This window comes from Streptopelia decaocto, assembly GCF_964273445.1.
Source record: "Streptopelia decaocto genome assembly, chromosome: 5".
NCBI lineage: Eukaryota > Metazoa > Chordata > Aves > Columbiformes > Columbidae > Streptopelia > Streptopelia decaocto.
In genome coordinates this window covers 40,390,304-40,462,392 of record NC_138659.1, presented here as the reverse complement: position 1 = coordinate 40,462,392, position 72,089 = coordinate 40,390,304, and the positions used below count along the sequence as shown (strand labels likewise).

The 72,089-nt window shown below is 37.9% G+C and overlaps 1 protein-coding gene across 1 annotated transcript; it reads left to right on the top strand.

The window, feature by feature from the left end:
* Positions 1 to 20,733: 20,733 nt before the first annotated feature.
* Positions 20,734 to 70,518, top strand: CABCOCO1 (ciliary associated calcium binding coiled-coil 1; the record flags this gene model as incomplete). Its single annotated transcript, XM_082054181.1, has 8 exons — positions 20,734 to 20,829; positions 26,683 to 26,795; positions 29,661 to 29,830; positions 32,922 to 33,066; positions 38,068 to 38,140; positions 66,972 to 67,094; positions 67,465 to 67,608; positions 70,221 to 70,518. The coding sequence occupies 8 exons, from the start codon at positions 20,734 to 20,736 to the stop codon at positions 70,266 to 70,268; spliced, it is 912 nt and encodes a 303-aa protein (XP_081910307.1). The 3' UTR covers positions 70,269 to 70,518.
* Positions 70,519 to 72,089: the final 1,571 nt, after the last annotated feature.

Below are 72,089 nucleotides of genomic sequence, written 5' to 3'. Positions count from 1 at the left end.
TTAAGTGTGTTTTGATGTAAATAAGTGCCATTTTCTTATTGTCTCTCAAAGAACTTGCTCCTTGTTATTCCACAAATGAATGTGACCCTCAGTTTGCAAGTCCCCACTCTTCTTTCCTTCTCATATGCAATGATCTGTGACAATAGAAATAATGTTCAACCTTGTGTTGTCTTGTTAACAGCATGTGGTTAGAATATTGTACTGCTATTTCAGTAATATTTTTACACTTGTCCCCTACCGTCTTGGCTGTTTGCCAGCACAGTGATTTATGCTTTGTTTGCCTCCAGATGTGATTATTGCTTTTCTTTCCTGGATGGGCTATCTGAGTGAGTTCTTAACAGATTCTTGAAGCTCTCAAACCAAGGACCTGTTTAAACTAATTTTCAGTGAAAAAAAGGAATAGAAAACACCCAGATCAAGTTTTGATTTCAATGAAAATTTTGAAGCTAAATTATCTTGGCTTTAAACGATGATGTAGGCTAATAGAAATTCAAAATATGTTACATAATATTTTTAAATGCAGCCCTGGGGAAACTTTTCTATGACCCTTAGTATGTTTAGTAAAAACTCCTGCCTTTATGGTGAAAAGACAGCTTAAAGAGAATATTTTTATAAGCCTTTGATTTCTTTTTTTCTTTCACTTTAAAATTTACTTTAATGCCTACTTTAAGATCTGTTGAACTTTAAGGAAAGTGGAATTTTATTTTCCTAATCAGTGCTGCATTCAGAGCACTTAACCTTATAAATATCTTCTGTTTCAAGTAAGACTCTCTTTTCCTCTCACCTTCCCCACCAAGTATCTGCAGACAATAGTTGACTTAAACAAGCTAAGAATAGGGCATGTGTTGGAGGTGAACACAAAACTATTCATGTTCTAGTGGCCAAAGCAAAGAATTTTTAATAATAATAATAACAATAAAACATTAGATTTTATCCTTCTATCAAGCTCCACCCAATATACATTCTTCTGAGTTTCTTGGCTTTAAATATGTATTGCCTCTGACTTTGGTATGAATGATAGATATACTAGCATAGTTTTCCATAAGATGTAACAAGAAAATGCATTATTAATTTGGAATACATATGAACATCTTTAGAGGAAATGACTTGAATTCAGACAGCTGGAAAATGAAAGCATTATGTATTGACCTAGCGTCATTTGCTGTGCTGCTAGTGATTTCCTATTCATTTGCCTTGGTACCAGTGAAAAGAGTATTGTATTTAAAAACACAACTGCTTGTACTATATCATTTAGAACAGTATTCCAAAACCAGAAATGACTAAGGAGAACCACCACAGCTATATCTAATCAAACAAGACACATTCCCATTCCATGGCCTTTAAGTGCACAGGTTCTATGTGTATTCATTTGCGAAGGCATCTTCACTGCAGCAACAGGAGGCACATCACCCCACTTAGTGCGAAAGTGCCCCACCAGCAACAGGAAATTGGTGTTTTTTACAGAGGTCCTGTACCCGTTAGCCTCTGAAAGTCCCTGACCCAAGGCAAAAAGGACTTTTAAAAATTAAATAAATAACTGAATAAAAACACGAAATAGCAATGTGCATGTCTAGCTTGCAATTCTTTTTATTAACAGCAGAACTGTGTGCTGCTTGCTCTTTAGAATCTGTTTGCGCTACTTTCAATTACTTGCTGAGAGCTGCTCAGATCTGGCCTCCATGTCATTGTTTGTCTTGCACAGAAACATGAATCAAGTCTGTCAGTCTTTTGATGTGTGTGCCAAGTCAACAGTACAGTCATTGTAAGTATTTATCAAAAACCTTGCCGTGTTTTTTACCAATGAAGACAGAACAATTTTTGCCCCTTTGCTTGTTTTTATCACTCTGTGGAAGATTCCTTTAAAAGTGACATTTATTTGTCAGCTGGAAGAAATAATCTTGTCAGGTGTTGTTCTTAATTATAGATTTTGAGATTTAGGAAGTTTACATTTTGTTTTTCACTTCAGGACATATCTCAAAAAGTATAAAGTAAATATTAGAGCTAGCATTACATTTCATATTTTCTTACTTTAGCAGTTACATTATAAAATTCCTGTACTTGTAAGGAATCAGATCTAGCAATAGTCCTTCCAGAAAGCGGAGGTTTGGATAGGTAGACATTTACCAAATCCCAAAATACAGTTAGAAACAAGCTATCCTAATCTTTTTATGAGAGAATATTAAGCTGACATTGTCAGTTTAATTTCATCAAAGGAATAAATGTCTTGTTGCCCCAGGGACTCCAGGAAAAGGTATTTTGAGTTTTGGTCATTATGCCAGGCATAATAGTCTCTTCTGAATCAGTGTTATGGTCTTAAAATAGGAAAACCTGCAGCATACAGAAAAGAATATAGCAAAAAATACATAGGCTTCAGTTTCAGTTTTAAATGGGCAAAAGCTCTGAGATAAGATAAAACTACAGTAAAATTCCAGTGCTGGAAATTAGGTTGTCTTTGTTTCTGTATCTAGTATTGTTAATCTGGCTGCTTTCATTAGACGCACAGCTTTGATTCTGCAATCCTTTAAGTTCAAAGCAGTCCTAATTGAATAGAAGATGCCAGTGTCATAGTTTAAGACCAAATGACAGTGCAGAGACTAAATAGATTTGGATACCAAAACACTTCAGTCATGGATGCATGCAGGCTTTGGAATTACACATCTTCCCTGTTCTGTGGAAGAGGTGGCATAGTCCAGGAGGGAAATCGACAGGTTAGATTAATGCCTCCAGCCATGCCACTTGTCCTTCTTTAGCTATGGCCATCATCCTCCTTGCAGGTGTCCCTGGAGATTGAAGAGATGGTCCCAAGACCTGTTGCAGGGCCATGGGTCCCCGGGTCCCCAGCTCCTCTCCCCCAGGCACTGTCAGTAACAGCCTTGGGCAGAGAATCCCCGATTCTTGGCCGACTCGTCCATGCACTCAGTGCCTGGGAACTGGCTCAGTGTTGCTGGTGCTCACAATCTGCTCCTCTCATAGGTTCCTCACCATAGGTGACTTCTCCATTCTTTAAACTAAATTACTGCATTGTGCTACAGGGTTAACCTGCCGCAGCAGGTTATTCTCTTTAAAATAGGTCTGCAGTGAATTTCTCAAATATGTATTCATTTATTAGATGCTAGGTATTAACTCTGGAATTACTGTATTTTGATTCTCACCCACAGCCCATTACTCTGATACCTAATAATAACCAACAGCAGTCAATTTTTTTATCGCTTTTATTGTATTTAAAACAAACAAAAGCAGCTAATTACATTGCTGCTAATGACATTTGCCATAAAGCTTTGGCTACATGCTTAGTTAAAATAAAAATCAACCACACCAACAACCACCCCACATCACCAGTCCCATTGGAAGAAAAAAAATATATAGAACACTGCAGCTTTATATAATGCAAAGATTTTTTTCAATTGGATTTAATCCAATTTATTTCCAGTAAGGAGAAAAAAAAAAAGTTCCTCTGTTTAAAGCATAATTAAAAAAATTAATGGATTCATTTGCATTCTTCTATCAGTTATCTATGATTCATACTTACGTCTTGGAATATAATACATAGATGATTCATGCAGAGAAACAGCCTCTGCATAGGAAATTATGCTGTCATTTTAGAGTAACATTGCTTTCCCGAACCAAAACAAAGATGGGCCACTAGTAATCACAGATAAATCTCTGCAGCTTTGGAGTTCTTGTTTAGAAAACCCACTCACTGCCCTTCGTGTTTGCAAAACCAGGGCCTGATTCAGAGCATATGGAGTACAGAGTGACTAGTTCCCATTAGGTCTGGTGGTCCTGGGGACCTCTCAGGCTCACGATTTTATCTTCTGTTTTTTCTAGGAACAAGACATCTTAAAGGACAGCTTGAACTTTGGTGTCCTGACTGAGCTGCCTGCCAGGGCTGTTCTCCCTTTCCTGGAGCTGTGTGCACATCTGAAGTCAGGTAATTAGGTGTCAGGCTTCATGTCTGGTACATGCAAACTGTAACAGAACGCACCATTAGCAATCTTTGCAAGTGACTTGCTGAGAACTTCTAATGTAAGACCTGTCATGAAGTTGTGTCCTTTGCACATTAATGTGTCCTCTTAAAATTTCTGGAGGCTCAGAGAATAGCCTTGTCCTCTTGTTCTCTCCTGTGTGAGATCATTGTTCAAGATGGAAGGAACTAAGCCCAAGAGCTTCCTTGCTTATCTAGGACGCTCTGAATAATCCTGAATGGTGGAAATGGTAAAGAATGAGAGAAAAATATACCAACAGCATCTGCTGCCTGCCAGACGCGTTGTAATTCCCTTGCCTTTTAAATAAATGCTGTTCATATGCATTGCAAAGCCTGCAAGAGGGTCAACTAAACATACCAAGATTTGAAGCTGTGTACACAAGAGGATGGATATCATTCATACTGTGGTTTTTGAGTCCAAATATGAGTAAAACACAAATTTTCCCAAACCCTGGAAATACAAGACTGCACACCTTTAATCATGGGTATATAGTTCACCTGATTAGTGTTTTCAGAGCATTAGTAAAACTCACAGGGGGAAAACAGACATGAAAACTAAAGTGCATGCATGAAATATCAGTGATTATGTTATATATGCATCTGAGAATTCTACTTTATTCAAGTCAGGATCTAATTCAGCTCCCATTAAGTCAGTGGGAATTTTGCCAATGAAAACAATAGTAACAGGATCTGGCCAAAATAATTTAATCCACCCTCTTCAGCTGCTGTGCTCACAGCAAGAATGTTGCCATTAAGAAGTTTATACAGACATAAATATTCACTTTAATTTCCTAGAGTTTGTCTACTTGCTTAAAATTGCATTTATGATTAAAAAAGAGCAACACAGTGTATTATGGCTGCATTTTAATCACTATAGGTTCAGGAATAAATAGAAAAACAGCTTTAATATTTTATACAGATTATATTGCAATCTTGAATTAACAATTCATTTCTTTCTCTGCTGGTTTTTCTCCTGTTGGTTCAGGTTTCCAAGTTACTGTGTGAGGGTGACTGTGATGGGTTTGGATTTTTTTTCTCCTATAATTGTGTTCTGGAAGATTGTCACTATGCGCATTGTATCACTGCATCACATCTTGCCTCATGCTGTGATTCCATTCCAAGATGAGGAAAGGTTTAGGAGTGTATCATACTACAACTGTGTTTAATAGGCTGCTACAAACCTTTGGAGGATCCAAGACACTAACACAGGGAAGTCTCTAATAGATTAAGAGTTTTAGAAAATGGCCTTCAGTGGTTTGCAAAACCAGACCCTGCTTGTCAGTGCTGCCCATTGCCTGTGAACTTCATTAGGAGCTGCCCAGATTGGGAATGGCTCAGGTTTAGCTCCTTGGCTTAGAACTTCCTCAGGGAGGAGAAGATGCCTTGTTTGGGGACCTAGTGGCTTGTCCCTCTTGCCTGGCGCCTGTTCTGAGTTGGCTACATTTGAGTAGCTCTGCAGCTTCGTGCCCATCTTTTCCCTCCCTTTCCAGGGTACAGCCCTGAGGTGTGAGCTGTGTGACCGTGCGGCTGCAGCCGGCCCTTCCCACGGAGGCAAGCACTGATACATGCCAATGCAGGCTTCAAGATTTCTCTGGAATGAGGGGAAAATGTAGTTCTTCTGCTGTTGGCTGGAGGCAGCAGGAGAGCTGTATCTGCTGTGCCTCCCCTGACTCTTTTCTTCTGATGCCACCACAACCTTGTAAAATGCATCTTGTCCTTTGTTACTGAAGTTAAAACGGCACAAAAACTTCAGCTCTTCTCCTGCCTTCCCTCTCCTAGCTTTCGACTTTGAGTCTAGCTATGCTGCCTCCTCTTTCTGAATCCTTTAAAATCTTTGGAGGTTAATGTAATGCACCACTATAACACCTTTTTATGGCTCCACAACAGTGTCTAGTATTCTCATTAGGAAATCTGTTGATTTTCCTATCTTAAAGTACCAAACTGGGCCAGGCAAAAGGAAATACAGGAGGCAGTAATGAGTTTTAGGTGCCTAACAACGCCACTGAGAAATTGTGTATCTAGACCCCACCTCCTCATAGGCCAAACTTTAATTTTAAAATTTGCTCACTGTTTCTTATTCTTGCCAGGGTCTTAGATAAGGTCTAAGTGGTGGTATCTGAATGCTTCTCTCTGCCATTTCTGCTGACTTTGATATTGTGACTCACTGTTGCCTTCCCCTCATTGTCTAATCTCGGTTTCTAAGATGGTCTCTGTACTGCAGTATAGACATATGTGCATTACCTATGTATTTTTAAAAAACATTAATATTATAACTGCAAAGGCTGTTGCCCAGGAAATATTTGGATCATTTCACAGTGGCTATCTGAATCCTATTAGTGGGTAGTGAAGGTTACAAAATTCTCATACTCTCTCCTGAAAATATTTGGAAGGATTTTATGTGTCTCTGCTAAACCATTTAATTCTGCATTCTGACTAGCTGGTTATAAAGTTGATTGTATATTAGATTTGGTTTATGAAAAAGCGACAGCAAAATTCAATGGATTGAATTAAAATCCTGAATAGGAAATGAGATATAAAAACATTCCTCCTGGATATATTGAGTTATGAGTTCTGTGATGGAACATTATTTTCTATTTATATTTACTGAATTATTTATTCCAAGCGGATCAATTACAAAGATGACTCTGAAAACAAAACAAGATCTCTCAAAGTATAGTTCCTTAATTTGGGGTGGGGTGGGGGGTAATGGAGGGTTGGTGGGTTTTTTGATTACCTAGCCTATTGAGAGAATCCATGAATCTTTATTATACTACTTAATGGCCTGGAAACACATTACAACAGCATAGTAGCTTATTTATAGCTATATAAAGTTGAATTGCTTTTAATGAGACATTTGCATACAATTATTGCAATCACACAGAAATGGAACAGCTACCTCAGCACATTTTTGAGACTTTGACTGAAGAACTCTGAGGATTTCCCTTTGCAGCTGCTGGAAAATTGAAATTCTGATCCATTCTCCAGGCTGCGGTACTTGCACTACCACTCTTTCTGGAAGGAGGGAGCCCGTGTTGTTCCAAATTAAACTGTAAATACTGATTCCCCTGAGAAGTCCAATAGGCTCGGTGCAAAATATGAGTAACTAATGTTTTCATGGATGTCAGCTCACATAGTAAGTCTGTTTTCTATTTCAATTAATATTTTGCATAAATCAGTGTCTCAGTAAAATAAGCAATACCAGGCTGAAAAGAACACAAAGCAACTGTAATTAAGCCACATGTTTAGTAACGTGCTGAACAAACAATGGAAAAAATTACTCTTTGGTTACTAAATCAATTGTAATCAACCTCATTCCGCCCACTCATCCACCTCTATGAGGGGGTAATACAGCTGTAGATATCAGGAACAAATCCAGCAACTAAATTAATAAAACCAAATTGGTGGTTCAGCTACACGTGTTGGCATGAATGTATTACTCCCTGCAGCTTTATCTCTATAAACATCTTTTTGTTCCCAGAGGGCACTTTAAAATACATACTATTAAAATAAATAGAAATAAATTACTCAGCCTTATAATTAAAACATCTTTTAAGATTTTCTCTGCCTGTTGCCAAATAGTTTGAAATATGATGGATTATTGCTAACAAACTATTTATTTCCAATAGTCAAATATAACCTATGGGCTTTCATTGCTTTTATCTATATAAAGTGCAGGTTTTCAGAATATCTGGTGTCAGTTTGCTGTCAGCTAGCTTGTCAAGCTCAAAATGGTCACGTAAGATAGGAGGTTCAGTGGTGCAGTGACTACCGTCAAATGGTACAGGATAGCAAGTCAGTGTGATTCTGCCACTTTGATGTAAATATGAGATACTACAGGGTTGTCATTCATCAAACTTTGCATGATAGATGTAGCAGAGGAAAGGCATTTCCTGCCTGCCAGGGTGAGGGGGAAGATGCAAACGGGCAGGTTTAACATCTTTTGTAGCTTGAAGCCAAAAATTACATTCTTGTGAACTACATGGAAGGCTTGGCACCTGGTCATGGCTGCTGGCTGTTCTGCTGTGGTGTTTCACTTGTTCCTGCCAAAAAGGAGTGGTGCTGATAACTAGAAAAGCATTAAAAAGTCACTGTTCCATGTCTGCATGGTTGCAATAAGGAGCAGGACAGCACCCGTGCCACAGGAGAGAGACGTTGCTGTTTAAGGCACTGACACCCGTGTACTCCAGGCAGCTCTGCTGGGCCTGTCCAGAAGCTACTGTGAACAGAACTGACATGGACCAAACCTTGGCATTCATTTTAAAATGTGCTGTAACACACAAATTTTGGTGGAATACACACACAAATTTTATAATCGTTGCTAACTGCAGCAAGGGAAAGTCAGCTCAGCTACCAATGACTCTAGTTTAGCAGAATACTGGTAAATTGCAGTATTCACATATTGTACAAACTGTCTGAGAATTCATCTTGGGTGAAAAGCACACAGAAAGTGCTTAATGCTTTTATCTTATTAACCTGTGACTATTAGTCAGTGAATGTTTAAAGAGCTAAGAACTGTTAAAAAATGAAGGCCATCCTCTTGCCAGCTATTTGGTAGTCTTTGAAGAGTGGAGATGCTTATGGGGCATGAAAGAGAATGAAAGAAAGAAGCAAAAGTTTCTAATTCCTGGGTTGAAATTCCCCAGAGGTGCTTGTCCAAAGAGGGAAAAATACAGATTCCCCAGAGCCTATTCCTAAAGACAATTCAAAACACCATTACTTTTCTGTATTTCTTATGTAAGATTCCACTAATCAGGATTTCCCGGATAAATGAACGTCAGCTAAATCTTAATTTTTGTGGGCTTCCTACAGTGCAACGATTATTAAACCCAATAAATACCTCCTGCAAATATATATATGCAATGCTAAAAGAGTAATTCTTATTGTAAGAAAAAAGCTTTACAGCTTTACTTGTGGTTTATAAATATTAATGAAGTAATTTTTAGTACATCTTTGTGAACTTAGAAGATATCTAGAAAGTGTATGCAATTATTACATAATGAAATCAAGAATTTGAAGGAAGTGGAGACAAATCTTGAAAGCAAATTTAAGTTTGCATGTAAGGTTCAGATACAGACCTTCAGTGATTTTTTTTAAAAACACTTCGAGGTGTAACTTATATTAATGCCTTGATACTTTTGAAAATCTTGGGCCCCTATTTTTATATTGAAATCACTTTTAAAAATTGTTAGTGGCTTGACCAAAATCACAAAAATGAGTGAGAGATAAATTTAAGAGCTGGAAATGGAAGTCCTTATTTTCCTTCTTATCTGTGATAACCAGGCTGTATGTGTATTGGACTGGTTTTTTTTGTTCCAGCTGTCTTGATTCCAAAAATATACAAATGCTGCCCATCTAATGGTCCTGAAGTGCCAGTAGGTTCAGCTTTGAATACTCAGTGAAATCAGCACAGACATCCCTGGACCTGCTGCTGCTGAAATATGTGACCAAGTTAGCAGAAGTGCCACCTGCAGCATTGAGCTGGTGCTCTTCTGCATTCAACATTTGGTGAGAGTCTACAGGAACAGCTAACAAAAATATTAAGCTACAGAGAAAGCATAATAGTGTGGAAGAGTTAGTGCTTGTGGCTGTATTTGCAGATCTTCAGTGGGAAGTGGAATGCTAGAGGTGCCCTACAAGCCCAATTATTTATTTCAATGTTGTTATCTTATAAGGTAGTTGGAACAATATAGAGCATGCAAATAATCCTGGCATTGGAATGCAAAGCTACACCTTTGGCATAGAATTGCTCTTCTAGAGAGGCAGTTGGGTGCAATACTGTAGATGCCGCTGCACTAAGGAGACAGGTTTGCTGATGAGAAGCAGCTGGCCAATGCTGGAGCACATCTTTCTGTGTTCTATAGGCATTATAGGCAAAGGGTTAATAATAAACCCAAATATTCTCACCAAACCTGTAGTCATTCCAGTCTTTCATTCCACCTTTTCTTTATTGCCAAATGGAGAGTAAGTGAAGTAAATATTGTGACCATATGAAATAAATCCAGGTGAACCTGTATCTATAAACTTACCATACAGCAACTTGTTTGAGATCTCAGTTGGTAGAAGAGGTCAGATTTGGTGTGGTGTCACCAGCTGGCAAGGGGCCAAATGTACTGCTAGTGATCGTTTACTGTTGTGTTGACAAAAGCAATGCCAAGAAGTGCTCGAGCAACTGGAGGATGAGAGGCTGGATGGGATGTGAGTCAGACCCTGAGTCAGCTCAGTCCTTCCCTCAGCCAAAAGCTGCTTTACTGTCACTGCCAATGCGCTGGAGAAGCTGTACCCCTTCAGCTCCTCCTGGCTTTCTCAAGCTGTGCTTCAACCCATTTAAAACCTTTGTGTCTTATGGTGGTGCAGGCACCACAGAGTGAGGGATGTTCAGGGGAGCATCTGAGTCTCTCCCAGCTCGACTGGCAGGCTGAGGTGTTGGGGTATCAGCTACTTCCTAGGAGTGGAAATGTCCTACAGAAGCCATGTAAAGCTCAGTGGTCTTACTGGGTGTTTATATGCATTTTAAGTAGAGTAAATCAAACAGAAGTACAGGATAAAGAGAACAAATGTTGACATCATCAAGATTTATAACATCAAAACCCAGGAGAAAAATTTGCAGTAATGATCTAGCAGATGAAAACAAGTTGCTTTGCATTACTAACGGACAGTTTACATTACAAAGCCACCATCCCATATTACACAATATGCATACATTAGATAACGTCCTCACTATCTCAGGTGGAAAAATAACATTAGCACAAAGCCAAGAAGATTTATGGCAAGAATTAATCTCTCTCTATTACTCTTTTCCGATTAAGTTTCTGTGTTTCTGTTGCGTATAAACTACTTCACCGGCCAAGCTAATTCCTGGAGTAATTCCCTTGGCTCCAGTGGAAGCACTCCAAAGATGATTTTGTAGCTGCACGCTAAAATAGGCCATACATCGAATAGATGGATGTTGTAAAACAAAATACGCATGCTAATTGGCAATGACATCATCCCATCACGCCCGAGCAAGTGGATTGCTTATAGCCTCCATTACAGCTATTTCTATTAAAGGCCAGTGGTTTATTTCATTTTTCTTCCTATTGTTTGTATTCTAATCAGCAATTAGCTCCTTAAAAACTATTTTTCCTTTTGTCTGGAGACAGATACTGCGTATGCTTTTAGTGTTACTCAAAGCTAATATGACTTTGTTTGTTCTAATGGAAGTGTACCGTTGTACTTATGCTGCTTGTCACCTTGCAGCTGAAGATCTCAAAGCACATTACTCTCGTGCGTCATAACACTCAGAAGATAAATAGGTACTTTTATAGATATTCAAGAGACAAAAGAAGTTAAAACTCTGTCTTGCCGTGAAAATTTTAATGAGCTTAGAGTGCTCACATGTTGGGAATGGTCCTGGTACATTAACAGACCAGTTGTTCCTCCTGGTTGAAATCTGAACGTGGCTTGGTGCATCTAAATGGACTTCATGTTGTGGGTGGAGGTTACATCAGCACACTGACAGTTTGTGTATGGTCCTGGGTCTGCTGTAACAAGCTGTTATGTTTCTTCCTAACATGTGTTCCAGATCACTGCAGAATTATCACATCATCAAAGAGATCAATGCTCTTTTGAATCCAGAAGGGATCCAAATATAAAAGGAAACTGTGCCTATGCACAATTTCAGAATTTTCAATGGGGGCCGCTGCGAAAAGGCTCATAGGAAAGTCCTGCGACACACTGAGGTGAGAAAAAAGTCTTTACAGTTTTAAAGCTTCAGATCCAATTTTTCCAGAGACCTCAGCACCATTAATCAAGACAGAAAAAAAAACCCCAAAGTTATGTTAATTATGCATGTACAAAAGTCTGGGAAATGTGAGAAATCTTGAAATTATGAGAAAAGAGTTTGATGTTCTATTTCATATTTAATTTCATTGACACACCCCCATAATTACCAAAAAGCTAAATTGTCCCTGAACTTTTTAAAATGCATATGGACTGACACTGAGTGTATGAACATTTTCAATCCTAAGGAATAAAATTAAGAAAATGGCAAGCAATCAGAAACAAAAGTTACATTACATGCCTAACTATTGTATCTATAGCGGCCACTACTACTCCTATTATAATACACAAGAGAATTTGAAAGCATTTGGATTTGCTTTTTCAGCTGACAATCTGCTGCAGGTGCTGCGCTATTATAAATAACTATTCAGCTGTTATGCATTATTGTCTAAATCACCCTTTTGAACCTGAAGTATAAGCTGTACAAGCCATAGATCAAATCTAAGAAATTGGCTCTTGTTTACAATGTAGTTATTTTAAAGGAAGAAAATACCCAGGAAATCAAACTCGCAAAGAATTTTAATTATGCTGCTTGTTCCTTGGAGCAGTATTACAGTTTTGCATTCCAACACTGTGTGCATGGGAAATGAAATACACACCACCTGTTAACAATACGTACGCTGATGAATGCTTGGCTAAAAGTTGGTTTCTGCTTTGGTTTTTGTTGGGTTTTTTAAATTATTATTAGTATATAGGGTGGGGATAAAGAAGATTGAGTCAATTTTTTCCATAACCAGACAAATATTATCAACTTTGTAATGATTTGCATTTTATCAATATCAGATGACATCATATAGAGAATTTTTTTTGACAGATACAGAAGTAATTATTATTACTATACTATCACTATACTACTATTACATGACTGATAATGGGATTCATAAATATCAGCAAAAGGTGTAGGTAAGACTTGAAAAATGGTTTCCATTATAATCCTCTACTTGCAGCCTCTGATTTTTACGTCTCACTTGGCATCAAGAATTTACGTGACTGAGTTCAACTTAAAAAATGCTTTATTGGATTGCATTCAGTTACTCTATATGGTCAACAAAATAACTTTTCACTGTAAAAATATTTCTCGTATATGAAGCATTCGGTTACAGTTTATACTTTAAAACATGGCAGAGGCAGTTAAAATTTAAATAGTCCTTTATCAGGAATAAAGTCTTCATTAGCTTGGGTAACAAGGAAAAGCTAGTTATCAAAAAGGAATGCATGATCTGTGTGATAGCGTAAAAGGAAGAGGTAGAAAAAAAATTAGATTGTGTTTGGTAGACCCAGGAAACAAAATGTCAGTTTTGTGTAGGAAAGCTCATAATCATCTTTTGAAGCTAAATCTGGTTTTTGGAGCTTGATCTTCTTTTCTTCAAAGGGAGTTTCAAAATTTATATCAGAGGAGGAAATCACAGTTGAAAGAGCACGCCCGATCCTTCATTTTTGGGACTTTCCATTTTTGTTGCATGAAAGTTCTAATTGCTAATTTTATAAATAGGTAACAGTTCAGTCCCGCCGCCATCGTGTCCGCTGAGCTGCTCTGGCTTTTGCTGCAAGTCGAGCTGTTGTCCCACACAGGGGCTGTGGGGCTGTGTTACGGGAGCCCTGGCCGGGGTGATAATGGGCGGGTGTGTGGCCAGTGCTGAGCAAACCAAGAACAACTGGAAATATGACTCATGCAGCCTAACAAACCACGTGCTTCTGAAGACAAATGCTTTCACAGCAGGGTTCCCAGCAAACAAAGGAAGCCACGGCCTTTACAAAGTACACAAATGCAAGAAATACTTGTATACAAAGTCTGACTCACAGCTCATGTAAAGAATATGACAAACTTCTTAGTCTAATTCATTAACTCTAAATAATGTCCTTTCAAATGCCATCCCTAGAAGCTGTTTCTATTGGGCCTATTTTTTCTCCTTTTGCCACAGATTGTTTTTAAAGAATTATGGGAAATGACAACAGTAGAACCAAAGTTTGATTTTTCACAGATGAAACTACGAAATTCATGGAGTAATGTAATCCAGTCAGACAAGTGAGTAAATTATATCTTGGTTGCAATGATGCACCACTTGCTGAATATCAATAAGGATATGTTCCCTTCTTTACAGTAAAAATAATATTTGCTGTTAAAGTAAATGGCTCTGAATGTCCCTGGCAGCATATGCACAGACGCCAAACAGCATTAAAACTTGAGCAGAATCTCATAAATTCCCTTTGCGAGGAAGAGGAAAACTGTGTTCGCAGATGTTAAAACAAGGAGGCTGATTCATTTCCATTGCTTTACAAGAATGAAACTCCATTAACTTCTATCATCTTCCTTCAAATTTCTCTTCAAGCAAATGAGAAAAGCATAAGCTCATGTTCAAGGAACGTTGTCAAACAGTGCACTGAGGTTTTCATTCTACTTCTGAATTTTCTGGGAAAAAGCATGTGGGTAACTCTGCTCCCTGAGGACCACAACATGCCATGGCTTTTTGTAACTGGGTAGTCCAAAGTAGCAACAGAGTCTGTCTGAGTGCTCAGGCTGAGGGAAAGGCTGGATGACATGAGCTGTGCCCCATCTTTGGCTTCCTTTCAATTTTGAGTTTCAAGAGACTGAAGAACTCAAGAATGGGTTAGACTGGGTTAGGTTAATTACACTTTCACTCTCAAAGAGGCTTCTATTAGATTTTGCCTCAACTAAATCAATAAATTAATAGATATCTTATGGAAGCATTTGACCCCAGTTCTACAAGAAATCCATGAATGTTCCATATGACATCACAGGCAGAGCTCGTCTGCAGTTAAAGTGATATCCTTAGCACAAATATACATGCTGGCCTCAGGTCCTCTGTTCAATGAGTTTTATTTTTACTAAGAGTAATACACTTAAGCTCTCTAGAGCTCTGCAAATTCATTTTTTACTTGCAACTACATAATCATTTTGGAGTGAATATGGACATTAACTCCTCCTTGCAGCTCTCTCTAAACATCTGCTTGCACAGCAGATATTTCACATTCAGAATCCAGGAAGGAAAGTGCTCCCAGGACTGATTACTGAGTTATATACCCTCTTATTTTAATGTACTCTGTCCATAACCTCACATGAGTCAGGGAACAAAAGGGGAAGGGCAATAACAAACAGCTTCATCGTAATTTTAACCATATTGCCTAGTGATCACAGAATAACCTTTATGCTCAGATATTTAAGGAGACTACATGGACACGTTCTTCCTGAGCGTGCTCGCCCACTCACTGGGATTTGTACTCTGCGATTCCATGTACACAAGAACAAGACGCATGTGCCATTGACCCCAACTTTATTACTCAGTTCTGGTGGTGGGACACTTAGGATTTTTTGTGAGACAGCAGAGTGACAAATTTCACTCTCTTGAAAAGACCCCTCTCTGTGGAGAGACTCTTGCTGTGCTGACTCTCCAGGTATCACTGCTATAGTTGTCATCCTGCTCCAAGACATCACCTAAGCATTATGCTATGTCCCAGTAACTCAAGCTTGCCAGTCCATATTAAATAAGAAATATTGAGACACCTTGGAAGCTGGTTGTGTAGTCCAACAAGCAAACTGTTCATAAAGGTACAAAGAAAAAATACAGCAAATTTAAGCTGGAAATAGTGACAAGCTTAACATTACACACTGATCCAGGCTGGCAGAAAAGTCACAGGGCATTTTTTTTTTCAAAAGATGATTTTGTAAGCTCCAGTATACAAGCCAACTTGTGTCCTGGGTAATTACAGTCTCTCGATTGAAAATGCCCCTGTAGTTTCAGCTGGATGTATTTTTTCACTCACTGTGCTATATTGTTATATGCTGTTCTAAAAGCTGGTTAACATCATATGGAGAAGGTGGTAAAAAAAAATCAATAGAGCTTCACAACAAAGACATGAAAAAAGTAAAATATGAAATTTTTGAAAGAAATTATGTTCCCTATTTGGGGGCCAAAGGGCAAGGACAAGGGAATCAGTGATTTCATTTTTTTTCACAGGCTTTACTATGTTATCAAGATGTAATAATAGTTTCAGACTTTTGTTTTACCCGGTTGTGCCTTTTTATCTCCTTTGGTCTGCCAACAGAATGAAACGAGTTCAAACTGAAAAGTCAAGTTTTGACTATCAGAATGAAATTTGAAGATAGTTTGCCCAAGATACAAATGTCTCGTCTTTTGCATGAAGTTTAACGTTAGTACAAACTTGTCAAGATTAATGGTAGTTAATATCTTTAGGAAAGATATAGAGGAGATGGGAATCTGAGCTCAGGAGGTAGTCTGAAGAAAGAATATATATGTATGTCATATAAAAATAATACTTTAATTTATGTGTAATATATAATTCATATTTTATAAATAATATAAATATACGTAAAATTGTATTTAACAACTTAATCTTTGTTTGCCATTATAATATATTTTGTTGTTTAATTTGGGTTATTCCTTCCGGCAGTTTTCCTTACTATGTTAATTGGCATGTTCTGTACTGAACAGCTTGTCCCCCTGAAGAATATAGCTCTCAGTCAGCAAAAGGATGCTTTCCTACACGTTCGCAATAAACCCAAGGACCTACATTAAGCTTTTGTTAAATTATATATTTGTTCATTGTCACCAGTGTATGCACAGCTGTATAAGACTTGGAAAGTCAATTCCTGTCCTGAGGGGCTTAGACTCACTCAATGGTCAGCGCTGTTCTTTTTGTCTCTTGTCTTGAATTTGTGGATTGTTAGTGGATTGTTCTAGTCTGAATGCTGGGACTGTGAGGAGTCCTGCAGATATACAGATTTGGGGTTTGTTTTAGCAATGGATAACCTTGGGGTTAGGTAGTCTGAAATAGCTGTGCTCTAAATTATCCATATTGCTTTATCTTATGTATCAGGTCTCATAGTTTAGACTCATGAACCAAAAGGTATGTAGAGGGGAGAAAACGCTAAGCTTTCTTAGTTCAAATTGATAGTGTACCACAATATTATATGCACGTTTATGTTACTTTTACAATGTAATACATAGTAAGGGACGGTTTAAAACTACTGGGTTAAACAAATTCCTAATTCTTCTTGAAGTTCTTGTTGGCAAGAAAAAGTATAGGTCCTCTGGAGATGGCCTACATTTAAATCTTTTCTATCTAATTTTTAGGATTTCTGTGAACTTCAATTCAATTTTTTGGCACCAGGTATATCAGTCTTTGGCTAAGATCAAGAATAGAATCAATCAAATATTTGCTCTTACCTTCTATTGAGCCACTTTTCTTTATGGGGAGAGGATAATGAAATCATTGATAAAGTACATGTTTTACTTCTTTAATTTCTCTGCAAGCAGATTGTTTTGAATAATTGAAAACTTATGATTTGCTAAGTTTAACTTGTGCTTTTTTATTGCTGGGTCAATTATTAATGTTACAAGTCTCTCAAAATTGCTATCAAATCACAGGGAAATTTTGCCTATTAATTAAACAGATGGAGAGATTCTGAGCAAGATTGTATTCAAGAATGGTGACCTCAAAGAAACAGTATCTCTCCCTAAATAACTTGAGATGCTGTCCATTCTGCTGCGGATACACTTGTGTCTTATTTTAATTGGACATTGCTTGTGAAATGGCAGAATTATATTTTTGTTTTTAAAACAAGTTTCTGTGACAAACCTGGGATTTATGTGTTTCTTTTTCTAGTAAATAATCATGCCCTGATTTTTATTTTTTTTTTCTGAAGATATATGATACGTAAAACAGAAGAACATTACCTAGAGGGAATACTGTTCCCTGGACAGAGTACCTGTGATGAATGTTATAAAGGAGCCAGGAGGGGATGATTAATGACTATGTTAATGCACCTATGTACAATAATGCATGACTCCTTATTAAGAGCCATGTAGCACTAATGTACTGTGGCTTTCGCAAATCACCCATTTATTACTAAAGAGATCAAACCTGAACACTGTGTGCAAGATCTCCACACGTGCCCATGTTTTGCTGATCCCTGTCCCACAGGGCAAGAATATCGTCAATTTGTTGTCGTGAGGGCTGGCAGCCAGGGGAGCTGTATGTCCACCTGATGTTGCTGTAACAAGCAGGGCTCCACTAGGGATTTCTATCTGCTTTTCCTCCTGAATTTGCCTGCGTATAATTACTGTGCTTGGTAATGCTTAACTAAAGGTGAATGGAAACATGTTCGCAATTGAATGTTTTCGTACAATCTCTATCAATAGGAGCATGTGCGAACAGGCTTGGAGTTTACAAAAACTTGGCTTTCTAAAAGGCAGCTTCTGAAAACGCATTCTTTTTCTTGAATTCATAAACTTTATCTGCTGCTGAAATGCAAGGACCTCTGCAAACAAGTAACAAAATCAGACTGAATCACCTTGGTTATTAAAACTTTGGATGACTTGATGGAATATTTTGGAGCCCTCTTGCAGCTGCTGTTTCTGTTCCAATTGCAGGCGGCCTGCACCATCAAAGTCCCTTGAAGCTTCACATGCAGTTGTGACCTTCTTTTCCCTTCTGATGTGGACCTGGGTGATGCAGGTGAGTCTGCTCCCTCCCCAAAAGCTGTGATATCATCAAGAAGAAGAACGTAGTCCTAGGAAGCCAGTAGTGCAGTTCATTGTGCACTAGGCAGCTTGGAATTGCTATCTTTGTGATGCTTCGCTGTATCATGAGCAAAATGAAAAACCAAGGACCTGACAAAAATTGAGGAGAGCAAGTGGGTCTTTGTGCAGCTCCTGCCAGGGCTGAGTGCAGGTGGGCCACTTGGTTAACTTCAGTAGGCTAGGGGTGGCCCAGGCACCATGAGCTGAGGTTTAATCAAAGGTAGAAGGAAGAAGAGTGTTCCCTCTGAGACACTCATGTGCTGGTGACACCAGCCTTGGCAAAACATCTCAGAAACCTGAGCTCTGGTTGCTTCTCAGATAAGTAGAAGAGCATTTGTTGTGTAACACTGTGTAAAACCAGATTATCAAATAAGGTCTGTTTGAATTACATATGCTAGAACAGACACCTTCAGGGAACCTTTACATCTAGCACAGCTACACCAGTGGAGGAGGACGAGCTCTATAGCAGGAGCTGTTCTTCTCTGACCTCGATTGTCTGTGACCATCATCAATCACGGAAAAATCCGCCATGGTTACCTGTAGCAGGAAAGGACTAGATCAGAGTTTTAAGATCACTACTTCTGTGTTGCACTTACAAGTCTTGCATTTGAAAGAAATTAAAAAGCTGCCTTAAATACTCACATGTGCATGGAAATGTGGGCTTTGTAAACTTGAAGGATGCACATGAAATTAGAAGGAATGGCTTCACGCCACTGTTGAATCTTTTTTTGTCGGTATCCTTTTTATATCTAATCTTTGTGACACTATCTAAAAATTTAAAAGTAGGAAGTTGAGGAGCTCACTACTGGAGGTGTGGGCTGAGCTTCAATCACTGCTCAGCTTCAATCAACCCACTCAGTGCATGTTTTGTGTAAGAAAGAATACAGTCCTTTAATATTGAGTAAGAGAAGTGGAACTAGCTCCTCCTAAGGGCTTGGAGCCTCCATGTCTTTCACATTGAAAATGTCCCTGGAAGTCAGTGGGCACTTTCAGTGCCACAGGAATGCAGGGTTAAGTCAAAAATCTGCCTGTTACTGACTAGATAACATCAGAATGAATGTACACAATGTTATATTGTATCTAAATATCATATTTAATTCCCCACTTTTTACACCTTACTGTGTGCGGTGCTTGAAGCTCTGAATAGTGTTCTTATTTGGTTAGATTTATATACTCGGTAAAAGGGGAAGTCACTGCAGCTGTAGTGCTGTCAGCTACAGAGAACAGCACAAATTGTAGGAATTCACAGTGTGGGCTCTACACAGAGCTAAGAAATTCTTTAAAATACTATGAATAATTCTACAAAACACTGCAGGATCCAGCTCTCTGAACCTCACTCAAATGGATTTCTGACTCCTTTTGGAAGTGTGGCTGGTGTACATGTGTCAGCAAGGGTCAAGGTGTTGGAGCAGAGAGAGAAGTTACGTCCATGTTGAATCTCACACTATAAATCAGAATCTTAGTGGGTAATGGGCAGGTTCTCATCTCTTGTGACCCTGCTAAAACACAGCTACTGTACTTAGTGGTTTGCACATTTTAAGAAACTGATGATGACAACCTTCAGGAAGTGGCAAACTGCTCAGAAACAGTCGCAGACCTTGAAACAGCTGTAGAAATCCCAGGAGGTCCTTGCTTAATGTGGAGCACTGCAATGAAATTGTTTTGTCATACCAGCTCCCTCAGCACAACAAGCTTCGCAAAAGAAGTTACCTTTTTCTTTGTTCTCATTACTGTTTGCTCACCAATTGCTTGCATTTTATTTGATCTTGCAGCTAAGTGTTATCACTCTGAATTGTTGCTGCAAGTCTGCATGCTACACAAAGCTGACAGAAAATATTTAACTATAGCTTAGTTTACTAGTCTTCCAAGTTAAAAAAAAAAATAAAAATAAAAAGGGCAAAGAGGAGAAACAACAAATACAGATGTACATCATAATGAAAATGTAGTTCATTTGCTAAGTCTACTTCTACTTACTATAGTTTGTGCATAAAATACGAACATTTAAGTCCAAATCCTGAGCTGGACTAACTCTGTATCCCTCCATCTGTCCTCACAGACGTTCTGATTTACACCTGCTGACATTTGAGCTATTGTAATTGGTGTTGATGTTCTTGGACGGTGTTTAGGTTTAGGTATTTCGTTTGAACATGGTTTTCAAGGAGCCGAAAATGTTGGGATGCTGTTAGGGTAACTGTAGGGATAGCTGCATGATGCTGTCCTTAATATTTGTTATTCGAACAACATTTACAGTAGTCACCGGCGCTATTTGGATTAGGGAAAAGGGGAGATCTAAATTACCGCAGAGAGCCCCGCCCACTGCCCGGGCCCCGCCCCCGTTGCCTGGGCGACGGCGACGCCGCGGGCACTATGGCGGCGCCGGAGCAGGAGCAGGTAGTGCCCTCCGAGCCGGCCCCGCCGCCCTGTCCCTCGCCTCTCACCGGCGCCAGCTCATCCCGGGGCGGTGTGAGGGGCCGCGGTGCTGCGGCGGTGGGGCTGGGGCAGCGGCGACCCGCCTCCTGCGCGCCCGCTCCTTTGTTTTTATAATTTTCTAAAAAATGTCTTCAATAAGCTTCAGGGAAAGTAAAAAGGGCAGAGTGTGAAAAATGCAGTGTGGGTATTGTACCAGTGTAACATCCCTCCCACGGGAGTTTAGGGGAGAGACACACACCCGGGGCAGCTCCCCCACCAGCAGCCACGCAGGCCTCAGTGTTCCCAGCCTAGCTTGCAGTCGGCCACAGGCTCTTATTATTAAGCATTTGACTATTTCTTGGCTTATTTGTGCTGGTACCAATCTCTAATGTCTGATTGTTGAGGGACAGGCATATGGTTTCCCTTCAAGGAGCACCGGTGGGTGGAAGTGAGCACACCTCTTGCTGCCAGCATGGGCATTTCTCACCCTCCATCGCTGCACGGGGCCGGAGTGCTCTGGAGGGTTTCCCAAACCCATGTCGTTCTCCTTATTTCTTTTTCTCTGGCCTCCTACATTGTTTGTTTGTTTGTTTCATTGCAATTTTGACTTGGTTGACAGAGGCGTGATTTCTGACAGGCGACTCATGCTGTACTTCAAAAGAAATATAAGAATACAAGTTATTCCTCCCAAGAACGTATGAGGTGTTGTGTCAGCTCAGAACTTCCCCCTCAAGCCTGTCTGTGTAGTTGTAGCTACCATGAGATAATTTCATTCTGGTTGAACTGCTGCATTTTCTTACATGGCCGAGAAGTTCCCATTGCTGTTGTAGAAATGATTAACCACTTTCAGCCCATGTTGCATCAGCCTGCACAAACCTGCCCTAGCAATTGTCAGTACAAAAGCTTAATGTTTAGGTTCCCTTAAATAAATAAATCCTCTTCCCTGTGAAGCATATTATTACGTATTCTAAATGCTCTATGAAAAATATATGTGTCTTTCACAGGGTTCTCTGTTCGTGTTCTCTCTAAATATTTTGGCAGTTGGAACAGTGGAACGCTGGGGTAATGCAGTCAGTTAGGTCATAGTAAAAGAATATAAGGTGTACTGTATGGGAAACGACAGGCTGTCAAAAATATATTGTACATCCATTTCAAAAGTACCACTGAAATTTTCATCATTTTTACTTCGTGGCATTGTAAAAGAAATCTTTAGATGAATTCAGTCAGTGCATTTTTCCACGTATTTTCTATTCTTTATGCTTTGAACTTTGTTCTACACACAATAACTTACCTTTGTGATATTTCCTACTATCCTTTATGATTTATTTTTATTGTAAACTCTGTGGAGTTGTGTTTTTTTTGTAAATCCAACTATATAGTCTCCACTTTTTGCTGAAGGTATCTTTGCATGGTCTATAAGTAAGCTGTAGGGGACACTAGATTCTATCACTATTTTTGTTATATTGTTTCTTAGATCTTGAGTGAACTCCTTTTGATTTAAATTGAACATTTTTATAATTTTTCATACTTGTAATTGTTTTCAGCCGAAAGCATATTAGAAAATCTAAATCCTAATCTTAGTAAGTCTTGCCACTGCTTTATTTTAGCAATATTTTTTTTCCAGTAAGAAGCCTGCAGCTGTGAAAACATCAGTAAAGTTTAATGTCATAAGACATTTGGTCATCCATAAATCTTCACATTTGGACTGTACGAAACTTTTGAAACATATTTTGTTATTGAAAGGATACTATCAGCTTCTGTTGTTTATAATGGTCCTCAGAAAGCTTTGTCTTTTACTTTTGACTATCTGCGTATTTCTCTTTTGAATGTAGCTGAAATTAGTGTTACTATTTTTATTCCCTTATTTGTTTGACAACAAAAGAAATATTGCAACTAAAAATAGCAGCTATTGACTTTAACTTCCCACTGTGGGAGCGGACAAGTGGGGCTTTTTAAAAACAAACAGGAACAGTGAATGCATTTCTGTTTCTGCCTTAACTATTTATGTAGACAGCTTCAAGATTTTCTGCCTCTGCTGAAGTACTTGACAGCTTGATAACAAAATGTGTACAAATAACACCCTGTGTCGCTGGTGGGTTTGTTTGGTTTGTGGTTTGTTTTTGTTTTTTTTTCAATTCCATTCTGATTAAAGTTGTAACTGATACGCAACACTCTTCCAGGTTACGTCTGTCCTGCTGTCAGCGGTGTCACTCAGAACAGAGGTGGCTGAGCCAGCTTTAAATGAACTAACACAGGTACTTGGAAACCATTTTGCTGCTGCAGCAGCAGAGTTTTTGCAATTTGCTACTTAACTATATCACTCTTCTGCTAATATTTTCTGCTTCATGGTGGTTTGTGAACATCAGCTGAGAGATTCAAAGAAGATCTTACTATTTTGTTTTAGACTATCTGAGTTGGTATTTTGATTCGATGCTGTTGACAAGGGACGCCAAAAGCATTTGGAGTAATGTGTTGAACAGCCAGAAACATAACGTACATTCAGAACATCTAAGAATTATTTTGAGGAAAATAAACCAGCAGCAAATAATTCTCTAATAGCAGTCTGTATTTCGGTAGGTTAAGTTTACTGCTGGGAGGATTGGTTTAGGTTTTTTTTCTTCCCAACACATGAGGATAGTGTTACCAGAACTCACCTTGGATTACCTCAGTCAGTCACTATGGTTAACGATAAAATGAATGGCAAATTCTTTGACATCAGTCAACACATATATAAAATAACTTCCCTTTGAATTTGGAATGGTTGTTAAAGACAGCAATCGAAAGACAAAACAGTATTCAGTCAAAATAATTATAAGCTTTTAGCTGTGTGTGTGAAGTTCTGTCCAAACAAAAACTTTCTGCAAATGTAGGATGATTCAAATGATTTGTGGACTTTCGTTCCTTTCTAAAATGACAAAAAAACATTGATAATTTTAAAATTAATTTTATAAATTATGTACTTTGTCTCCTGTAGTTCCTCACCGGTCATTTGGAACAGTATTTCTTATTATCTGATACCTGTGCTTGCTGCAGTGGACAGCGGTGCCACAAATCCATCCTTACCATGAGCAGTAACAAAGAGAGGAACACTCTGGTGGGGGTGTTGCTGCTGGGAATATCGTTAGATGCTGAATGGTGAAATGGGAAGCGTTCACCTTGCCATGTAAGCCATCAGATTTTGATGTGCAGATTACAGAGCCTTGTCTGCAATACTGAGCTGCAAGAGCTTGAATATCTCTTAAAGTGCAAACTTTTGTTGGTTAAATAATATGTTTCTAATGCTAGAGGACCTTTAAATGCATTGAAAGAAATTATAGGTGACAAGGCATCTGGAGTTATTTTTAAATAATTTTTTGTTACCTTATATAACTCATATATCACTATAGTGCAACACTACATACTAAGACTTCAGTAAATTTTCCCAGAGGTCCTTCTAGCTGTTTGTAATTCAGAGAAGGAGATGAGCCTTAGCATCAGCACGTTAAGTGTGCCCGACCTGACAGTACGATAAGGGTTAGAAAGTTTTGTACTTGAGTGAGCCAGGTACATACTCGAGGCAGAAGAAAATTCCTTTTTTTGGACCAGGTTTTTGTGACATGATGGATGTTGCCTGATCCCTCTCAAGACATAGTGAGGAATTAGTTGGCATAAGATTCTTGGGAGTTCAGTTTTAAAGCTGTTTTCCAGAATGTTCAACTTTTTGGCTATTAACCTGTTCCTTACAGCACAAATTGTAAGTCCTGCAGGTGGTGGAGAGTGTCTTTGTTCTTACTCATGCCTGGCCTGTAATCACAGAGGAGAAGCTGGAAGATAGCTTGATGAGAACAAAACCACTATGCCTTGAAATTTCTGATGCTTTTCTTTCTGATATGGTGCTAAATTCCTCATGCTATACTGATTAAGTCCATTACTGACCAGCAATATGCCATTTATATGATGGTGCAAAAATACATAGTAAAGTATCTTATGTATTGGACATCCTGAAAGAAAGAGATGAAGTGGTATTAATTCCGTTTCTAAAACATTGATATCAGTTAATATTTTAGTTTAGCTCTTAGTACTTCTAAAGAATCTCTTGTTCAACAAGTTTCTAACACCAGTGTTCACTTCAGGAAAGCATACATATTTTTCCTAATTATTAAAAAAATGTCTTTCAATAATTGTATAATATTGGAATGTTGAGCTTGTGCTTTTTTTTTTTTTCCCTAGCTAGGACACGCAGCTTAGATTTTATCATACACATATTACTGGCTGTAGGAGTACTTCTTTTTATACTGCATGAATTATTGCTAATAAAAACAAATACAAAGTGACGTCATGCTCATAACTATGTGAAGGAAGCCTTTGTTTACTTCATTCCTGTTGTTCTGATGAGACGTTGTATTGGAGCCTAACTTCTTTACAGTTGGGAACACTAATTTTTCACATTAAAGTACATGTGAAAGTAGTCTAGTTCTTAATTAGAGGGGAAAAAAGCCTTAGTCAGTCCACTAAATGTTGCTCTCAGTTTTGTTTCATCAGTCTAGGAGGCTGTAATTCTGCTGGTCCCGGAGTTTTCAGTATATCTTGCAGTTTGGCAGCAGCAGGGGGAGCAGTGTAGCTTTATTTGGGGGCTCTCCTTGACCAGTGCTAGAGTTAGTTGATTATTAGCCCAGAACAATGCTGTTCAGGCTCAGAAATCAGCTCATGTTAGGAAATTTTCCACTTCTCTCTCTCTAGGTGAGCTAGAAACACTAGTCTGCCAGCTTTGCCTTGCTGCGCTTGTGTAAAGCCCAAGTCCCACAGATGCAGGAGTGTACCTGCCATGAGGAATTGTGATCAGGCTTTACTCGGAGTGTTTTGTGTCCTGATGCAGAAGCAGGTCAGGCCAGTTAGACTCAGGGTCACAATGCTGGGAGGGACCTTTGGGACGTGAACTGGGCCAGCAGGGACCTGCGAGGATGAGGCTTCTTCACCTTTCTGGGTAACCTGTTCCAATGCCTAATTATCCCCAGAGTGAAATGTTTTTCCTTATGCTGCCCTATGCTAACGCACTGTAGATCCCTTCCAAAGGGAATATTCTGTTCTGTTCCCATTGTCCCTCGTTCCCCTGCCATGCACTTTTGCGAAGAGTCTGACTCTTCTCACATTTTATAATGCGCTTTGACACCTCACTTTGCTGCCTACATATTCTATTGTGAAACAGGGGGGGTTGTAGATTTTATTTTGTAGATTTCTTCCTGAAGTCTCTGGTCGAATGTTTTTGGTCAGTGACATGCACTAAATAAAATATCATCAAATCTTCCTATTTTTTTGTAAGACCATTGCATTGTTAATTCATGCTCAGTTTGTTATCCCCTATAACATGTACATCCTTGTATTTCCTATAAGGAGCTGTCTTCTGTATTACCTGTGCTATCTTGGACCTTTTTTTTTGCTTAGGGAAGGAGTCAGTGTAGACAATAAATCTGAAAATGCAATCAAGTACAGGGTGGAGAGCAAATAGCACAGTAATGTGTATGTGTACTCATAATATCTTAAGCAGAAACTTGTTTTAAAATTTAATTACTGTGCAATCTAGTATCATGCTGGTCAAATCTAGATTAATGGATTTTTTTGCACCTTTATAATTCTATTGCTGTTACTTGCAAGTTAATTTAATCTTGTGCTGCACATAATACGTCACTATGTTCCCATATGAATTTAAGATAAAAATATTCTTTTCCATGTATCTGCCTAGCTTTTCTCTAGTGAGAATGTGCTAGGGTATAGTGTTGCTGCCGTGTAATTACAGCTGTGTTACATTTTTGGCATTTGTTGATTTAATCCCTTGCATACTTCCTCTAAATAAAAATTTTATTTAGATAAGTTACTGACATAATAAAATAAACCCTTTCAAATTATATTCCTGTATATATGTGTGTGTAGGAGGAAGATGGAGATCAGGAAGCTGTATGTGAAAAGAAGATTATTAACCGGGCATTTCTTTCTCTTTCCCAAATTACTGCTTTGACCGAACAAGATGTAGAAGGGGTTCAAAAGTAAGTGGCATCATAGCAGTGCTAGAACCAAAATAATAAATAAAAATTATAGACAGTTTGTTAGATTTCTTTTTTGATGGTTATGTCATTATTCTTTAATTGTTCAGTTAAGTCACTGATATTTGATATGATTAATAAAAGATAGGAAGAAATACTGTTGATCTCAGATCCACTTTGTTTTACTATATTTCCTGTATCTATGGATTTTTCTTCTACTCCTTTTTTTTCCCACTGATATTTCACATTGATGTAGTTTCTGATAGTTTACGATAGTACGAAATATGCTGTAAATGAAATATGAAATGTAAATAAGAACAGGCCAATAGAAGCCTTACTTGGTAACTTTTTTTTCTAAAATGTTCAAGATTCTGTACTGTAACATGAGTTATTGAAAGATCAGAAAGGTTTTCAAAGTTCAGAAAGGGCTGGAAAGCTTTGGAAGGCATTAGTAGGGAGCCATTATGGTGCACTGGGGAAATCGGAGGCAGCCAAAGACTTCTAATGTAAGCCCATTTTGTCTTTCCTGTAGCAACACTGTCCCTTGTTATTAGTGTGCAATAGCAGCTAAATTTAGGAGGCCAGGAGTTCAACCTGGTACTTGAGACTTATATTGTAAGGATGGGATTTTTCAGAAATGGCCAAATTATTTAGGAGAGCTTGTGTCCCCTAGCAAATTCTTAGTGAATTAAAAGGCAAAGGGCTGTTTCACTGGTCTACCTGGGGGGGGTGGGAGGGGTGGGGAAATAAAAAGATCTGACCTTGTCCCTCTGAATGGAATAACTGTTTAATAGAAATTAAAATATTATTCCTGAAATGTATTCTGTTCGTCACTGTTCCAAGGAGAAAAAAGGAGTTATATCTGTGATTTCTTTCAATTTTTCTTAAAAAAAAGAAAAAAAAAGAAAATTTGTCCCCATCAATTAATTATAAAAAAAATATTCTTTCACTGTTTTCCCTTGCATGTTAAGCCTCTTATTTTAGAGAAGGCTGAAGCGTACAACTCACTGAATACCAAAATGTCCTTAATGGTGCAATTTGTTGTGAAACTTTCCTCATTAAGATTAAAAAAAGAAGAAAGATCACAATTTTTTGTTAGCTGATTCCATGTATTTTTTTTACATATATTTTCTGTACAAGTGGAACATAAGGTATATACTGCATCTGACTGAAAAGAGGATAGTCAGAGGGTATTTTATGCACTCTAAGCAGTTCAGCAGCAGCACTGAAATTATGTTAGTTGGCCATAGTGCACTATGTCTGTACACAAGAGCAGCGTGAACGCCACAGCTAGCGTTAGAAAATCAGAACTGATCTCATCCAGTACGAGTATTTTCATGTCCTGCATTCCTGTCTATCATGGAGCCTTTTACTGGCGTCCATCTCTGTAGGACTTGAGCACCTTCCACGAAGGAAGAAATAGCAATCAGGGCAACTAGGAAATCTAAATGCCCCATCTTTTCCCAATCATTTATAGCTACTCTTGTCAGTGACATACCTTACAGAATACTGAAAAGACAAGTAGTACTGGCATTGTTAGCAGCATCAGAGAAAATCTAAATCCCTGAGAAGCTCTGATTATGAAAACACAGAGTTGGCAGAAGCTTCAGAAAGAGAGGATATGGACTGTTTCAAACCTTGGAAAGTTCAGCTGGCCACGTTCCACTTCTATTTCAGGACGCAGTTAAGTGTTTTTAGCCGACTTGCATGTGTACAGCCGTACAAATTTGTCATGCAGAACAAAGGAATACATGTTTTAAACAAAAATGATTGGATTATATGCTTTGTTTTGTTAGCTCTTGAGGCTTTAATTAAAAAAAAGAAACTCATCTTGTTTGACAGTGTATCTCTAGTGACTTGGTGAAAACCCTGAAAAACTAATGGTTGCTGCTCAGTAGGTCTGATATTTAATGCCCTTCTTAGGAAGAATGAGAAGTGGTGAGGGGGAAGAAGACTTTGCTCCTTTACAGGAGACTAGAAACTCTGATCACAACTGGCTCCCATATCCTCAGGTAGATTTAAGAAGCCAAGAATTGCTTTGATGCAGAACTGAACTACCTGAGACATGCCTGCAAACTGGAGTCCTAGCCCTGATCCCCTCTCTTCATGTGGAAAAATCTGCATAATTATTATAGAAGACATAACTAATTCTCTGTTTGGCTAGAGTAGACATAAATGTGTCAGCAACATTGTATGGTCTCATACAAGGCGGTGTATTTTTTCATTGCCTTTTCAAGTTAAAGTGGAAAAATTTCCGCAGTGTGCCAGTAAAATAGGATGAGGCTCTTCTTAAATGTCTTAGCCACTATGAAAGTGGAATTTAAACTTCTAAATATTTTAGGTACTTTAAGTAATTTTATATTATATTATTTACATTAATTTTCAAATGTAATTTTTCTTCAGAGGCTACATGAAAAGTAATCTTGAAAGGGAAGAAAGAACTTCTTAGTACTGTAAAACTACCTCAATCAGAGTGAAAGAATGGTAGAAGAAACTGGAGACTAATTGTTCCATTTCATCCTACAAACCCCTTCCTGAACAAACACTGATTTTTATCTGGGATTTTCAGTGTATTTATCTTCTTTTTTTTTATATATATATACTTTATATTTGTTATTTCATTAATCATATCTTAACATTTAAATAGTGTCTGTTGAAACCTGTAGGTGTTTACTTTTTTCAGTTGTCATGTCCTCTGTTTATAATCATTCATGCCTAGAAATTGATGTAGCTAAGTTCCAGGAAGATGTATATGTATAATATAATTATAGTAAATATTATCGATATAACTACAAGCAGACTAAGTTAAACTTTGGAACCTATATTTTAGTTTTTAATTTCATTATTTTACTCTACAATTTTTTCCAGAAAGCTAGAAGAATATCTGAAGTTTAAACAATTAAAGACATCTTTGAAAGAAGCTATTTTGCTAGATTATTATACTGCGGGATTTTGTTGGGGTAAAGAAATGAACTTCAGTCTTATACAGCTCTCAGGATTCATGGATCTATTAAATTTCCTGTTGGAGAACCTCAGTGGTAAGTATAATTAAAAATAGTAAAATAAATATCTGAAGTGTAAGGTAGGAACGTTTTCCAGTCATTTTAATAAAGCCATATTTAATTGCAAGTAATTGTAAAATGATTTCTTTTCCTCTTGAATGTTGGCATGTTATATCTTGTACCTGAAAATAATTCTTATTGGCAGACATTAAACTTTCATTAGAGAGGACTGTAGTCATTATAGCAGAATATCCCTCATTCTTTGTACAGTATGTGGTACAAAAGGGCCAGGTCCTGAAGAGACCTCATCTTTGCTATGGTAAAATAAATAATAATTACAGTAGAGTGAGAGCAAGGAGCTCCTAAACTCCAATTGCAGCTGTCTCAGTGACTGACTCACTGTAGCCTTGGGCACATTTCTCTGCTGTTTGAGGTATTCAGTACATCCTGTAGCATTACAGCAGGTGAATTACATTTATTTTATCCTTGGAGGTCAACTCTTAGGCAGCTTTCTATATAGCAAATACTCCACTTCTGGCACAAAATATATCGGTTAACTAAAGACTGGTGAGGGAAGTAAACTGGCATCACTGCTGAAGATGAAAAATGACAATGAAAGGACTGTAGCTCCAGTGGCTACAAGGAAATTTGCAACAAAGCATGTAGCTTGGGTCTAGTGGGAACAAAATAGCCAGAAAAAATGGTAGCAGCCTCCTCTAAAACCCATTTTTCAGAGATCACAATGCTTACTTAACATTCACTTTGAAGGTGATTATGTTGAGAAAAGTCCATCCCAGAGGAAGACCAAAAGGACTCAGTGGTTCCATTCAAAGAGAAGATGAATATTTAAAATCAAGCTCATAATAGTTATTATACTCTTTTATTGTAATTTAATTCAAGGGCCTTTCTGACTTGGAAGTTTGACAGAATATGTACGTGCTTTATGATCATTAGAATTCCAGTTGTCCTTCCTGTCTCCAATGAGAAAGTATCTTAACATATGCTAACTATATTAATATAACAATGGAGAAGAATGGAAACATGTCAGAAAGGAGTTTTATGAGACTGTGTGTAATGCTGTGTGTACTAGACAGGCTGGTAGCACAAGCGATGATTAAAGCTGACTGACATTTTTCAGGAATGTGATCTTAGTTGCATAAAGCTTTGCCAAACTTTAACTCTTTAAGCTGAAATTTTCCATGGCAGTGTCTGCCTCTGATTAATATTTATATATAAAATTACAACTAAAACAGTTCAATGGGCTTGCAGACAGAGGCTGTGGAAAAAAAAATGTATTATTTGTTGCCCTTTTTACATAAAAGCTCTAATACCCTTATGCTTTGAAGTAAAGACATAAGGTTTGGCAAGTGAGTGTTGTGAATTTGCTTTTTGCTGTCCTGTGAAAATCCATTTGTATTTGGCTAAGATACATGGCTTTTAGGGAAAGAAAATGCAGTTTGTAAATGCTTACAGGAGAGTTCTTATATTTTTTTCGCAGCTAAGTTCCCTGCTTAATCCATCTTATAAAGTCTGCTGTAGCCCAGGGCTGAGATGAATTTCCTTGTAATTACTGTTTTCAGCTGGTGCAAGTTCCAAGGCAGAACATTTCAACTAAGAGCAAAATGCTAATGTCTTCTGCGTTAATGACCATTTCCGTTCCCTTCCTTACACTGGACCCAAGTGGCCTGGAGAACTGAACTTTTTTAACCAGAACAGCAAGGCTTGCATGGAGCAGGAATAATGGATTTAGAGTTGGAGGGTACTGGAAACTCATTTAGGGCTGGTAAAGGTTTGGAAACTGGAGTGTTCAGTTGACTGGGAGCCAGAACGAATTACTTACGTGATTTGATTCATCTTCTATACATCGAGGGCGAAGGGCTCCTTACCTCCCCAAAGTGGAGTGAGAGCCTTTCTGAGAGAGGCGGCTGGGGCCGAACATGGTGTGCAGAGGAAAGCGAGAACAGAGACTAGGTGGTGACAGGCCGGGGCGTTGTGACTTCTCATGACCTTCTGGCTTCACTTCCCTATGAACTGTGATATTTCTGGTTCTCTCTCTCATTTCCCATGGCTTCCATTTCCTCCATATTCTCTGTATTTCTTTCTTGTTTCTTCCATTATGGTTATTTATATTGTGCTGCCTCCATTGCTGAAACCTGAGGTGAAATTTTCAGTGTTTTGATTGCTGTACCACTAAAGGACAAAACTATAAAGACTAGAATCTTGTAAGTTTTTTAATTTGTTTTGTGTACAAAGACCCAAGGAAGCAGACCAGTAGAGAATTAAAACAATAAGGAAAATAAATCTATTTCACCACTGGTGTGTATTTCCTCATTTTCTGCTCTAGGTTTTTTGGACTTAAAAAGAACAAGTAAATTGTGTATTCAAAACTTTTGTAAACCCCACCGTGGCATTAGTGAAAGCACACACTGTGCAAACCAGAAAGATTAATCATTTCTTTTCAGAGGTTCAGTGAAGACTCTTATTTTTCAGATTTTCCTCTTTGTCAAGACAGTTAATAAAAATAATTTAAATTTTAATTCAAAGCTGCTTTGGTATTTGGTTTTGATTTTCAGGGTAAGAATGTAATTATCTGTTTGGGGAAGTGGGGTGTGCAAAATGTTTGATGATACATATGGAGTATTATGCATATTGATGTTTAATCAATTATGGCTGTAAGCACTTTAAAAAAAATTGGTTATCCTTTTTAATATCTGTTCCCGTGTTACTGGTTTATATTGCAAGGACAATCTTTTACAATACATAAACAGTAGTAAATTTATTTTAAAGATAAACACAGTACGCATCTCAAATTTACATACTATTCTGCCTGTGTTTATCTCTGCATAAGTAAGAGACCAAGCTGTGGTATCTCAAATGTCCATTATTGTGATCCTTACATTGTGAGGGTAGATCAGTGATTTTGTGATGGAATTTTAATGCACACTTTATTGATAAGAATAATGGTGACACACAAAAATGTATGACTGTTGTTGCCTTTTAAGTTTCTACAAAGCTCATAATATAATTTCTTAAACTTCAGTAAGTCTTATAACTAAAATGGGTAAAAAAACCCACACCACCCTTTTCTGTTCATACTTCATTTTTGTTCTTCGGGATTGCTTTGCAGACAAACATATGTCCTTAGGAGATAATTTAAAAGAACTTGGAAGAGCAATGGCTGGAATAGGAGAAACTGATTCAGAAGGAAGTGGTGATTTGTATTTCTTCAGCATCGAGCAAGCCAAAGCAGTCATTGATTACTTGAATATCAGGTATTTCTGCAGGATCTATTATTTCTTATTTGAATAATTTAATGTGGTAGGAAATTGGCTGATAAAATAAGTTAAAATTATTTAATTGGATATGTTCATACTGTGGCAATATACTGCACACACCTAGCTTTAAAACATCAAAAAGAAGAGAGAATATGCAAGTAGCAGTAAAGATCTGGCCTCAAATGTCAAAGCCCAGGAAATAAATTTAGACTGGAAGTTTATCACAACGCAAGATTATGCTGAAAAGCTTCCTTCTGGGTTTTGTTTTGGGTGATAAAAGGGAAAGGGGAGAGTGGTGTATAGAGAATATTCTTGGTTTGCTTTTAAAACATTCTACTTTTAGATTCCAGTTGAAAAGAATCCTAGGTCTTGTAGTATTTGTCTGGCCTTGAAAGCTGTAGAGGACTTTTATAGTGGTTTAAAGTTATGTGCTTTACAGAATTAAGGCTACGGTCATATATAAGTCATAAAAAAGTTGCATTTTAAAGTCAGCAAAAGCTCAGCATCTAAATGAAAAGGTTTCATGACAGGTCTCAGCTCTAAACAGAGACACGGAAAGAGAGAAAACCAGCAGTAACTCAGTTATTTCTCTGAGGAAAAAAAATAAGGGACTGATAGTAGCCAATCACACCTCTCCATGTAAAGTCTTCACTCTACAGTAAAGTACATTGAACTTTCTCCCCTGAGCTGCCACACTTAGGACAGTGGCTCTGCTCACATACCAGTGGTTCCACTACATGATGGACAGAACGGTCCTCAAGCTGCTGTGTCACACATGAATGTTGGGGGCAAGGAGATGAGAAAAGGAAAGGTATTATTGTAATATCGGCTCATATGTTGTGCAACATCTGCAACCTGCAGCCCCTTTTCTGACCTGAATAGTGATTAGAGAGAGAGATTTCGTGGCAGAGGGGCATAAAATTGAGTAAGGTCATGGCTGATCCATACATAGAATTGTTGGGAATTTTATGGCTGTTCTTTTGCTAGGAAAAGTTTAACACATCAAAGAGGTTTTTTAGAACGTTTTCTTGGATGCAGAAAATAATTTCTTCTTGAAGACAGACAAAAATACTAGGATGGCTGACAGCCCTCCAGTTTAGGGTACTTGGATTTAGACTGGGGATTTAAACCCATCGCACGTGCTTTCTCTTACAATTGGGCTATGAAGTTTGTCTCTTTCTCCAGTTCTCTACTTTTTTTCCTTTTGTTTCTTTTTCTTTGAAAATATAAAGAACTCCGGGTTCTTCCCAAATGAAATATGACCATCTCTTTACATCTCAAATTTCTATAGTCAAGGCAAACCAACGCACTGCCAAGTACTAGCCATAAACTAAAATGAAACTTGGCATTTAAGATGTCTCACTCAACTTCTTTTACTTCTCCCTTCTTGACTATGCCTTTTGTATATTTATTTGGAACAAATGTTCTTCCCAAATAGCATGTCTATAGCTTTTGTGTAAATTATGCTTTGAAAGGTATCTTGTCTAGGAAGTCATTCCTTCACAATCGCAAGAATTTCATCCAAGAGATTAGGTGCTCCATCCTACTGCCACTGAAGTATTAACTGGGTGGGAATAAAATCAAGCCACAAGACCTTTGCAACAGAATGGTATTTTGGCCACCAAATATGTAGTTGTATGCTCAATTTATAATAAGTATCCGCTGTTGCAAGTCAGGGATACACGCACAGAAATGTGTCATATGTGTCTAGTTTATACAATCCATTATTCCAGTCATTTTGATTTTTTTTTTTCCTAAATAGGAACTGAGTCAGCACACTTGTTATGTGGGTGTGTTTTGAACTTCATGAACTCAGAAATAAGTTGACTGGTTTTATTGCCATTCATATTAATGTATTGCTTCAACATTTTTTCTTGTTCTTCACTTTTTTTTGTTTAATTTTAAATGATAGGCCTATCAGGTTTTTTTTTTTCTACTCATGATAGTATGACATGCTTTGGTTCAGATCACATTTTCACAGATGAGCTGTAAACCCATGGGATTTATAATGGAAATGGGGACAAATGCTTAACCACATTGGCACAGACTGTGCAGCAACCTTCAGGTTTGGTGGAAGGTGACAGTTATCATATTTTTATATTGTCTCCATGTGCAAATACACGTCAGTGTGGCTTTTGACAGTTTCTTTCAGGAAGCAGTGGAGCTAGAGAAATTTGTCATTGTTAATCACCTTCAGATTCTCGTATGACATCACAAGAGGGTCTATTCTTAACAATCTTAGTTGTGTAAAATTATTTTTGTGGAATTGATAAAAATGTTGGTTAAGAATTTTTTAGTTGTTCACAACAGATACAAACAAAAAACCCCACTTTATATAATGCCTGAGAGAAAAAAGAAAACTACACTGTTTTTTCAAAATAAATACTAGTCTATCATTTACATGATTTGATTTAAAGAACATTAAATGGAGGAATTATTTCCTTGATATAGGATTGAGTATGCCAGGTTGAAATGTCAAAAGCAATGACTTCTGTTTTGGGGAATATTATAAATTATCTGTACCTGTAACGTGGTCTGTAAGGAATATCCTAACACATTTAGAGGGAAAGGGAGAGAACTGGTTTTCAGGTGCTTTAGTCCTGGCTCCTGTCCAAAGCACTGGAATAGATAAAAGAAAAAAGTTTGAAATGTTATGTTCTGCCTGTGCAGTTAGGAAGATCTATATCTTATTTCTTGTGTGTCTGTGATGTTTGTAAAATATTTTTTGCCTTTTTCAAATAACCCATGTTAGAATTTTACCAGATAATAGTTGTGTGAGTGAGGGGACGTGTGTGTGTGTGTGTGTGTGTGTGTGTGTGTGTGTGTGTGTGTGTGTGTGTGTGTGTGTGTTCATAAACTGGTGTGAGCCATTTCCAGGCTGTCCTGAAGCCTGCTTCAACATAACTTCTGTATCTCCACTGAAACACGGCACGAGTTATTTGGTGAAGTACAGCAACAAAAATGCACTGCAAATGAAATGGCAAATATTGTAACAACTTAATTGCTTATGTGCTTTGAGTTTGAGGAAAGGGAACTTGCATTTTATGATAGGCAAATTTCTTATGCAAGTTGGTAAACACATTTGTTTTTTGACTAATGGTATTGCCATGACTGAATTAACTGTAACTGTAGAATAAACTTTTATATGTCACTTAAGGAGCCAAATGTTCAATGAGGCTGCTGTAATACTTTCCACCAAATTAGGAAATGCATCTGTACAGATGTGCAAGAACATCTGCGCCCATTTGGGTAAAAATGAATTTGAAAGTGTCACAGGTGCGTGTGATTGACTGCTGGAAGATGTCCTGCCATCCTGTCAGAGCCAGGCCATGCCGCTGGTTTAGTTTCCTAATTCCAAGCTGCTTTCACGGCTGGCAGAGCCACTGCTGTACCTCAGCGTCACCACTTGGACTCTGCTGATGCGGAGCAAATCGTCCCTGTCCGCAGCATTTCGTGTAACCTCTGCGACTGCGGCAGTGCCAGTGGCACCATGTAAGTGATTCAGGCAAGGACAGTGAGCTAAAATATGTGCCGGGCATATGTCACAAAGTATGACAGTCAGCAGCATGTGCCCCGCATCGACTCCACAGCAGCATCCCCATTACCTCCCAGAGCCAAGGGTGTATTTTGGGCACCTATGTGGCACCGCAGCAGCCTCTGGCTTTGCCCGCAGTTGGCTGGTGCTGGGTGGGAGAAAAGCCTGGGTGCCGTGGGGCCGGCGGGCAGGGGACACCTGTGGGGCTGCTCCTGGAGCTCGACAGTGCCACGTCTCAAAGGGCAGCCCGTGCTGGGCTGTGTGGCCAGGCACCGGTATTATAAACACATTTTTGTGCCGTTGACAGGGCATCCTGCAGCTAGTAGCAGTGTCCTTAGCATCAGCTGGATAATTATGTATCTTGGGTGTACTAGTGACTTCATAGACCTGTAGGAAAATTGAGATTGGAAGGGACTTTTGGAGGCCACCTTGTCCAAAGCCCTCCTCACAGCAGGCCTTGACATTCCAGATGTGGCAAAGAGGCACTGCCATCCCAGTTAATGAAAAGAACCTGTGTCATGTCTTTAGCCGGAAAGCACAGGAACCAGTTACAGATGTTCCCTGCAAATATTGCTGTATCTTTCATGGGTACATCAGGCAGGAGTGCGATAAACTCTTGGAATCATTCTTCAACCTCGACTTGCTATGAAATCACAGAGCTATGTTTTAAATCATATGTCAAAATGACGTGACAGAAGCCAGAAGTTCTGTATCATGATTTTAAGAGAACAAGTAATTGTAACAGATGGACTGTGACAAACCAAACCTTTGATTAAACAAATGACATATCATTGATCATTAGGAAAGGAAACAAGGAAAATTATTTAAAACACGTGAAAAGGAAAGCCATATATGTTTTAAGGAAGATAAATATTTCAAGCCAGTGAGAAAGTCTACTTAAAGTTACTTTTGTTGTAGTACGCAAAACTCTAGTGTGTCCATCTATTTTTTTTAGTTTTTCTTTGAGGAAATATTACACCGATTTTGAAACGTGACCTTGAGAGAATTAATGCTTCCATTCTTTCTTGTTTTGATGTTCCAAGACCAAACTTGCTCCCTGGACTGGCAGCCCATCCCAGAATCTGAAAGTTGATTTGGCTTTGTTTCATTCTTGTCGACCATTGCTGATAGTAAAGGCATAAGTATCCTGGTGATAAGCATTTCAGGAATTACGTTTTTCAGAATAGAACTTTGTCTTCTTGGAGTTCAATTTCACAAGGACAAAGTGGATGTATTTTTAAGTATCATACTGTATTTTCTACAGCCATCTGATATTAAATCCTGTAAACTGAGTATTCTGCATATTGTACCTGAAGTTAAACAACTGTTTCTTTTTAAAATTTGGAGGATTACCATGCTGGAGAGTATAAAGAGTTAAACTCTTAGTTTAACAGATTTTTTTTATATTGTTACCTTTCCAAAGATTTACAGCTGTAATGGTACTATATGCTCTTGTTTTCCAGCTTATTTAAACACTATAAAGCATATGAATACCTCTTCCACAGTCCTGGAGAAGAATTTGTGATAAGTAATGAGGTAAGTCATTTATATAGATGGAACTCATTATGCAGAGTTATTTAATGAATGCGCCGTGGCATATGTTTTATATTGCTCAAAGCAACTTCATGTCAACATTACTGCATTACTAACGTAAAATGGCTGATTAAAGAATACAAGTTAGATGTTTTGATCCTCATATTCAAAATTAATTTTGGATTTCAAAAAAGTGTAAATGTATTGCTTGGTTAAGATGTTAGTTGTGTTAAATCAGGAATATTTTTGTGTATGCATTCATAAGCTGATGTATGTAATTTGAATTTCAATGCATGAGTCTGACTTTATTTTAAAATCAGCAATCAAAAAATCAGAAAATGTTGTGTTCCAAGCCTAGTCTGACCACAGTCCTAACATTTGTGTGCATGTGTACATGCAGAGTTTCCTTTCTCATGTAGCCACCATCAGTTAATTATACTGACCATAAAGAAACACGCTAGAAATTCAGCATTTTGAAAACACTCAGTTAATAACAGTGAATTGGCTTGGCTGTAAGCTTTGTCATGTATTATAACTTATATGTGCAAAAATACACAGGAAAATACATGGATGCAGGATGTGGCCTTTGAGCAAATAGTTTCAATTCATCACATAAACCTTCATTTGGCCTGACTGTGTGTTTTGAGGATATATGCTACAGTACTCTGAAAAGTATTTACATTTATAATTGATATTAGGAGATAGCTGGTTGCTCAGAGAGGCACAGTAGTGGATTTTTTTTGATGGCATTTATACTGTAGCTTATCAGTACACAGTGAAGTTAATGCACTGGAAAATTTTCGTTACACGTTAAGCGGGTGGTTTGACTCTGTAAATGATGTGGGATAATTTATTCTCGTGTTGCTTTTCAATAGCTGTATTATAAAAAAGACTTCCTGACATGGATGTAAACATTCGGAAATTATTCTCGTCATTTGTCAGGTGGGTTAATACTCCAACTATGATGAGATCAGTGACAAAAGTGTCCTTACATAATCAGAGCAGGACTTCAGTGGTTTTCTCTTAGGGTTGCTTTTTTATATTAGCTAGTTAAACCAATGGCTGGTTAGCACATTCTAATTGGTAAAATTATTTTTAACAAGGCTTTGATTAAGTAATTTCTTATGTGTATCTTATCAGTTGTGGACTAGCTTGGAAGAAATGTCTTTGTGTTTTCTTAAAACCTATTTCTGGATGGCTGAGACCGGTGTCCTCTGTCCCAGCCACGGCACAGCAAGCTGGGCAGCCCCACCTCTGCTAAGGAGCGGCAGAACTGTGTTTCTCTTAATTACTTTGATGATGAACCATCAAAGGGACAAGTGCGATCTGCAGTTCTGACCATCGCAAAAACCTTCCTGACAATTTTTAGCCATAGCTTTTTTACGGCCATTTCTTACCTATGCACCAGTCCAGTTTAATCCATCTGTTTTGTATTCTGAGTTCACAGCAGAGAGTCTTTACTTTGTCCAGCCACGCTGCAGTGCCCAAGAAGATCAATACTTATATTCCTGTAGAGTTTATTTTGATAGGGTGATACATTGTACTTCAGTAAGTAACAGTTCAAAGCATTGAAACTACACATACAAATTTATGGCATTTATGGCGCTTGCTTTATGTATTAAAAGGTGATGAGAGGTGAACCTGACATAGACTTGGAGCTCTTTTTCTACAACTTTGTTATATTTTAGGCTGCTTACCCGCAAAGGAGAGCATTACCTGCTGCGCTGGCCATCCCTGGCAGCAGCAGCTCCAGCCCAGACAGGCGGTGGGACTGGTGGGGTTTGGGGTGCGGAGCCACGTGTTCTGCAGTGCATCTGCACAGGGGACAGCGAGGGGCAGCGGGCGGGCTGGGAAATCTGTGCTGAAGGGCCAACCGCTATCCTGCTATGTAGATCAGTGTCTTACCACAAAAAAGCCCATGTAGACACACCTTAGCCCACAGCTCAATGTGATCCTTGCTCTAAGCTGAGTGCTGCTAATGTCTGAAAAGTTTTATTTTCGCTCCAGCGATAAAAGTCTGTTCTTTTGGAATGGGGGGCTGTAAATTGTAATGGCCAGATTTGCCCAAATAACAAGCACCATGGTGTTCCAAGTGTTCAATTACAGTATTATCTCCTTTTGCAAATGAAGACTTTGATACAAGTCAGTGAAATGACTTGCTTCAACTGCAGTGATTTCCTTTGACTGAAATGCCTTGCTTTGGCTCCGGGAGTAAATTTGTCCTTCACATTTGCTGAAAGCATTATCTACTAAATAAAAGTCCAACAGCCTAATGAGAAGCCCTGCTTCTTTGAAAGAGATGCAGCTAAAACAAACACAAGCAGCACTTAGTGTTGTGATGAATATCCTTTTAGAGACACTACAGTATGTGTTTTCCAGAAAAATCTTTTGCCATGGATTGTAAACTCATTGGATTTTATTTCTTCTCTAGCACAGGCAATTATATAGTGTTCTCAATCAGGTTTCCTTTTTGATCTTACACTGCAGTTATTTCCAAATGACCCTGTCATTTCCTGTGTAGAATAAAATCAGACAAGAAAAGGGAAATGACTCAAAACTCGGTTAGATTATGCATACAATATCTGTGGCCATGCCATTTAACAAAATTTAAGTTAGTTAAATGTGGCACATAATTAGTGGAGATTCACAGTCTGATTAGTATTATGCGTTTGATGCAGCTTGCATAATAGAACCACCTTTGTAAAATATAGACAGTATTTAAGTGTTAAAAAAAAAAAATAAAGTAACAAACGCCTGGATAATTTAAATATATTTTTACCTTGGTTAAAGCCTTTAAACCAAACTGCCTGAGGTGATCACATTGCCTAGGAAAAAAGGAGGATAAAACTGAAAGACATGAATGCTTGGTTAGATGATAAAACACACATCATACATCTAACCTACTTTGGCAGTATTTAAAATTTAAAACTTGCCTTTCCAGCTATCAAACCCCTTACTTCTCCTTCATTCCAGATCTACAAAGACCTATATATTATGTATGCATGAATACCTGTTAGAAAATATGATGGTACAAGGAATTACCGAGAAGTGTTAGGATTGCCAAGTAAATTCATTGCATTTTTTTTCTGTTACTATTATGAGCAGTTCCCCGCATTTAGAATGATTGCAGAAGCAGCAGCGCTTTAGCTGTTTCATGGCTATAATCCAAAATAAAATGCATTTAGCACTAACATACCAGAGTTCTTCAGGATTATTGTTGTTAAAGATACTGTTTTTTCCCCTTTGCCTGTTCCAGAGGTTTTACTCTGTAGCTGTGATTTAGTACACCTATATTAGCCTGCAATTTCAAAGAAAGCAAAAGGAGTACAAACTAAATCTTGATGTGCAGGGATTCAATGGAGAAATTCCTATTAACACATGTCAGATCTTATAACAAAGGTTTAAACTGTTAAGACATGTATTGTGTAGAAGTTTTTATTCTTTTCTTTTTCTATATTCAGTAATTTATTTTGCTCTGATGATATATTACAGCACATCTTGTATTTTTTTTTCTCACATTTACAAATGGTACCTTATACTGCAGTTTATGTTTTGCTGCTCTCTGTTGTGTATTTTTGGATGGAATGAGGCTAAGGTCTTTTGGGATTATGTCTGCTTTGAAACATTTCCTAATAAAAATAATGTGGTTGGTAAATCTAGTTTTATTCCTAGTTGCTTTAGCCAGCCTGATGGAGTAATCTGCTATTTTATGGCCCAGATGACTAGCTAAGTTTGACTTCTTGAAATAGTAGTGTACAATGTAATTTTCTTTAGAGATGTCATAGTGGGTCAGGTTGCAATAAAAATATCGAAGATTAAGTTTAATGGCAGTGCAGATTCAGTATTATAGCAGTCACTAGATATCATCCTCTGTACTTAGAGTTCCAAACCAGTTTCCATTAATGCCTTCTTTCCGTGTACTCCTTACTTTCTGAAACATTAAGCTTTTGGACTATGTCTGGTCTTTATCCAATTGTGGGTTGGGATTTTTTTTTTTTTTTCAAAGATTGAACAAAATCCCTTCTGTGTTTGAATAAAGGGGAATAGGAAGAATATACTATTTGAAAGCTAATAAAGCTTTTTTGCTTTTCTGATGGCAAAGGACCTGAAGTCTTGGGACTTGACTTTGATATATAATCCTCATTAGGTGTTGCATATTTATATTGGTTGATCAATCATTGTTGCAACAAATTTGCTCAATGATTTCTTGAGAACTGCATTTTAAAGATGTATGAAACCAGAACATTTCCATAAGCATATCAGTTCACACTAGAGAGACTCATTCCCCGGCTAATGGCGTGTGTGCTTTTTGAAAGCTGGGACGTTTCAGATATTTATAGTGCTTAAAAACCACTGAGTTGATTTTCTGTAGCTTTGTTTTGTAAATATCACCATGGCAAAGACATCGTGACTACTTTGAAGGAAATAAGAGCATAGGACTGGAAGGGACCTCTGCAATTGTCAGATCTAGTGCCATTTTCTCATGGGAAAACATATATAATCCTCCTCAGAAACTTGTCAAACTCCAGCTTAAAAAGTTATCTTCTTTGTATTTGCTTTTCCAGTTAAAAAGCTGCCTTGGTGAGAGGTTTCTGTAATGGTTATAAAACTTCTGATTTCCAGTCGAAGTGTATTCATGACAAGCTCAGGTGTGTCTGTCCTTGTGCCAATTTGTGCCGCTATTGACCTTTAGTTATTGTTCCATCCTCAGTGGTTTTTTTTTCTAGTGTACGAAGAGACAGCAATCTTCTCATCAGCCTTCATTTAGCTAAGCTGGAAGAGCCTTCTCTAAGCTTTGCTTTTAAGGTAGGCTATGCTGGTTTTGGCTGGGACAGAGTTAATTTTTTCCACAGTAGCAGGTATGGGGCTGTGTTTTAGATCTGTGTAGCAGTGTTGGTGACAAACTGATGTTTTAGTTGATGCTGAGCAGCACTTGCACAGAGCCAAGGCCTTTTCTGCTTCTCACACCACCCACCAGCGAGTGGGCTGGGGCCACACAAGCAGTTGGGAGGGGACACAGCCGGGACAGCTGACCCCAACTGACCAAAGGGTATTCCATACCATATGGCACCATGCTCAGTATATAAAGCTGGGGGAATTTAAAAAAGGGAGAGCATTCGAAGTGATGGTGTTTGTCTTCCCTAGTAACCGTTACATGTTACAGAGCCCGGCTTTTCTGGAGATGGCTGAGCATCTGCCTGCCCATGGGAAGTAGTGAATGAATCCCTTATTTTGCTTTGCTTGTGTCTGCAGCTTTTGCTTTACTCATTTAAATTGACTTTAAATCAACCCTTGAGTTTTCTCACTTTTACCCTACCAGTTCTCTCCCCCATCCTGCTGAGGGGGAATGAGTGAGCGGCCGCTTGATGCTTAGTTGCTGGCTGGGGTTAAACCATGACATAGGCTTTTAGTACCTGCATTCTTACATGTGTTCCAGCCTCTAGTCATCCTTCTGGCCTTTTTCTACAGTTGTTCCACTTTAAATCAGTTTTGTTTGAACATGTTTGACCAAACTGATACAATATTGATGCTGAGATAAAAGCCAGGATTTGCACAATATCAATAAAGTTTTCTTGTTTTCTGTGGGGAATAGCCTACCTGATAAGTCCTAGAATCATGTTTTATACTTGTATCGTGTGGCTGTCTCATCACGGATCAGTATTCTGGTTCTCCTTTATTGCTGCATTTTCCAGCTGAGGTACTCCCAGTCCCTAGGAGGCTTTAAAAAAATTATGTCCCCACAATGTCATCTCACAATTTGTCGTTGAATACAAGAGTGAATAGTCTTCAAGATCATTCAGTCCCATCTGTATGACATTCCTGTCTCTTTCTTTTCTTTTGTCTAGAAAATTAGTTATCTTATTAAATAAACTATGAAATGAGTCTGGCATCGTGTATCTTTGATAAACCAATGTTGTGTTATATCCCATTTTTCTTTAATTTCCATGTCCTTTTTTATTTTTTTCCTTCAAAACATGTTCCTCAAGCCTTTACTGCTATGAAGATTAAAACTACAGCTTCAGAAGTTCATTATTTTACGATTATGAATGCTTAAAACTAGCAAACTGGTACTTGGTCTTTTGATGTCTGAGGGGAAATTTTTGATGTCTGCTACAGAAGTGTGTAGTATCCAAGATGGGCTTACTGAAGTAAGCAACTGAAGAGCCAGTGGGTTTTGTGACAAAAATCACTGATATTCAGTCTTTTGATCTTGAAGCTTGCCATGGCTGTAACCAGAGAGATCTTGAAGGACTTGTGATTAGTCTGAATGAAAAGTGGAGTCTGTTGGAATTGTATGCAGTATTACTTGAAATATTTTAAGCCTGTCTTACACAGTAGAAACCAACCTTGTTTTTGAAAGGATTGTCTTTGGCATACCCTGTTGCCAGTACTGGAGATGTACTGACCTTTAGCAGGTTTTTTTGTATAGGTCACATGCTTACGGTCTTCCACGGCAATTTTAACATGACTGAATTTTGGTATTAATAGCTGAACTGTGCTGCCCTGAAAGCCAGTGAGAGCTCCAGAGAGTTAGTAGAATTCATAAGCCAGTGCTGAGTACTTTTACAAATCTTGCTTTAGAGAATGATTGGCAAAATGTTTTTTAAATTCTTTTCTTAAGAAACATCAAATACAAAACAAACCTTCTTTTTAATTCAGTAATGTGCGTGACGTCATGAAAGTAAAAATTCAGGCAGGAAAAGTGCCAAATAGCTGACATAGGCTATGCCTTCGGTATGCTGAGCACCGTGGTTCTGTCCCAGCCAGCGTTTAAACAAGTGCCTCCTTTTAAGCACTTGGGAACCTTATTTCAATGGACTGACTCACATACACAGAGTTAAACTGCGAAGTGACTGAGGTCACATTGCTCAGCACCCTGGAGGATTAAAAGCTAAAGACACCAGAGCAAAAAATATTTTGAAGCTCATTGTAACTTTTTATTTCATTTGTACAGTTGACAAAGCAACACGTTTTTTGACTGCTTGATGTTAAATAACAGAGAGAGGAAAAGAAATTGAACTGTTGGCAATAAAACATTTCTGGAACTGTGCAGGAATTAATATATACGCAGATGTGTTCTCTGAGTTTTTAATTATTTATTTAGAAAGTGGCTTGATTTCTGTATGCGTGTGTGTGTATGTAAACATACATAGTTCTGTTAACAGGAGTAATGGCTTATTTATTTGCTGGAATGCGAGTCAGCTAGAAATGGTGGGCTTTGACTGGAAGGACAGACTGGATATTAATGGCAGCATATTTCTGCTATTCATCTGAATGTTGTAAGATCCAAATGACTAAGCGCTGTATCAGGAAACTATTGCACATGTTTTAAAATATTTATCAATCAGTACGTAAATTTTCACAGAATCACAGAATGGTTGGAGTTTGAAGAGACCTCTGGAGATCATCTAGTCCAACCCACCTTTACATTTTAATGGAACACAATGAGATTGGCAGAAATTTATTGACTTGGGGAAATTTTAAAGCCATTAAGCAAAGTACCTGAAGGTAGACTACTAGTATATGAATTTTGGGGTTTTTTTCTAGTATTCCTGAATAGCTTACTCTTTTGATGCCCTTTGGAAGTTCTTGTTTCACTTGACCAGCATAAAGCCAAATAATTGGAGCTGAGCAAAGATCAGTAATTATTGTTTTTCCATAGAAGATTCTGAGATTTTTGTAGTTTGATTTAATTCCAGTTTAAAAGAATAAATGAACTTTTTAACAGAACTGCTATGCTTACATGTCTCTGTTTAAACTCCTTCACTCCAAAGCAGACCTCTTGAAGATGGTTTTGGAGCCCAAGCCCCATCCTGGCACCATACAGAGTACTTGGCTCTGCTGGAGCAAGGTCCACGTGATTCTGGGGTCTGCGATCTGCCCCCAGCTGTTCATAAGACATGTTTTTGGGGAGCCAGGAATCTGGAAAGCAGATTGCTAGGTCAGCCAGCATGGCAAACTGTGTCAACTTTGTAAGTAGGCTGGTGAGAACCAGATAGGTGGCTGCTGGCATGTTGATAGAAAGTAATTTGCCAACTCCATCTTAATTTTTTACGTAGTTCAAAGAATAACATTTGTAAGGAATCTGACAAAAAATAAGAGAGACATATTTTATTTGAATTATCCTGGTATGTCCACTGCAGAACAATACTACTTTTTATTAAACTCTTCCATGTAACATAGCATGGGTCAAGGAGTTATTCAAGAAAGCACTGTGTTTCATTTATATTTTGCTGGTTCACATTTAGCTTTTTTTGTTTGTTTTTTCAATTGTTTGCCAGCAGGTACCACCTGGGTCCTTGCTGGTCCAGTGAGACTTACAGGAGACTGGTTTGCCACAGCAGTTGGTGTATTTCCATAATTTCCAGCATCATTTTTGTTAATTAGCAGACAGAGATCCGTGAACTATTTTGTGCCCCCTACCTTTGTCTGTAGCTTTTCATCATTTTAAAGATTAAATAGTATTTATAAAAGTATCTGTGGAATGGACAAGTGATGTGATATTTCACGGGAATATATCCGCATGGGTGAATATTTATGTATCGAATTCATACATCTTGTGACCTTATGTTATGCATAACATGTTGACATATGTATAAACAGCATGTCATTTCTTTACTGTGAAGTTTTATAATCAATATACGATTTTGTAAATTTTTATCCATTTAGTTGGTGTTATGAGGAAAAATGTATTTGAAGTTTAAATAACAGATAAGTTTTGCAATCCTTTAAAGTCCCTTTTTAAAATGCACCAGAACATTTGTATATTTTTCTAATTTCACCTTGGATTTTACAACTTGTCATAAGATACAACATAAAGTAGTTTTACTGAACATTGAATCTGATGTATTTGAATATTTAATTCATAAAACATTATTTTGATTTCCTATAAATATGCTAAGCTCAGCAAAATGTGGTGTTACTAATTAGAAAGCTGAGTTTTATAGGATGTCTGGTTGGTATGCGAGGTAACTTATATTGCTACTTAGGCTTACATGTAATAAACCTTAGCTAGGAAAATTGTTTAAATTTCAAAGAAAAGATAATAAATAAAATGAGGGCATAGAATATTAATGTGAACTGTGCCTTTATTTTGTTAAAGCATTCAAAGTTAAATAGTGGTGGTCTGTTAACAATCTAGGGCTATTTGGCAAGTCTTTAAACTTACTCAATAATCAAAACATAAAAGGACAATGGAAACTTTTCACAATAAAAGAAAAAGGAGTTGAGTACAGAAACCAAACAAATTATTCTCTGCTTTTTCTTGGTAAGGAGGTGAACTTTATAGGAAGGGCAGCAAGCTCTGAGTTCGGGTTGCTTTTTCCTGTCTTTGTTATAAATTACATCTGTCTGTGAAGAATCCTCTCCAGTTACTTTGTGCTTCATGGCTACAAGGGAGCTGTGCACGTCGATCTGGAATGGAGAGGAGAAAGACAGACTGCGGGAGCCTTCTAGTAATTTTACTGGTGTTTTTTTTCACTTAGGGAATGGCAGTTCTTCACATTAATTTGCCTTGCTTATTAAATATACTGATGGATAAAATTCCTAAGATCCCAGCTGTGTAAATAGATTATTAACAAAACAACTGTTTTCTTCTGTGTTTGTGTTATTTGTTCTTTGTAGCTTGCTAGACTTTTGGAAGAGTTCAACACCATTTAGGTTCAGCTTAATCATTTCCAATGTTTTTATTAGGACTTAAATGAGGAAAACATTTAGCAAAGAGATGGACTTTATCCAAAGCATAATGCTTTCATGAGACTCTGAATGCACTGCAACAATATTATGAAGCACCAGAAATATGGGAAGAAGCTACCAAATGGTGCTGGAAGGAGAGTCATCTTCTTAGGCTAAGTGTGCTCTTCACATCCTCCTTTCCCTGGGCCTGGTGAGCACCTGAAGAGAAGCAGCTGAGGAAGCCCACGTGCAGACAGGAAAGAAAGGGACCATGACCAAGTTCCTATACTATTTCATTCCCCATTTGATCCCAAAGCAGGAGTCATCGACAGCTTGCCAGAGGCAGAGCAGAGAAGGACATTTTATCCTTCCAATCAGCGTGGGCTGATGACCAGGTCCCACCAGCTCCAGCCCACTGAGCTTCACTCTCTCTTCTGCCTCTGTTTTAGCAAACAGGTTCCTACCTGGAACTTTCATCACCCTAACTAACCTTGCGCTTTGGGAGTCTCTCTCCAATCCACTGCATTGCTTACAGAAGCTAAGATCTCATTATGTATTGCACTCAGAAAAAAACAGCATCAAATAGATGGACTGTATTGCGTCTCCTCAAGTTGGGCTTGAAGAGACAGGAGTTAGAGTCTTAGAGTATTTCATGATTAAGACTATTACTTGAAGTATTTTATGGTTTGGCTTCATGTTACAGTGTTGAAAATTTGGAGTGAATTCATCCTGAGTCTCCTCTTGACCAACTTAAACAGTTGAGGAAGAATGCTTAATTGTTTATATCTAATGTTTACTTGTCCTTAATTGTAAGAGTGGGCAGAATCTTCGGCTGAATTTAAGACACTAAGGTGGTATTTGTATGAACTTTATTTGCCTTATTTTTTTCTCCAGACTGATTTCACTCTCAAAATTGTCTTTGTCTCAGACTGCAATGCCTATGCCAGAGCCTGCATAGGTTCTGCTGAGTTGCACTGCAGATGATGCTTTGTCCAGGGTAAAACCTAAGCAAACATGGATGTTTTCAGCTGAAATACATTAGTACTGTGCTCTCCACTTTTCATGGTGAGTGGTCCTTCTGGTCTTTTTTGTTGGCTCTATAAGAATCCATCAATATTGTAAAAACATGTTGCAGAAAATATTGTTACTGCTCTCACAGCATGAAACATTTTGCATTAATTACATGCTAAGACATGTATTGCTCTATGTTCTTAGTGTTAGAATTCATGTGCTTGGTGAAAGTTTTGTTGTCTCTTTGTTCTATTTAAATAACTACACAAAAATATCTTCTGTGCAGTTGCTCTGTACTTTATTTTGTGCATATCAAATTTGCATTGTCAATACAGTCTAAGGAAGTGGCATAGATTCTAAGTGATAAAGTTGAATTTTGTGTGCTTCATTTATGGCTAGGCCATGCAAATATGGTCTTGGAGTTGTGAAAACATCCCATGGTTGAGAAGTTTTGGATTCTGGATTGATCCAGGCTGTTAGCAAGTTCCAGGCACTAGTGGGCTGTAATTCAGGTCTGTAGATTTGCTGAATGTTATGTGTTGTGAATAGATTTACAATACATGTAACCATTGACAATGTGTGTAGATTCCATGTATTACTCTTGTTTAATAAAACACAGGAGTGATAGGAGTGTTCCTTATAGCTTATTCTACTTTTAATACCTACCTAACATTCTCTCAGGGTTTTTCTTAGTATTAATTTTGTATTCATGACACCCATTTATCATTTTCATCTCTGGCTGTTATACATTTAAGACTCTTCATTATTTTCTTTTGTTCTAAGGAAAATACTTTGCCAGCTTTTTGTATTCTTTGAGAGTTAGGATGTGGTCGAAGATTTACATTTGGAGAAATATTAAATTACCAGTAATGAACATATTTCAGATGAAGTATTTAAAGATTTTACCCTCACTTAGGCTTGTTCCAGGAGACTATTTTCAATTTTTAGCATTATGGCTGTCTCTGCAGGCCCAGATTAAAAGAAAGTGAGGGCTAGAGGCTAAGTTGCTGACTTCTTATTTTCCTTTTTTCTTTGTCTTTTTTCTTTTAAGACCTACCAGTGGTACATTGTGGTACACTCTGCTGGATTTCCAAAAACATCACTATGTTTCTGTCCATTTTGAGAATGACCTCTTGAGTCTATTTATAGGTGCATGCATGCTTGTATGTAATTCAGTACTAAACCATTTGTATCTGTTTAATAATCACATTTTGTTTGAGGAATCAAGAAATTGTCAAGATGGAAGTAAGGAGCCAAACATTACTCATTTTGCCAGGACAGAGATTTTATCTTTCGTCCCTCCCTCCTTGCTGTGCTTGCAAATATAGGTCTCTGAATTACTGAGTGTAAAAACAATATCCTTTTCTTTGCAACCCTGGCACAGCAAAACACAATAGGAGAAGACAGGATTTCAGTCTTATCTCCGTGTTTCCTAACTACTGCTGGTTTGACTTCAGTTCCTACTCTTGTTATTCATACTGGTTTTATTGCAGTGTACTTAATTGTCTCTTTGTTCTGATCAGTCCTCAGTTAAGTGGGTAAATAATAAAAGAAAGAGGGTAGATAATCAAATTACCAGAAGTAATTGGTCAGTCCAGGCTTTACTGGAACTTTGTAAGGAGCAGAAAGAACAGGGCTTTGGTGTCAAAGTCATAAATGCCAAGCCTTTAAACCTGACAATGCAAACACATTGCTACATTGGCACATTTTGTGTGAATTTAAATTACAAATTATTGTGTATGATCAGAATCAGAGCAACTGAAAAATCATACAGCATGGATAGACTTTATTAATTTTAGATGCAAATGACAGACATTAGACAAGCTTAGAAGTCTGACAGACTAGAAGAATCTTAATATTTGACAAGTGCAAGATAAAATGAGAACTTGTCTTGTGGATTACTGTTGGGGTTTTTTTGTCTTTAATAGTAGCAGGAACTTTACACAAACTAATAAGCAGTAAACCATGCATTAGAACAAAATGTAGGATTCTGCGCTAAGGAAGCTTATGTAGGAAACAGGAAAGTTTAAAGAGTGTACCTTAAATGGCCAACAGGACATGGTATATTAAACAAGGGACAGTGCTTTGTCTGGGAATTGGGAACTAGACACTGAAGTTTTTCTGTGCTCAATTGCCATTTTAACACGTTTACCACTTTGCAGACTATAACATGGATTGTTCTTGTTCCACTTCGTAGTGAATAAATACAATTAAAAAGACAACTTGTTTTCTTCCTTAGCACTTATCTGTTAATGTACTACCAAATTTAATTAATCTGCTTAATCAGATAAGTGTCAATAACTCCAACCTATGCAGAAATATAGAATTTTTTTTTTTATTTTCCCAAAGTATCATGACTGTTAAACTAAACCCCGCTCAGTGTCATTCAGTTGTGTCAAAGGCCATTTTAATGTCTGTCCTTCTTTTACTGTTATCAGATATGAATTTTGAGTGTCTAGTTAGGATTTATAATCCAATTCTAGTATCCTCAATGCACTGTACCCCAAGTAATTTCAGGGGATCTACTAGAATTGCATCTAAAATAGACGCTACATTACTACAATATGTAATGGTATCAAAATTGTGCCCAAACCTGAAAATTATTGAATTCTAAATTATTCTTGCAAAAATGCAAACATACCATATTTACAGTTGTATAAAATACTGCTATAGCTTTATGATATGTGTATACATATAAGTAGAGTAGAATGTGCTGTATTAGTTCATCTTAGGGATCATTCCCATATAAGACTTCATATTTAAAACATTTTAACTAATTTCATTTTATATTTTCTGTAGTAGATTAAGGAGCCTAGTTAATTTTCAACACAAAGAAAAGGTTGCTGCAATATTTCTGCAATATAACAGGAATTATATTTGCTAATATACTTTGGGATCATTTAAATTCTAATCACACAGACCAAAAAAAAGTTTCAAGTAATGGCAAGTAAATTTAAATTACACAACAGCAAAGACTTTCATACCTTTGAAAATATTTCAGCACTGTCTTTTTTTCATTTGCTTTGATTATCCATGATCACAGCAGCAGAATTCTGTTGCTGTTGCCATAATTTCTAAAGCATAACTGTGCTAACATGAAATATGTATATATAGGTACATTTGCCAAGTTGTTTTAATTTTTTCATTCATTTTCCAGTTCGTGTGCTGGGAGGGGCTGCTGATCAGTACACTGGCTGAAGCAAAATAAAAGAATTGTTGCAAGAGAAAATGGAGATGTGCAGGGAACACTTGCAGGAAAAAAAATAAGCCTTTTTACTGTGATTTTGGAGTGAAGAAAATTAGATTTCTGTCACATAAAACCTGCCTCTCAGACCTCTAAGATAAAAAGCTGCAACACAAGACACTTGGTGACCACAGTGGGGAGGAAGATTCTGTCTGAGGAAGCATTTTCCTACGCTTCTGCAGCTTGATGCCCTCCTGTCCGGAGACTTTCCACCTCTTCAGCAGCACCTGCTGCTTATCATAAAAATAACAAGTGGGAACATAGCACCACTGTGACAAAAATAGAATTTCCCAATTTTTTTTATTGCCGTGTTTAACCTCTGCGTTTTTAATCATATGCACAGCAGGAGAAGGGGATGTGCTTTAACAACTTCTCAGGTAGTAAGCAGTGCGCATTTTTAGCCAGAAATCATGCTATCAGTTGGAAGCAAACAATAAGGCCAAATATATTTAATTTTTAATAAATTTTGCATTGTGCTATTCTTTTAATTACATTAATCAGGCAGGCTCCAACACTGCAAGCCTTAGGGCTTGAAGTGCAATTTCAGTGCTTTGTAATAAATTTGCCAAACTTTGGAATAAAGATTAAATAGCTTAATATTAAACATTTGCTGGATTTAAATTTTACTAACCCATGCACTTTATAATTCATATTTTTCAGTGCAGTGCACTGCCACAGCAGAAAGATCATAATAGTAATTGTGAGTAAGCATTCCTTTTGCACACAGGTTTTGCTTATAAACTAGATGAATAAAGGGGCCTGGAGTATCGAGGGAACGCTAAAGATCTACGGAGCCTTTCGCTTCAAGGTCATTTGTTCAAGCACACATCATTAAAGACAGAAAGTGAACATCTGACTGCTGCTTCATAACATCCATGAAATGAGTTTGTGGTGTCAATGGAGACAAGCAATCGACACAACCGGTTTAATAGCAAGAAAAGAGGTCGGACTAATGTACAGGTCCAACAAAGAGGAGGGATCAGAAATACCCAATTTACCAGGCTCCTGCCTTCCCCTGCCTGCAGCCCTAAGGTCTGTGTTCATTCTGCAGCCTGGGATGGTTAGAAAGGTCATAGCCACCCTACATGGTCTCGTTTGATGTCACAACCTTAATTGAGTGGAGCTGGGTATATACTAGGTCAGAAGGGATCCAAGGAAAGTTCAGGTAGAAGATGGTTGACGATGAAGTACTAGCAAGCCTGGTGGAATGCTGCTGGGGCACTGCACAATAGGCTCTTTGAAAGAAGATGCAGATCTGATACCCCGACCACTTTTCATTACCTCAAGCATATAAATCACAAGCAGAAAACTGTTGGCCATGGTGTCCTCATGACTGCCTTCTAAGTGAGTAATTACAGCCTACCAATGTTAATTGTCCAGTGAAGTTAATTGAATGAGGTACTCTCTCTTTTGATCAGTTGTGCAGTGTTATTGTTCTTGAAGGCTTTTTTAAAGAAGTAGTTGGGTTTCAGTGATGTGATCCCTTTATGTGAGACCTCTAAGATTAGGTATGTTTAGAGGAAGGAATGTGTGTAACATGGCAGGGAGTTTTATTAACCATTTCATATTTACTTGTCAAAATGAAGTAAATAGCTTCTGTCTACTGGTGTAAAAAGTGCGTTATTTTCCCTTTTGTTCTCTGAACCATTAAGATTTTAAAGGGTATTGTTCCACAGCTGTCTTGTCTCTTCCTTTGGTCTTGTTATCTTTCTGTTTGGAAACCTGGCCTGAGACTGTACCTGGGATGTCTTTGCTCAATCTACATGGTTTTTAGTGAAATAAATTATTTGAACCATTGTAAAAGAGCCCTATGACTACTTCTCCTGTCTATAGTGGCTTTAGTTATCAACAGGCACAACAGGAAAAACAAACAAAAAAAAAGCTTCACAGAAGCAGTTAATTTATTAATAATCTCTCTTAAAAACTTTTGATGAGTAAAAGGGAAATAAGGTGAGAAAGACAAGAGAAAGAGAAACTCAGCCTTCGAGACACGGGGAAGTTCAAAGGACTTTGCAGGTAAAATATAGACATATGCAATCCCGGCTTGGTTTGCTTTGTTTCTTTTGCCCTTTAGCCCTTGTTATTTGTATACTTAAAGTTTTTGTACCTTTGGAAGAGGTTTTAGTCACAAGTTTTTTATGGTTTTAATATGTGTACACATTGAAAATATTTAGTCTTGTTTTGTGCTTAATGTGGGATTTTCTTTTCATTCTCAACACTTGTCTGGAGCAGAAAGCATTTTTTTAAGAACTCCTATCTGTCTGAGCCATTGAATTAATCTAATTTAGCAGTTATTCATTTATAGGTGACTTCACTTAATTGTAATGGGGAAACACCACTAGAAGGTTTTGTAATAGAATTTTATAAATGAAATTGTGGTTTACTTGTATAGAAGTGGTGATGCTCAATGAAAGGATCTCTGGAACTTTCCTGATTTTATTCATTCAATAACCTTATCCCATGTTCGTATTTATGAGGAAACTGAAGTTCCAAGTGTTTTGTTGAAGAAGGTAGATGTCTTTCTGAGTTAATATGACAAAAGCTTCTACATTAAAAAATACATTTCAACTTCTAGGTATTCACACATTGCTAGAGTATTACTGCTTTTCATAAAAGATTCCATCTAAATTCACATCATAACTTGATTTTGGCCAGTGACAGTTGACAGTGACAGGGTTGAAAAAAGGAAGGAGTCAGAGGTCAAAAATCAGATATTTTTGCAGTAATCCGGGGGAAAAATGCATAGTATATGTCAGAGCTCTTCCTAAAAGAAAACATGGGAATTAATCCCTTACTTTGCACCTTGTTTTTTTCACCTCCAAATTTGAATACCTGCCTTTTTTGACATTAAAGTCAATTACAATTTTAAAATGTTTTCTTCTCCGTAAGAAAAGGACACAGACTTGAAGTAATTTAAAAAATAATAGTTCTTCAATCACAAGTTATGGCAACCTATGATATTTGTTTGGGGGATTTTTAGGGTTTTTAAAAAATAGATCCAACAGAACTTTTACGTTTCAAAATATTAGTGCATCAGCTTTATTGGAAAAAGCTGAAATTGTTCAAATGACCTCAGTAAAACAATTTGGACTACAATTCCCGGAATGCTCGTGAAGCTGACATGTCTACATGTTCTTAAAAAGTCATAATCCATCATTCTGATGCTAGATCGATGGATTATGACTTTCTGATGTCAGATCTGTGAATTAAGGCTTTTTTGAGTACAGCCTGCTATCCAATTATTGCCTCTATTCATATATTATAAATCATTATTTCTTCAGCAGGTAGTCAGCAGTTTTTATTTCCTAACATTTCAGAGCCTTCTTTTTTTAGCCATTGTGACGCTGCCATTGAGCAATCAAAAACAGAGAGTGCTGACCTGAAAAATAAAGCTTCTATCACAGCAAATCGTTGAGAGAACCACGTTCAATTCTAATTCTTGTAGTTTCTGTAGAAATAAGGGGAATTAGATTAGGTTGATACAAATCTCATCCCCTTCCTACACAAACAAGCAGTATAATGAATTAGCACAAAAGTTGTTGGCATGTATTGACTTCATTTTTAAGCGCTCATGCCTGAGTTTCTTAAAAATCATGCTTTTGTTTGATAAGTTGATTTTTTTCTTATACGTGAAGACAAATCAGCTTCTGATTTAAAGCTGGGATTTGCCAGTACGCTACCTTAAGTGATTGTGTCTATTAGGTGCTGTTAAACTGAAGTTCCTTTGAATGAGTTATTTATAGAGTAATAAACTTCTAATGCAATGGAGCATATGATAAAAGCAGAAAATGCTTTACTGTAACCAGTTTAGGTGTGTCAAATCAAAATGCATCTTTAACAACTTTATTAAAAGATATTCAGAAAAAGAAGAGCTATTTTAGGACCTACCGTGCAACTGGAGATGTCATTAAATGAAACACAATCATGCTGTGTTGGAGAGTTATCTCAACAGATTTCTCAGGCTAAGTGGATTTAGGTCTAGTTCATATGTGGATGGAAAAAATCAATAGTAAGATCTTGTTGTTCTTTATTCATCTTGCTCTACTGATAGTTCTTCATTAGGATGCAGTTTTCATGCTAGACGGCTGTGCGTAAAAGTTGTCCAGTCACCACATCGCTGGCAGAGCTGTTGTCAAAGAGGATGGTAAACAACTAAAGGGAGGGTGGTGTAATGAACGTGGTAGAATTTGTCTTCTAAGAACTGTTTGCTCTAGTCCTGTGCCTGTTGTGAGAGAGCTGTCAGAGCACTGGCTTGTGCCTCAGTTTCTCCTTTATTTGAGTCACCATGTGGATTCTAAAATCTGTGTCCCAAGGATGTTCCTTGGCACTTTTCTCAAAAACAAATTTGCGTATCTCGTGTTATACCCCTGTTGCTGTTCAGTCAAGGGTGTTATCTGAAATGCCAGGAGAAAGTTAGTGTAGTATTTCGCATGTCCTGTCATCAAGTAGTTGGGGGGTAATTCTTTAATATGCTGCAGTTTAATTCTTCTTAAAGGAAGTCATTGTCATGGCATATTCATCTTGTTCCTTACAGTTTATTTCAGGAGTTCTGGACGTTAATGGCATCCTCGCTCCCACCTTCTTTTTCCTGTCCTCTCTTTCATGTTTTCAGGTTTTGGCCATTAAGACTTGTAGGTTGCTGCACAGTATTAGAAAGAGCTGGTTTGTTGGGAGACCAAAGAAACAGATATTCTATGAATGTTTCTGGAGAAAACATTATTTCGAGGGCAAGTGCCAGCACAGCAATGGAACCACCAGCATGGTTTCAATCCCTTCCTTGCTTTAGTTATATTCCCAAGGAGATGCAGCTTTAGAGCCCAGTTCTGCTGATGGGAAGTCTGGCAAAGCTCCTTCTGCCATCCATGGAAGTAAGCATTAACCCGTTTTCAGATTTCCTCTAAAATGCAGTTACCCACTAGATGGAGACACACTATTTGGTACATTCGTGGATCTACAGATGGTAATCAAACCCACCAGCTGCTGCCTGCTCTTTCTGGGCACCTGGCCAATTTCCTGGCAGTATGTTGACTGGGAAGCAGACAGTGACACACTTTGATCGAAAAGCTTGTATGATGATTTTTGTTGTTGTAATATTATTGTTTTTTTAAAAAAATGATAAAAGAGATCAAGATGTGTATCTTGATCAAAGGGTACTGCTGTCTCCTTCCCCATAAGCAACTTCTAATTTATAGAAATCAGATTGTGTGGAAAGCAATCAGCAAAGGTTTGAGGTCTTTCTTGTTCTCGCTGCCAAGAGATGCTGACAAGTGAGAAAATTAAAATCAGAGAAGGTAGGGAAAGAACTGGTAAAACACTGGTTGAAATATAATTATTTGGAGTTTACAATTTTAATAATATTAGGGCTGTAAAATCCAGTTAAAGTGCTCAGATTGGCTACCACTTGTATTATAAAAGCACCTTAGGATCTTCCCCAGCGGAGGATGTTTCTTTGAGACTAATTTACCATTGAGAGACAAATATATCTGTTAAGTTACTTGTCATGGAGAAACAACTTGTCTCTGGTTTTGGGGTCAAATTTTTCAAAGGTATCTCCTATCAGCTCTATTTCTTCCACATGGAACGGTGCATCCAGTGTGATTTATTAGGGTGTGTACATGATATAATGAACACCTGCAAAGAACACTTAAACCAGTCAGTTCTATAAATGTGAAGATAGGTTGTGCAGAGGGACTATACTGAAAATTTGTCTATGATATTTAGTTAGGTCTTTTCTCTTTAGGTTCTCTAGTAGGGTCTTTTTTTCAGCTCCTGGTATTGATTCCTTCTTTAAAAGCCATTTTTTGGTTTGGATTCTTTAGTCCTAGGCTTAAACAAGAAGTAGCAGTTACAGATTTATACATGTATGTGTACATGTATGGATTGTGTCAACTGGAGAAAGCCTGTGTTTTGGTGAATATTTCTGTCCAACACAAAAACACGGACTCAGTGGCAGTGGTGAGTTGCTTCACATTCGGCCAAACGTTAAAATCAAAATAAAGAATCATATGACAGGAGGACCTGGGATATGTGACATTTGGTCTAGATGGAGCAAGGGATTATCGGAGGTAAATAGCCTGATGTGGATAAGGAAGGGAATGGGACCCACCTCCAGCAGTCTAGGTAGTTATGAAGTTGCGATTTAGGAAAGCTGCCAGGGAAAAGGTGCCACTAAAAGGAATAAATAGGTAAATCCCTTTGACATCATTGTTTTGTTGGGTTTTGGTTGGTTGGTTTTTGTTTTTTTTCCATCAAAAGCTGACCATCACAGACACATTGTCATTACCTCATCAGGCAAAATGTGTGCAGACTTTGTGGTCACATTGTCTTTGCCTGTTCTTGTAGAACAGAATTTCTCAAGAAGACAAAATGCAAGGGGAGGAGAGGAAAGCCTGTAGTGTACAATTCAACCCAGTACCCTTCATATTCACTTATTCTATAGCTGACTCAAGATTTTCCCTTTAACGTTTGAAGCATTTGCTCTTGATCCTGACTTGTGTTAAAATTCCCTATGACTGTGGAAACCTTCTGTGAACAAATGTCAGATTTTTGTTGGTTTCGTTACTTGTATGTGTGGTAGTTTTCTAAAAGGTGAAGTTAACTTAGAGTTTATAAGGGATAAGGAGTTAAGTGAGGGGTGTTCGGTCTGTTGTTTTTTTTGTTTGGGTTTTTCCTGTTAGGAGAAATTATTTGGTAGAGACGCTTGTTTCTTCTCATCCTTTGTTTAAACAAATTTTGAAATATCCACATTTGATTATACAATTTGTCATGAACTTCCTAACAAGTCAAAGCAGAATGAGACTTATTGTGTTTTTTTCACCAGAAACCATTTCATGCCCCAACAAAAATGGAAATGACTCCTCAGAAACCTTCCAAACTGAAGTGGGAGGAGATAATCTGTAAAGAGATGTTACCTTCTCAAAAACAACCTCACATCATCCGAGGTGTGGTTGGCTTTGGCAGTTCACCAAGAGGAAACTTATTAGATTTCAAATCACCCACCAAGCCAAGCTCTGCTGAGACAAAGCTTCATTTAACTCTTGCGTTCACCAGACCAACCCTGCCCCTATCCACAACTGCATTTTTATTTAACATGAATGACAGTGTTATAAGATAGAGTTAAAACTAACAGAGATCCAGTATAAACAGATTTGCGAACATGTACTGGAATAAGGAGAGCCTGTTTACAATGGGATATGAAATTCAAGTGTGATATAAGGAAGTGGTGGTTTCTTTTGACTAACAGGGTATGGTGAGGATACTGCAGATTCGAGTTATATAGAAATGCAATTGTAAAGAAGTACTGATATCTTAGGTTTTTGAGGGAGTTTGTGTGTACTGATCAAATATTCTGGTGCTGAAACAGGCTAGTTCCACATAGAGAGGTGACTGAAAACTGTAACTCTGAAATTTGAGACAAAAATTGGCTTACTTCTGCATTTCCAAATTGGAAAATGTATGTTAATAACTTAATTTTGATGATAAAAACATGAAAAATAAGTCTCTAAAATAGTGTCGAGTCAATTTTCTGATAAAGTAAATTTGTTTTCCAATTTGTGATTAAAATGACCTACAGTAAGATTTTTTTTTTTTTTAACTAGGTGTTAATTAAAAATATGGAAATGGATTTTAAAAAAAAACATTGCAGTTCACTGTGGAAGAATTACCCTAACTGATTTGTTCTCAGAGCCGTGCCTGCTTTAAGATGTTTTTAAGATGTCTAAGTTACTGGTTGTTTTTCTGCATGATTGTTTCCAAAGCAAATGTGATTCCAATAATAACAGTAATTGAATTTACAGTCCACAGGACAAATTGTTGTTTTAACAGAAACTTACACACTCAGGCAAAGACTTTGTTTTTAGGTTAGCAACAAAGAACACAAGCTCTCCTTTTTTATGTGACTGTATATCCTGAAAAGTTTTCTAATGTAGTGTGTTTTTAAAAAATCTATATTGTAGTTTTTAAATTGTGTGAGCAATTTTTTTTTTCCACTTAGCTCGGAATCGATATTATTTAGGTCTTTCTCGCTGGTGTTTTTTTGTTTTGTTTTGTTTTTAATCCAACCTTTAAAATGTTAGAGCAGGTTTTTTCTGTGGCATCAGCTGGGGGTGAATCAATACAGACAAGGCTGTTCACATCTAATGCACCTGGTGACTGAGGGGAGCTTGTTCCTTTGCCAGCTGGTGGTGCAGGAACATGCAGAGCACGGGGCAGTTGTGTGATCAGCCCTGCCTGGGGAACACGCAGGTTTCGGGGGAGATGGGTGGGTAGGGAAGCTGGTCAAGGGGACAAAGGCAGGAGGTGGCACCTCTGTCCAGCTTGGGGCAGTGATTACACATTACTGTGTCAACAGCAAAGATACATTTTCTGCTGTCAGACTTTCTCAGCAGGAGCTCCCAATCACTTCTTGAACCCTTTTTGTTTCAAAAGTTTATTTTAAAGTTTTCCTTTTTTCAGGGGAATCTTCTTGGTGTCTTGCTTTCCCATACATTGTACTCATGGTTAGATAAAGCCTGAAGACTCCGCTTGCTGAACTAGGAGAAATCTGGTGGGCCAACACACAGTTCCCCAGACACGCCTGCTCTAACTGGTGTGGTGCTGTTAAATCCCACTGAGTTTCTACAGCAATCCTTTGGGAAAAGGAAGGGAAAGAAAGGATTATTTCAGATTTTTCACTGTATAGTCAAGGGAAGAGGTAACCGGCTGTACTTGCTGTAGTCCAGGTGCATTAAGGAACCATTGCGTTCTTGACTTATCCTGGTTGCTCTGACTGTCTCCCAGTCTTCTTTGTGCTCACTACAAGAAGGGGTTTAGGGCAATTTAATTCTTATTGGCCATTTGGTTTCCAAAGGCTCATGCTCTTGTGCAGACTTTTTTTCTGATAGTATGAGACTGTAGCAAGTCTTTATAAAATGAATGAAGCCTCCTCTCAGAAAGAGGTACCAAAATGCACCTGGCCAAGTATGCTCTCACGTTTTTATCGTAGTGTTTTCAGCATTCGTATCAGGTCTTTCCTGATTAAATGATTTGGAAAAAGAATTGTACAACAAGGAAATGTAAAGCTCTGGCCTGATAAGGTGTATGCCATCAAAATATTAGACTGCCTATCATGCATTGAGTTCAACAGAACCTTTTTTTAATGCTTTTCTAATGTGATCACGTGATTAATAAAAAAACCCCTTACTTTTTGTAATATTTGTAGACCCAGCTAGGTGGTTACTGTGGGCAAGGTTCTTGTGGGGTTTTGTTTGGGTTTTTTTTAGTGTGCTTTTGTTTTTGTGGGGTATGCATTGTTTTTAAAGGTTTTTTTTTAAGCTCAAGCATTTAAAATGGTGAGACAGAACCCCAAAAATTTCTTGTTTTGTTCCTCTTGCTTGCAGTCTAGTTTTTGAGCTTTCAAGATTTATGTTTTCAATCTTTCCTCTGCAACCATAAGAACTAGACACCAACTTTATTTTTAAATGAAAGCTGAGATTCTCTTGTAATCCCGTAACTCTAGGAGATTTGGCAAAGCTAAATACAGTGTGAATTTAGAGTGACCATTCCAAGGTGAATCATTTAGTGATGTGTCCTCAACATGAAAGCCAACTGGGAATTGTTTTTTTAATGCCTTTTATTTTCTCTTTCCAAATAATCTGCGAATTGGCAGCAATAACTGGAAGCTTGGTAAAAGCAGAAGTAGATGACTGCAGCCCAATAAAATCAGTATTATTTCTTTTCTGGTTTGTCAGGATATTCTTACAGAATCTAGGTATTAAGGGCATTCTGCATTTAGATATCTCTAGAGAGGAAGGCTTTGGTTGTTTTTGTAGAAGCACCCTTTTCTACTCAGTCGAGCATTAAAATTGGCAGCAGTTCCTGGAGCAGCAAGAAAATCCTCGTTGTTGCCCTCATATAGTTGCTGAAAACAGTAAGAGGATATGTAAAAGCTTTAAGTCCAAGGAAAAATATTTATAACTGTGACAGTGTGTTTCCTTACAATAATTCATTGGTAAAATGTAGGAAAGGAGGAACATGAGCTATAAATAATATTCCTTATGTAAACATAATGGCAGTAGCAAATTCTTTTTATTTAAAAATTAATATTGATGTTCATTAATATAAATTACCACATTTCAGATGACTCTGATGTCCTTGAGGCCAGATGTCACCAACTGATTTAAAGCTTCCTGGGGGAAGGAGTAGATCCTGTTTTGTCAATGTAGGCACCAAATTGCTTCAGATGCTATTTTGGAGTAGATTAATTAGTGATGTATTGTCAACAAAGTTGATCCACATCTCCATTCACAAACATGGAAAACTCTCTTTAAAGCCTATTAACTTGAATTCTGAAATGCAGGAAAAATTGTGTAAAGGATACCTTTGACTTACTGAACTTTTGTCTCATTTAAGGAAAGCGGTTTGAAAACTCCTGCCCAGGAACATGCATACGGAATTTCCATGTGCATCATCAGCAACTGGGGAACATACTTTAGAGGCCAAGTTTAGTCTTTCATTGACCTTCATTCTACTTTAAGCATTAATGCAAATGTGTAGGGTGAAGACGTTCAGAGGGTAGCTCTGCTGCCTCAGTCACACTGCACAGATCATATTAAGTTTTTGAGCACTTCATAATATCCATCGGTCCTTTGGACCTTGTGTGCAGCATTGCTGCAAAATAGGATGGCAAAGGTGTTTGCAGAGCTATCGGCTGCCTCCCAGTAACCTCCTCACCTGTGAGGACGCTGGTGGGCGACGCCTCGGAAGGTGGGAGGGTGGATTTATTGTGTTTGCGTGTGCTGGCAGGTTAAAGAGGGGAAAAGGAAAAAAAGGCAGGCTGATTTGAGTCAGTGTGAGATAGCGCATCTTTGTCCATTAGTTATTCATTCAAATTCAACCACATGAAATACAGGGAGCTAACAAACCGTATCTTGTAAATGCCTTTTATTCCAGCAACTGAAATTCAGCAGATTTGTAGGTGTGCAGCTGGGCATGCTTAACATGAATGGCAAACTAATGTAAATCCTGTATGAAATATTTTGTTTCATAGCAAATCTCACATATACGCAAGAGAGAAGTCTGCGCAGGTCTCTGGTAGCATAGGGTCCTATGTCATACAATTAGGAACTACAGAGATTATATGAATATAGAAAATAACACACAAAGAACACCCTTTTAAAAATGGACCTCTCATTCATATAAAATCAAACCCTTATCCATTGAAAGGCCATTAAAAGGCTTCGAAAGATGTAACAAGGCTTTAGAAATGGCCCATGCTGAACATGGGATATTTTTTCCAATCCTTATAAATAATTATTTCCCTATGTTTGGTAAGATTAGCTACACAGAATTTATGTTAAGACTCTGTGGAGAGGAGTACAGAATTTCAGATAATATTAAGCTGAAAAGGTGGTTTTAAAATGTTTCTGTGATACAAAAACCTTGTATCAAAGAGGCAAATACACCAACCCCTCAGTCTCTTTTCTCATTTATGAAATAAGTAAGCATAAACTATAAAGTCTAATTTTCAGCAACTATGTTAGTAAATCCAAACTGACCTTGACCTTAGCTTTGCTAATTTCCAAACTCTGATATTTATTCCCAGAGTAGATTGTTTCCCTTCATATCAGATACATAAATACTGCAAACCTTTCCAATGACTTGAATTAGAGTGTGAGTAAATAGCCAGTTTTAATCTACATAATATTTTGAGAGCAGACGTTCTGTGCTATGACTATTAAGATATACCCAGCAGCCATTTGTATAATACTAAAACCTCTTACATATATTATTAAAAGTAATGCTATCAGCCAGGGCTTGTTTTATGTCACAGAAACTTAAATAATAAAATAGAGCATGGATAAAATCTGCAATAATAGTAACTTAAGCAAAATTAATTTCAGTAACAGATAACATCTGGGGGAAAATGTAATTGTATATTGGTAAGTTATGCAAAGCTAATTTTATAATAACTACCACATCTATGGAACTCGTTTACTAGAACACTTTACCAGTCTTCTTTCCTGCTATTATTCCGTTTTAGGAATTTTCCTGTATACTATTTTATTGTCTTTGCTCTGCCTACATTTGTAAAAAGGTAATTTGCCAGCTCTCAACGAGACGTGTGGGTTGATGTATGGAACAACAGGACACTTCTTATACTTCCCTCTCTTCACGCACATGTTTACTAGAAAGCATTGCAGAGAAGCACCGCGGTGTGGGGCTGAGCGTGGGCACCATGCTGTGCCTGGGCTGGATGCCACCGGGGTGGGGATGTGGAGGTGACGCTCGGTGATATTTCCTGCACCAACCTCAGCTGGATGCTGGAGTGGCCTCCAGCCTGCTCTGACTTGCCCAGGTTCAAGTGGCCTTTCGGCACCACACCACACCACACCACACCTAGGAATTAGTGGGAATATTGCATTTAACTTCTTCCTGCCGTCTCTTTCTCAGCATCCCTTTATCTGCCGCTGACACTGAGATGCCCTTTAAATTTGTGCAACTGCCTTACGGTTGCTTTGTGTTTGAATTCTCGTGCACCCATTAGACTGCAATGTGCAGGAAAATATCGCCTATTAATTTTAAGGCATTATCATCTTGCCAAACTCTTTCTCACATTTCGATAGTTATATTGATTCAAGAGGACACTTTGAGTAATATATCTTTGTCATAGTGAATAATGCTCACATAATGACAAATCTTCAGGAATTAAAAAAAGGAGGATGAATTTTTTAATGTAGGTCAGTGGAAATAATTCACCATAAATTTACTCAGACTTCAGAAACTAGCAACATTTTTTAAAGCTAACTGTAGCTGTATGAAACTTACTGTGTCTCCTTCTCTGTTTTTAAATAGATTTTACTACAGACCCATTGGTGCTATTAAACATGAGGTTTTGTTCAAAGAAAATACAAAGACTTAATTGTATTTTTTAAAGGAAAGTATTGCATCAGAAGGATTCATTTAAATACGTTTGTTGGCTTCGGGCTCTCACCACAATTCATTCGTTCTAATTTTCCCCTGGACTTGTTAAGGACACAATGTATAGGAAGGAGCAATGCAGAATGGCATTTTTAGGTCACTATATTTTGGCTGTAAACTGTAGTGCTGCTCATAAACTTATTATTACTGAACAAAATACTTGATATTCTACATTGAAGTTTCATAGTCTTTAAAAAAAAACTTTTGGCTGAATGTTGAGACTATTATGGCTCATTAAAGAGACTAGTTGTGCTGTAATTTAGTTATTTCTTAATGATCCAAGGGTTGTTATTATTAGATGCGGAACAGATGAGTAAAAGAATGGCTCCCTTTAAAAGGACGCAGTGAAGTAAAAATATTATTCTAAAATAGAACTTCTGAAAATATTATCCGTGCTATAAAAACATATTTGATCAGCCCAAAATTGATTTAAAAAATATGGTCTAGTTTTTTGCACATTATTTCATTTTTTGACATTTTGACTGGAGGTAATTAATGAAATAATTATTTAATCTAAATAAAATATTTTGAGTGAATAGTTAACTAACTAGCCAAAAAATGTTGTTTTAAGGAAGCAGAAAGTAATTGGGAATTCTCATCCAATTCAGCTAATATTTTTAAATAAGAAAATATAAGGTAAGACATGAGACAAAATGGAAATATTTGCTAAATCAAGAGAGCTCTAGTTTAAAAAAAGTAGAATTTGAAAACAAAGCTTCTTTTTGTTTCAGAAGGAATAACATTTAGCTCAACGTAAGGCTTTTTCATTTCAATTCAAAACTAGAACTTTCTGACTATTCCTTTTGTGATCTGTAGGCACCAGCACAGTGCTGTAAATTTTGAGTCACAAGTAATACAGGAATATGCTTCTATAAAATATGTTTTTCCCCTCACTTTAAATTCTGAAAATCTTTCTGTCAGCCTTTTGAGTCCTTATAACCATGGGCTAATGCTCTCTGCCTTTTTGGGGAGCTCTTGCATGACAAGGAATCTTGAAGATAATGACAGAGTCCAAATATAACTTCTGTAAAGCTTTTTAGGAGTACAGAGACATTTTTTTAATGCAATGAAGTGAAATGGCCAGGCCCCTTACTTTCCATTTTTGCTGTCACTTTTGCAAACGTATAGAACCTTTAATATTTTCAGCACATTTAACCGTAGCAAGTAACTAAACAAACCAAATATTAACCTTGCTATGCTTTCAAAGGTATGAAGGAATTAATTTATGGGAGCTGCAATTACCCTGATGTGAATTAATGTGGTTGATTTGCAGCATCCAAGCAAAATCCTGTTTGTAACAGCTGACTCAGACCTGGAACATCTGCCTGGAATTCTCGGTGGGCGCTGCCCTTTCTAGAGGCCCCAAACATATCGTTGTAGTAGTATATTATACCCTGCTGCTTGCTTGTTCATTTTTGTCACCCTGTTTGGACCATTAGCAATCCTTAAATTATAGTTGCATACTAAATTGTTTTTCTTAGGGCCTTATTTGATGCAGTGTCACTAAAACTTTACTCCAGCGGACTCCTGTGAGGGAATAAATACCCTGGTGCTCAGCTGGGCCCTTCAATTCAAAAAGTTTAACGGGATCCCTGATCAGAAGTGACAAATTTGCGTTGGGAAGACTGCATGTTACCTAAGCTCTGCGTTTCCTAAACTTAATTATCCACATGAGTAAGAAGCTGTAGTGTTACGCAATTATGAAAATCATCTGTTCTTTCCAAGTATTATAAAGAGGCCCCCTTGAGATGCAGCCAGAAATTAAAGCTGATCTATAATCATTTTCAGTATGCTTTCCCCTTCTGAGCACCTGGATAGTAACAAAAAAGGTATTGGTTTTTGTTTGCCAGCCATTTTGTTTCCATTTTTAAAAATCTGCAATAAAGCTCTGCACAATAATTAAACCCGAATTACTTTCTCTCTCTCTTTTTTTTTTAATACTGCCAGTATATGACTGAACTTGCCCAATCTGCAGTTCCCCCCTTCCCTGCTCTGCTGGAAGAAGAAATACCTTCGGAAATCTATTCATCATTCATAGTATCACCAACAGCTACAGAGGCAGAATCTAAGGTATAGAGTTTTGTTTCTTTTGTTTTTTTGTGAGTCTCCTACCTTATTTATTCTAATTGGAGCCTGGTCACTAATGATATTTATTCCCAGAATGCAGCATGCATTCTCTTGGAAGACCGAATGAAGCTGCTTTCAATGCATTAATCAGTCCACAGAGGACACTTGAGTGCACCTCTGGGCCCTCTCCCCATGTGACTTCATAGCCCCAGGATCTGCCTGGGCAGTGAGAGATGCTGACAGTCGGTCTGAGCAGGAGTTCTCGAAAGCAGGCTTGGTGTGGTGTCACCTGGCTTTGGGCTGATGCTGTTCTGTCTTCTAGGGAGCAGGAGGATGCTCTAACTCACGTATTTCTCATGGCTGGTTGCTGCAGGGCTCTGATGAAGAGGGTGACCTGGAAGAGCCCCATGCAGAGGTGGGGTCCTGCGAGGCAGACGCTGTGGCTGGCGTCACTGATGAGGATCAGAAGTCCGCAGTGGGTGAAGAAATCCCAAATGAAGTTATTGGCAACCTCGAGGTACTATTACTAGAAAGCTATTCACTAATTCTGTCTATGGTTAATTAGCTAGCTCAGCCTTAATGAATAATAAACTGTATTCATGCTAAAGCTGGCAAAAAAGCACATCCATATGCTGTAAAAATGTGAATTAGCCTCTATAAATAACTCCTAGTTTAGTCAGCTTACATGTGATAAGATAAAAAATATTCAGTAATATAACAACATATATCCTCAGCATTACTATGTGTTAAGAAACATGGGCCAAATCCTGCTCTCAGTGATGTCAGTGATAAAATTCTTTTTCGGGGGTGTTCAGGATCAGCTGCTGTGATGGAGCATATGTGATGTGCGCTTAATATAAATTGTTAGATGTATCCATGTTACACATCCTTCAGTCTGTGCAAGAAATAACACATCTATGCCAATTCTAGATTTCATTTGGTAGGTGCGTAACTATACAAGAGCCGCCTTAATGGAACAGGTCAGATTTCGGTATGTGGCCTGCAGACTCTCAGGAGTCGTGAGTTCTTTCCATGGGGTTCATGAAAGGGAAGGAAGCTTTTGTCAGCGGGCTTAAATTTGTTGTAGGGTGATCAGCTTCTCTGCGGGGAGGTCTGTAAATTGAAACATATGGAAAGCCAGCAGAGTAGATCATTGTTATTTTGTAAACTGTTCCCTCAAGCTTATGAAATTATCGAATGCAAACAAGCTAGAAGTCAGTTCTACCAAGGAACTGGTGGAATTTGGTCTTACTTGCAACAACCAGGTGGCATTAGGGACTTAAACTTTAGATGCAGCATATTGGACACTGTTGACTAAGCAGCAGTTTATTAAATATCTAATTTCTGAAAATAGTGTGATATTGATAAATGGTTTTACATGGATTACGTATGAATGGGAAATATAAATTAGAATAATGATGCTATCATTAGATCTATCTGTTTCATTTAATATTCCATTTCAACATGTCTTCATAAACAGAAGGGAACCCGACCTATGTTGTCTTATTCCTGTCCCTACCTATAGAAAAAACGGAAATGCCTGGTTTTCACTTGACCTTGATTTCGTTAGTATCAGTGCTAAGGCTTTTTTTTCTTGACAGAAACTGCACAGATAAGAAAAACGCCTTTTTTTTCCTTTCTTCCTTCTTTTGCAACTCTGATTATATACACAGAAAATTATTTGCTTTTACTTTTTAAAAGTCTTCCACCACTGTATCTTTTCCACCCGATTTCTCAGTTTCTTTTCCTCTGAGATAGTCTTATCATTAGTTTTTTACCAGGTACATGGTCAGACTCATACCATTTTGTTGTTATGTGTGAACTGTGATTTCACAATTTGCATCATGTCTCCAGGGAACATAAGGCAGCTGTTGATCTAGTTGAGTCTAGAAAATAACTTTTAATCCGAAATCACGGTGCTGACACTCAGTGATCACGACAGGAGCCAGAGTGAAGTGAGCTGATTTTCACTGAAGGTAAATCAGAGGCAGGGATGTAAAAACTGGGGAAGAAAAGGCAGCTGGGGCAGCTGGGAGAGGATTGGCCTGGAGGATCCCACAGCAAAGCAGCTTAAATATATGTAGAATGTAAAACAATAGGGATTTATTTGTTGATAATTGAGGATGTGGTGAAGGCCACCTCCAAAAATACAAAGTTGAGACAGAAGTTCCAGGTTTTGGTGCTAATCTGAGCTGCTGAGAACACTGAAAGTGTTTTAGCTGTGGTTATCCATGGATAGATAGGTGGTATAGCACGAGTAGGGATTTCTAGGACTGGCAAGCCAAAAAGTTCCTAAAATGGCAAGGTACTGCAAGTTTTTCTGGGCTGAATCCATTCACTTCTTAAAAATTACATGAAGTCCATCAAGGATGTAACTCTGAGCTGCAGTGATGAATGCTGATATTGAGAAATATACATAAATTCCCCATAGGCCCCCAGTATTTGTGGTCTTTTTTTCGGTGATCCCACATTTCCAAATGCTATAGAATTAAAGATTACTACACATTATCATTGCCAAAGATTTCACTGAAATACATCATAACCCTTGTACCTTCCCCACAAATGATACATACTTAATTAAACACTCAATGCATACAGCAGTCTGGATTTCCAGAATAAGATACACATTCCTAATTGTGTTTGTAGTTAATAAAGACAAGCAACATCACAGAAATATGGGGTTTTATTGTTCATTTTCTGTAATGCTTTCTAATCCCACCAACGTTTCAATAAAATGTATTACACCAGCGAACGAACATCTGCAGCAAAGGCAAACAGTGGCAGCTACCAAATCCCAAAGCAATTTCTCTGTTTTGGTGTTTATTGGCAAAGGCTGTTGGAGAATCCAGGCGAATGAGTCTGTGTCCCCAGAGCAGGTTCTGAGAGCCGTGGCCATCCAGGGTCACCTCCTGCTCGTGGCCATCACACCGCACGTCGGGGCCGTGCACGGCAATGTGATAACGTGTTATCACGTATGTACAGGCTGAAACACCGTTATGTCTGCAAAACAGGAAGGTGTGTAGGATAATGTCTGTCCCACCACACTACAGCGTGTCAAAACCACAAAGACAATGTGCAGCCTGAGATAGCTCCATCACAACCACCTTTTTCTGCTGATTTTCTTTGCAGGCGGAGATAAATGAAAAGCTGCAAATGGAAGAAGCTCATACTTTGTGAACAGAGAAATGAAAAAGTCCTAAATAGCCAGATAAGAAAGGTGATGTTGAATCTTAGAGAAATTGGACAGTAGGGGATGGTGGCACACACAGAAGACTGTAATTATTTTTCTGTAAAGGAAAATGGTTCTGTTAGCACTTACCTAGAAATAGTTCATCCCACTGCCTCAAATTTACTGTGTTGTTATTTAGTTCAGACTGAAGTTGAAGGCATTAAACAGAAGGATATGTAATTATAAAACATCCTGAAGTTCAGTTTATTTCTGAATAGAAATCCCTATTTAAAACAAAAAAAAAAAAATATCTGTAGTTTCACTCTTTTCTTTTTCCAGTTGTGAAATATTTAACAGTTTCTCCTTTACACCTATTTTTTTCAGGAAATTTTGTTAGAAAGAGAGAAAACATCATTTTGAGGCACTGCAGATATAACAAGGAGAGAATTTAATTAACAAGTAATTACACACTTTTCACTGTAGTTATTCATTAATAATATGCATGTTATTTCATTTTAAATTGCTTCCTAAGCTCTTAAACAAATTTAATATCTTAGACTTTTTTATTTCCACCATATTAAAATTGCATAAATGAAGAGTTTGCACTTTTACAGTATTCCTAAGAGGAGTTCCTTTTGATTTCAGTGGAAATTTTTCTGGAATGCATGTAACCTTTCATCTGAGAATGTTTCCATATTTTGTCAGACGTTACGGAAACGTTTCAAACTCAAAAGGAATCTAACCAAATAAATTACCTCAGGAGAACCGGTTTAACATCTATGTTTTAAAATCACAGCCCGTACTGATTGTTGTGTTATAGAACTCGGTGCCCTAGGAAGCATGTTGACTACAAGTCATGCTTCAAGCGTGAAGGCTGGATTGGATTACGTGTTTAATGGAATATTTGAGAAACTGAATGTTTTATTCATTACAGTTTCATATTTGTTTCCTGTTAAGTAAAAAAATGTAGGTTTTGTTTCATTTCATCCCCGTTTTTTATGGTGATAATGAAAAAAAATTTCCCAGCCCGACTCAGCCCAGTCAAAAAAAAAAAAAAAAAAAAAAAAAAAGAAGAAGAAGAATATAACTTGAAATACTTTTCCTGGAGGCCTCGAGTGGCGCGGCCGGGCCCGCCGGGCGCGCTCCCGCAGGGCGCGCTCCCGCCGGCTGTTGGAGCGGCGCCCAGGGCCAGCAGGGGGCGCTGCCGCCACGCGGCTCCGCGGGGAACCGGCGGCACCCCCGGGATGGGCACGCCGGGGTAGGCACCGCCGGGATGGGCACCGCCGGGATGGGCACGCCGGGGTAGGCACCGCCGGGATGGGCACCGCCGGGGTGGGCACCCCCGGGATGGGCACCCCCGGGATGAGCACCCCCGGGCCGGCAATGAGCTGCTGCTCGTCCCATAAAGCCGCGGTTTGAAATCTTGGGCGGGCGGTGTTTCCCTGGGTCTCATGCGTTGAGGAAAGATCCTCGCCCCGGCCCGCGCTGAGGAGGGGGAAGCTCCGTAAAAGATTCACTTCCAAGTTGTCTTGATTGCTCTTCCCAGCGCTGGCCAGAAAATTAGTGACAGCTTCCTTTGAGCTATTAAAAGCTAACCACTCTGCTTTGAACCCTGAAGAAATTCAGGAAGAATTATTAGTTTTACCTTTTTTAAAATATATATATTTTTAAAAAAAATATTTCAGTCTTTTAATATAGCTAAGATTCCCGGTATGTTCTTTGTTGTTTTATTGCTTTGAAATATGAAATATTTTGGCATCAAAACTTTCTGAAATTAAAATGTTTTATTTTGATACATAAATTCATCTCCCAACATGTTATGCTAATAA